Genomic DNA, 72089 nt, shown 5'->3' with positions numbered 1-72089 from the left:
TATATGATTTATTCATTTGCTATAATTGTAATGCATAGTTTAATGCATTTATTGTTTCTCGGTGTATTTTTATAATATATATTTGTTTGTTTATTATATTTAAATGTATGTCTTAGGGGCTCTCCGCTGACGATCAGGGCTGTAGACATCATCTCTTGGTGCTGATCCACCATCTGATCGGATACGGACTGAGAAATAGAATAGGAAAGAAACAGACAAATATTAGCGTAGATGCCATTCTACTTACGATGTAACGAGTACATCGTGTGTTATGGGGAATGTTCCAGGTTCCAGTTGATCTAATTAATGCAGCCTAACAATCCTTTAACGGATTTGAATAATAGAAGCGTATTAATGTGTTATGTGTAAGCCAGGCTAAAGAGATGGGTCTTTAATCTAGATTTAAACTGACAGAGTGTGTCTGCCTCCCGAACAGTGTTAGGTAGATTGTTCCAGAGTTTGGGTGCTAAATAGTAATAGGATCTGCCGCCCGCAGTCGATTTTGATATTCTAGGTATTATCAAACGGCCGGAGTTTTGAGAACGCAGCGGACGTGGAGGACTATAATGTGATAAGAGCTCGCTCAAGTACTGAGGAGCTAAACCATTCAGGGCTTTATAAGTAATTAACAAGATTTTAAAATCTATCCGATGTTTGATAGGGAGCCAGTGCAGTGTTGACAGAACCGGGCTAATATGGTCATATTTCCTGGTTCTAGTAAGGACTCTAGCTGCTGCATTTTGGAGTCCTTTTATAATATATATTTTATATATATATTTTATATTCCTATTATGACTTTAGGAAGTTATAATGTGAGGCGATACTGTTAGAGTGATGTTAGCTCTAAACTGCTGGATGATTCAAGTTTGTTAAAATGGTAGGATTGGTAGCCAAATCCCTGGGGTAAGTTGAGCCAGTGTCTCACCCCTTCTTATGATTATAAAGCATTACTGTATGTTTCTTTAATCTTAGACCAGACATTACTTTTATTTTGTTCTTTGTTTTGAACTTGATTTTGTTCTGAAAATTTAAAATAGGACTTGTTTATTAAAAAAAATTGGCCATTGAAGTTTATATGTAATTGTATTTCCCTGCAACATTTATAAGTGGGATGTTGAGTATTAGCCCAGTTCTGTAAAGTTTTGTTTTGTTTCGATTTTTAATTCTTCAATTTGAGCTTTATTTTTTAAATAATTAAAATGCCTTCAAAGTTGTGATCTGTATCTTTTAATAAAACTTTTAAGAAGTCATCGATCCAGTCTATTATCCTAACCTCGTTGTCCTTCTTAGGGTCGTGTGGAGCTGGATCCTAACTCAGCATGTTGAGCCTTAGGTGGAGAAAAACCCTGGATGGATGGATGGCCAGTCCATCATAAGGCTCACACTCACAATGGGGCTCAATTTGCCCTCTCCCTTGGCTCAATTTACCCCTCACTGAGGGCAAGTTGAGCCAAGAGACCTTTTTTTTTTTTTAATATATATTTTGAAAGCAGTTTATTTTATATCCAAAGTAATTATTCCCGAGGATGCAGCACATTCTGAAATTTATGTACATATTTAAGTTAGACCCTTTACTGTCATGTGCTCACTTTAAACACACCGTAAGTAAACACTGGCTCAACTCACTCTGCTCTCCCCTGCTGGTGTATCACAAAAATGAAATTACAAATACATGTATACAAATCTAATAACATTAAGAAATGTTTCTTGAGCAGCAAATCAACATATTAGAATGATTTCTGAAGGATCATGTGACACTGAAGACTGGAGTAATGATGCTGGAATAAATTTACAATATATTACAATAGAACATTAAAACTATAATTTACAATGTGGCTGCTTTTACTTTATTGTTGATCAGATGATCTTGGATAAGCATAAGTCTATGTTCTCAAACATGAAATATTTTATTGACTACAAACATTTAACATGTGATGGTAATTGTTAACGTACATCATGACACATTTTCCTAGAACACATAGCCATGTTCTAAAATAGATTTATGCTTCAAAGATTTGACCAGCCACCTAACTATTGCTAATAAGGCCATGTTTTCCATGAGTGGATGGCATACTGTATAAGGGGACAGGAGACTATAGAGTCTAAAAATAGGTCTGCTGTGTTACTGTATGAAGAACCTGAAACAGAAGGAGAGAGGCCAGAGTACAAACCGCCAAAGAAAGCTTGTACGCTTTAAGAACATGTTAGGGCTAATGCAAGAGGAGAAAGGGAAAACAACAACAAATCCCAAACTAAAAATTTAGACTGACCAGTTGTGTTTGGTTTTTTTGAGTGGGTGCTGAGTACGGTCTGAAACTGAAACTTCAAAATTGTTGCAGTTTGGTTAATTAATAAAAAAATTTATTTACATATTTACCAGGAAAGTCCCATTTTAGATACAGTATCTCTTCTACCAGGGAGTCCTGGACAAGGCAGCAAAGGACAAAGTTACAAAGAAATATATACCACCACACAATGAACAAACACAAAATGCAATTTTCTAAAAACAACATAAATCCTAGTCAGTTATTAAAACATGTACACTGTTCTATATAAACAGACTTTAAAATATTTTTAAACATAGCGAGGGATCGTACAAATGTAATGTACTTTGAAGCTTGTTCCATACATACGGAGCATAATTAGAAAAGGCAGATTGACCTACCTCTGTATGAAAAATCGTTTATCTGTTGATCTGGTATTATAAATATTTGTGCAGTATGTCAACAAACTAGATATATACTGTGGTAATTTACCCACCAAAACTTTTAAAATTCAAATTAACATATGTTTTTTTCTCCTTAAGCAGAATGAATTTGTCATTTCATATAAATTACAGTGATGTGTGCGGACACTTGTACCAGTAACAAACCGTAAAGCAGCATGATAAAGGTGCATGCATATGAATTATATCACCATAGTCCAATACTGATAGAAGAGTACTTTAAACGATTTTGAGCAACAAAGGAGAAACTTTTTTTTTTAACGAAAATAAAAACTTAACATTGGTCTCAAATTTTTTAAAAGACTATTGATATAAGAGCTGTAAGTCTGCTTATCATCGAGCCAGATACCAAGATATTTATAAAGATGCAACCCTTTCAATCTGTGTACCATTTAAAGTTTGAATCTTAAAATCATTTAATGATAATCTGGACCATGTATTTAGTTTTTTTAGCATTCAAAACTAATTTTAAGTTATCAAGAGAAGAAACTATTCAAAACTATTTAATTAGTTAAAATAGAAGTGCTTAAGTGTTTATAGCTGTAACAAAATACATTTCCAAAAAAAGAAAAAGAATTTACATTAAAAGCATTTCTTTTCCATTTAGTGCATTCATAAACGGCTACAGAGGTGAACATATGTTTATTCTTTGGTAAAACAATTTGTAGAAGTATTTTTTAAAACAGTAACAACAACAACAAAAACATTTAACTGTTTATATAATAATACAAGTTAAAAATGAACATTAAAAAGCTTATTGTGGTACACATTTAAAGAGAGATGAAGGATAAACAATTAAGTTATCGATATAATACTCACAATGTACAAAGGCAATACAAAAGTATAACAAAACATGTCAAACTGTTGAGAGATGTGCAAGTAATGTTGTGGTGTTCCGCAAGGTTCGATCCTTGGGCCTGTATTGTTTTCAGTGTATTTGCTCCCCCTGGCTTCTATTTTTGATAAATATGGTGCCTCCTTTCATCTATATGCTGATGATACCCAGCTTTATCTTCCCCTACAGCGTAATAATAAGTATTCACTTCAGCCATTGTTAGATTACCTAAATGAACTTAAGCTATGGCTTTCAAGCAATTTCTTACACCTGAATGAAAACAAATCAGAAATTATTTAGTTTGGTCCTAGGGAAAATGTTGCTTCTAATTTTGATCTTGGCTTCCTTACTCCATATAATACACAGTGTGCTAGGAACTTGGGCATTTTATTTGACTCCAGTTTAAAGTTTGATAAACAGATTTCGGCTGTAGTTAAGTCATGTTTTTACCAACTTCGCCTTCTTAGTAAAGTTAAGCCCTTCCTATCTAGAAAAAAATCTTGAAACAGCTATCCATGCCTTTATATAATCTCGGATTGATTATTGTAACTCTTTGTATTTTGGTATTTCTCAGTCTTCAATTTCTCGTCTTCAGTTAGTTCAGAATGCAGCCACTAGACTGCTTGAAGGGAAGCGAAAATACAACCATATTACTCCTATTTTAATGTCCCTACACTGGCTCCCTGTCAAGTATAGGACTGATTTTAAAATCGTATTATTTGTTTACAAAGCCCTCAATAACCAGGCTCCCCATTACTTAACTGATTTGCTGCTTCCGTATACCCCGTCTAGAACCTTGAGATCTTGTGACCTTGGCCTACTCATAGTCCTTAGAGTTAAACTTAAAAATCATGGTGACCGTGCCTTCGCTACTGCTTTTTTGTGTATTTTGATAATCTTATTTGTCTGCTGATTTCCTTGTTACTTTTTATTCTTTTATTTGTGTTTTACTCTTTGTAAAGCACTTTGGTCAACCTTGGTTGTGTTTAAATGTGCTCTACATATAAACATTGTTGTTGTTGTAATGTGAGTCTTAATGGTTGCTGTTTCAGTGTTTAAACAGCATGAAGACTCAATAAAACATTCTTCTGAGAACTGGACTATGATGTTTTTATACTGCTCTGCCACCTGCAGGCTTGATCGAACAGAACATCTCTGGCATTCTACTCATTCACATTACCTGCATGCATTGCATTAGCCATACATACTTACTCACATTAAAAATAAAGAGCCAGTTTAAGCTGGTCTGAACTTTCTATTTTAGATGATTTATTAATACTTATTTTTATTTCTTTATATTCTAAAACAAACAAAAACTTGAGGCATGGCTAAAACCAAACTGGTTTGATTATAGAAAGTGCTCTGAACTCTGAAAAGTTTAAGTTTAAAGTGTCCTCAGTGTATACGCACTCAACACTGTTTAGCATTGACGTAGTATTGATCACAGGAAGTGCCCAATAATATTATGAACTACTGTAGCCTGTTTCTTTATATGTGTATTTATATATCAAGGCCTCAGTATTTTTGTAAATCTCATAGCTAAAATCATGTAGGTGAGAGCACTTGATTAAAATCATGCATGATTTGTGGTGATTTAATGCTCAATCACTGAACAAGAGGTGCGGACACAATTAACCATCCCATGTTTACTCAGCTGATTGTGTTTACTGTCTCTTAGTCATTTCATATTCAGTATTACATTCATACCAATTAAGATTCATTGTCTGAAGATCTTTTTTCCCCTTACTAATGTTGAATTATGATTGAGAATCCAAATGAATCAAACGATTCAGCTTTGTCAGTGTTCATTTTGTTGTTTATTGATGATCATCACACTTACCATCTACAGACTAGCATATGAGACAGTGATCCATATATTTGTATATATTTCAATAATAAAAAAAAAAGAAAAAGATCAAATTCAGAAAATGTATATATTCACAAAAATACAATTTATAACAAGAATCTAAATTTAATCTGGTAACTAATTATCTAACTAATTCTTAATTATCACGATAGCCACATGTTATGTACTTAATCTGACTATTATTTCACTTGTCTTTGAATAAATAGTGACGCCATAATAAACTGTTCACTTCAGCTGCTGATGTCTGCTTGGTTTACTTCTTTCTGTCTCCCTTTCATCTGGATTTTTATTTCCACTGCTTTCCTATATTGTATCACCCATACATTTATTAGTGAAAAAAAAAAAAAAAAAGGTTTTAAAGGTTAGGTAGTTCATTATTATATTACCGGTACTACTTTTTAATATTTTAACTGGACTTTTAATTGAACTTTTAAAAAAAATATATGTCTTTGCAAAGAACTTGCAGTTTTACTCAGTATATGAACCACAGGAGGGCGCCCTTATATCAACAGATGGAATTGGCTCTATTTCAATGAATGGGTTGGAATTTGCTTTGAAATGCCACACATGAAGTTGAATTGGAATGACTGGAACCGATTATTTATTTATTTATTTATTTATTTATTTATTTATTTATATAACAATTGACAGCTGTAACCCAAACACAATCAACTATCAAACTGGTCAAATTAATTGTTTTATTGAATTTAATTATGCTTTATTCATAAATGAGAATATTACGTAAACTAATATGATATTAGTTTACGTTATAGCCTATCTTTTGTTTTAGGAGAGGGCCGAGTCATATCTATCCACGCTGTAGAGCAGAGCCGAAGCACAACTCAATCACTGCAATTACCAAAACATTGTTCCTCCGCGAGGGACTTTACACCTAAATAAATCTTCCGTACTGCAGCTTTAACGGTTAACCTACTGAGTTGACTTGTTAAACTTGCTTTCTGGAACACCTTTGTTAAGCATACGATTTATATTCTTTGGACAGTGATGCTAGTGATGTGCAGAATGCAACATAGGAGATGTTCATAGCCTACATAGAAAATGAGTCTGCATGCAGAGAGGAAGAGAGGATTAAAAAAAAGAGGAGGCATCCAGAGAAGAAAAAAGTGTTTTTGTCAGGACTTGTTGTGATGGGCATGTTGGTAATTACAGAGTGAGCGTGGTGTTTGGAAACTCAGCATACAGCTCTGCCAACACACACTTGCAAAATGCCTTGAGCCTGGAGCATTCAACGCCCTAATTCATACAGACACTCTTATAAACACAAGCACATGTGCGCTCACACACACCAACCCATGAAATCAGCATTATTGGCAAATCACGTTTAGTCAATGTATATGCAAGCACACCACAGGTTTGAATTGGCTGAAAAATCTATGAATACATTCTAAAAACAGCAGCTACGCAAAACGCAACATTGCATTTTGTTGGATCATAATTTGTAACTTTTTATTTGTATCTATCCAAGTTATAATCAGTATAAAATTTCTGAAGTAATCATGGCAAATAAGTATAACATCTTCACATTTTCAATTTCTGCACCAAAACAAATTCTGTCACAAAAGCAGGAATGAATTTGCTGATCATGTGCAGAATTGTGGCCATCAGATAAAGCTCTCAGTTCACAGTCCTTAAAAACAGACTCCAGTTTTTGTTTATGAGACTGGCAAATCAAAACACAGAAAATATGAAATATCTTAAGTATTACATGTGCGCACGTTTTAAAATCTTAAAATCCATTATAAGAATTCTTACATGTCACTTCACAATATGACTGTACTGTATTTTAGATGGTTTCCTGACCTCCTGACCTGCTCTTGTTCAAGCAAATGTGCAGTTATGCAGAAGTTTTCTCACTTTGATCAAAGGGGATCAATTCATTTTATATACAGTATAAACCTACATATAATTCTAACAATGCTGTAATTCTAACAAATGACGTTTTCTCAGAAATAACTTTTTCATGCTTGTTACCAATGGGCGTGTTCCAATAACTTATGTTTTTAAGTGTGGCTTGAGTGTCCATATAGCCAGCATGTGCTTGTAAAAGGTAAAACAACAACAACAACAACAACAGTATTTTTGAACTAAATTTGTTACAGATCAGAAGACCTGAGGCAGTTGTTAATAGACTAATGGATTAGAGGACAGCGTCTCTCTCTATTGGTGATTTTAAACTCATGCTCCTGGCAGAAACAGCAGAAATTGTACAATTGTTTCCATATGTGCATCAAACTGCTTTTCCATTATTCAAACTCCTCCTTCTCGGTTTTTTTTTTTTTTTTCTCTTTTGCTTTCTCTCTCTTTTCTGATAATTTGGAGTTTTAAAAACTTTTATGATGTCTGTTTTAATCAGAACAACCTGGCAGATTTTGGCTTGGCTACATACTTATGGTAATTCAATCATTGTGAGGAGAAAGAGAAAAAGTCAAAGTTACAAAGAGAGAGAGAGAGAACAGAGTAAAAACAGAAAGACTGCGGTAACCATCTTTCTCCTGACTGTGAGGCGATTTAAGCAAAAATAGATGTTCCATTACAGATGGAGGAATGGAAAGTAGTGAAGGCTTCAGTGAGGGAAAATGGCAAGAAAGAAGAACAAAAGTAAAAAAAAAAAAACAAAAGAAAAGAAGAAAAAAAAAAAAGAATGACTGCAAAGCAGACGAGAATCTGACAGTAATGGCAGTTGATGGACCTAAGTTCACAGCAGGTTTATGATGACATCACTGGCTTATTTCAGAAAGTTTTATTTCATACCAAATGAGTAGTTAAACAAGTAACACACACACACACACACACACACACATGTTTGTTTTTGTGAAAAGTGGGGACATCCCATGGGCGTAATGGTTTTTATACTGTACAAACTGTATGTGCAATTGCCCTACACCAACCCTACACTTAACCTACCCCTTACAGACAGACAGACACACACACACACACACACACACACACACAACCCTACACCTAACCCTACCCCTTACAGACACACACACACACACACACACACACACACACACACACACACACAACCCTACACCTAACCCTACCCCTTACAGACACACACACACACACACACACACACACACACACACACACACACACACATACACACACAACCCTACACCTAAACCTACCCCTTACAGACACACACACACACACACACACACACACACACACACAACCCTACACCTAACCCTACCCCTTACACACACACACACACACACACCCCTACACCTAAACCTACCCCTTACAGACAGACAGACAGACAGACAGACACACACACACACACACACACACACACACACACACAACCCTACACCTAAACCTACCCCTTATAGCAGACTTTCAGCTGGTGGGGACATGGAGTAATGTCCTGAAAAGTCACCTTCTCCTTGTAATACCTGTCATACCCTTGTCATTATACAAATGTATGTCCTCATTTGTCACAAAAACGCACGCGCACACACACACACACACACACACACACACGCACACACACACCTTCCCTAAATACCCATGCTGAATACTAGACTGAGATTTTCAGAAGAAAATGTGAGTGTTATTTGCCAACGCAAACTTAGCCACTATGACGCCAAGTTGTTGTGGGTGGTTGCTAGGGTGTTGTTTTTTGTTACTAAAGTGTTCAGAGTGTTTAATTTGCATGCTGCTAAAGGCTGGAATACACAACTTTTAAAACCCGAAGAGATTTTAAAAATGCTAACAATGCACACCTACCGACTTTGTAAGTAGTCACAGGGAAAAACTGGGCATCATACACTAAGCGACTGAGGATCACACACTTCTGGACTTTAAAGTCGTTCCAATCACAACAAACTCATGCAGAAACATGTACCTTGTTGCCAGGAGATGCGTGACAAATGAAAACAACATGTGGTCTAAAACCGGTTAAAAATATCAAACATGTTTGATATCCTGCGACTGGATGGAATCATAGTCTGTGACCTTCATGCACTACATGATTTTCTGTCAGCTCAAATGTGCAGACTGGCACTGACTGATGACAAATAGAGTCAACTTCTCCAGACTGGCAAAAATCTGGACAAAATTCATGTAACGCATTTCAGCGTTAAGCAGTGTTGGTGAAAGTTACTTTTAAAAGTAATGCATTACAGTATTGTGTTACTCCCTAAAAAAGTACGTAATTACGTTACCTAGTTACTTTTTATGGAAAGTAATGCATTACTTTACTTTTGAGTTACTTTTTAAATCTGGGAAAGGCTTGCTTGTTTGTTTTTAATATAAAAAGTTCTTCTTTTACAAATGTAAAAGCCCTTTCACAACAAAAGTGAAATGAATACGCCTCAGGCTGAAGGAAATGTAAATTCACATTTGTACAGTAGAGGGCGCGGCTCAAACTAATTGCATGAATAATATGACACAGGAGAAGAAAGTTCAACACTATTCAGCAATAACAAAAATTAATCACAAATGTGTCATTTTTGCTTAGTATGGTTGAAGATCAGTAGCAAAGACATTGGTTAATAAAATGGGATTAAATACATGAATTATATTAGTCTTATTTAAAATATTTAATTATTGCAGGTTTGTATAATATTCTGAGTTTGCATTTGACTGTTTTTATACATTTTGAGGAATACTGAATCTGTTTTTGTGCAGTGAGATGAGTAAATACATCATGTTCACACAGCGCACACAACACCTCTGCACTCACTCTTGATTTCTCTCAACATGGCAACACGAGAGCTGTCAGTCAATGGGAAAACAGAGTAACTGGTGTTACTTATTGAAAAAGTAACTGATATTTCCTTCTAAATTAAAATGTAATGCATTACTTTACTAGTTACTTCAAAAAGTAATCTGATTATGTAACTTACGTTACTTCTAATGCATTACCCCCAAAACGGGCTTTAAGGTGTTGCTAGATGGTTGAAAAGACCAGGGATGCGTTTCCCCAAAAGCATCTATGGTCACAGGTTCCGTCATTACCAATAGAGTTCAATGGAACTAACGGCCATACGGCTAATGATGCTTTTGTGAAACGCACCACGGCTTGGAGTAGCATACATTTCCAGTCTAGTTTGGAGCTGGTCTAATGGTGAAGCTGGTTGACTCAGAAAGTGTTTCAGGCAAAGCTAGTTAAGAACACAGGCTGGGACACCAATGGGCCAATTTTTGGGGTTCTCAGAAATGTACATTTTCATAGTTATCATAGTTTTTTCATAGTTTTCATAGTTCAATATATATATTGCGTTCCCATTTACTACAATATCAAATAATGCAACAATGCTTAGGTAGGTGGTACATATCAAAGTAACATCCACATGGAGTGCAGGACCCAAGGTTTCCCAGCAGAACATTGTCCAAAGCATCACACTGCCTCTGTTGGCTTGCCTTCTTCCCATAGTGCATCATGGTGCCATGCGTTCACTGTTGGCACTTTCGGCGGTGGGCACCCTGACTGGTCTGCCGCCCCATACACAACAAACTGTGATACACTGGGTATTCTGACACCTTTCCATCAGAACCAGCATTAACTTCTTGAGCAATCTGAGCTACAGAGGCTCGTCTGTTGCATCAATGAGCCTTGGCCGCCCATGACCCAGTCGCTGGTTCACCACTGTTCCTTCCTTGGACCACTTTTGATAGATACTGATGACTGCAGACCAGGAACACCCCACAAGAGCTGCAGTTTTGGAGATGCTTTGATCCAGTCATCTAGCCATCACAACTTGGCCCATATCAAACTCGCTCAAATTTCTGATTCGCCACGATTGTTTCACGATGTCAATCTTTCGTCTGGGACTTAACACATCAAATTTGACAAAATGTTCACTTGCTGCATAATATATCTCACCCACAAACAGGTGCCATGATGAAGAGATAATCAGTGATATTCACCTCACCTGTTATGTTATACCTAATCGGTATATGAGGAGAAATGAAAACAAACAAAATTTCACTGAGATTGAACTATGTCTGGGGAGTGCTCAACAAAGTTGAAGTTCTGTCTTAATGACCATAACAGCATGTAATTATTAATTATACACAACCATTAGTAAACTGTAGGTTAAAAACGAGAACACAAAACGGTGTTGTTATTAACAATGTTAAATTACATTGCCACTGATACGCTTCAGGTGTCCCGAGTTAGAGTCCCAGCTCACGGACCTTTCCCAATCCCATCGTCCTCTCTCTCCCACTTCATTTCCTGTCCACTCACTGTCCTATTGAAATAAAGGCATAAAATGCCAAAAATAAAATCTTTAAAAAAAGTTATGTTGATGAGAACCAATCTTTGAAAAACTGCGATCTGACCTAGATCGCGATGACAATCCAACGTCTGCTTCAGCTGCAGAAACTGGAAACAGATTCCAGTGCTCTCTGACAATCTGCAGAATGAACTGCATTTGTTCTTCAGTCTTTGAGAGGAAGACTGAAGTACTCTTGGATAGACCTCTTTGCAACACCTCTTTCTTGCATTTGCCAAAGTACTAGGATCTTTATTTAGGAGGATTGCTCTAATTGTTCTGCCATTGTCGTTACATGTTGCCAAGTCTTACTCAGAATTTCTACTATATTTTCAGAATTAATACTCAGGGCTGGGGGTTCAGTGTCTTGTTCAAGGGCACCGTTGTGGTTTTGAGGGTGGAAGAGAGCATTGTACATTCACTCCCCCCACCTATGATCCCTGCTGGTGCTGTGACTCAAACCCATGACCTTCAGGTTACAAGTCTGACTCTCTAACCATTAGGCCACAACTGCCCTTCATCTCTGATTTCAGAAACAGTCAACATTTATCAGTGAACAAAAACTTCACTAATATCACCAATCCAATCTTGAAGTACCTGTTGATAAAAAATAAAAAATAAATAAATAAATACATTCTTTGAGCACACCCTAAATTAAAAATAATCTGGATGGAATTTTGCATACATTACTAACTTCTTGTGGAAAAACTAATGAGGGGGCAAGAGGTTAACATTTCCAAAAAACAACAACAACAAAAAAACAACAACAATAAGGGTCACTCTCTCTCTCTCTCTCTGTATATGTTAATGACAGTGAAAACGCTTCATCACAATCTGTGATGGTCCATGTCCAAATCACAATAGATGCAGGTGAGCAAAATTCAATGAATTTGCAAATCAAAAGACCCCCCCTCAAAATACTCTAGTATAGGCTAAACCTTCATTTTACACTTATATTTGTGTATGGGACTGTGTGTGAGCAGCACATGGCCTTGTGTCAACATGCATGAAGTAATTAAAGGGTTTGTAAGTGTTTCCATGGCAGTGGAAATGTATAAATGACTTCACATTTGGGCGTCTGCACAATGAATACACTCTTTCATTGGTTAGGATGTGAGCTTAACTTCATAACCCAAAACTAAAAACCCTCTCTCTCTTCCTCTCTCTGTCCATTTCAATCTCATTTTCTCCTCTTTTTCTTGCCAGGTCTTTTTAAATGCAGCACAGTGTGTTCAGTGTGTGTTTGCTCCCGAGTGTGCATGTTTTTTTGGACTTTTGAGTATGAAACACATTAGCGTTTAGTTTCTGCTTAACATATTTGACTGTGTCTGCTTCTGTGTTGTTGTCGGTGTTTGTGTGTGTGCATGTTGTGTAAAATGATGCCGATGCATATGCCGAGACACACGCAGACGTGCATACACACAACTTCACATGACATCAATCTATGTGGACTGTGTAGTGATCTCATTACAGACAACTTGCTGTTGATTAAAGCCTACTGTGTCACACAAACACACACACACACACACACACACACACACTTCTCGTTTCTCTTTTCTTCCTTCAGCCCGAGGCTCACTCCATTCTGCGGTTTCTCCTCCGCTCGCTTCCAAACGGGGCCCCATTTTATGTTCTCTAAAAACTCACTCAACCGTACTTTCTTTTTTCTTTTCTTTTCTGTACTTTGTTGCTCTCATGCCCTCATATATTTGTTTTACTGATCTGTATGCATTGGATATATTCTTATATTCCCTATTTATGCCACAGGAATATTTGTTAAAAACGCTGATGTGTACAGGAAAGCTTCTGTCATGACTAATTAATTTACTCCGGCAAACTAGTAGGTATATACAGTGGGGTCCAAAGGTTTGAAACCCTTTGAAAATCTGGAATTTTTTTTTTTTTTTTTTTTTTTTGGAGGAAATGAACAGAATAGTTAAGGTTATGATTAAGGTATGACTGACAAAAAGTGTATAATTAACCAAAAGTGTTTGATGTGTCTATACACATGTATTTTGCTCATTCTAAGGCTTTTCACACTTGAAATAGTTAACCCTGGGTCAGTCTAAAACCCCCAGTAAAAGGGAATCCTGGGTTTTCTTGTGTAACATTTCACACTGCTCATAATTTACCCAGGGTTAACAATTAATTCTGGGTATTCATACGCTGTACATTACTAAAACCGTTTACATCAAGTTTTTCCTGAATGGACATTTTGAACCGTAAAGGTAAGAATTAAACAGTCTCTTACCAACTCCAGTTGATGCATTTTCAAGCACCATTTGACATTTTTTCCCTTCAAACGATGAAACAACTGTTTATACAACACAGTGTTTCTGTAACTGTAAACACGAGGTATGCGATTGGTTGTTGGTTGCCAAACATCTAGTCTTAAAGGGTTCATGACATGAGAAATGATTAGATTTTCCTGGATTTTTTGACATAGAAAAGGTCTTTGTTTCAACTTGCAAGTTTCATAACTTAAAACCTCCTCTTCATTATAAACAAAACATTTATTTAATCAAGCTTCACATAACTGCCTCCAGAGTAAGTCGTCAAAGAATAGTTATACATCATCACAGGCCCCACCCACTAGCGATCAGTCACTTAACGGCTGACAACTTACCTACACCGGATGTGAGCATCACATCACGTCAAAAGCAAACAGAGCCCATTTTAATCACTGACGCTGTCTACAGCATACAGAAGCCCATTCAGTTTTCTGACAACAGGACAAATGGAAGAGTAAAAAGAACATGCTCAAAAAACGTATTATATATAATAATTAAAACAAAACAAACAAATAAATAAAATAATAAAAAAAAATGCATGTCATGACCCCTTCAGTGTTCTAACACTGAATCAAATCATGACAACTCTTTGAATATTTTAGCTTGGTAATGGATTTGACAATATTAATATATTTGGTCTTGGTGGAATAGATCTTCTACGCTGCTGAATTATTGCTGCTGTTGGTTATCGCTGTTGTTGTAGATTATTACTGCTGCAAGCAAGTACAGGAACTTACTGCTTCCAGTACATACGCCAATAAGATGCTGTGATCATTTAAGACATACTGATGTTGCACAAATAGCATATGTATAAAAATATAATTATATAAATAACATAATAACACAGAGCAGATCTATACAGGTGGAGCTGGGGAAGGTGGAGGGTTTCAGAGGAACACATAAAAATACTCTATAATGAATGCTAACCAGCCATTTAAAGGCAAAGCTGAAAGCTCATTGACTGTGAATGCAACATCAGCTTGTGCCATGTAGATTTACACTGTGAATATCATCAGTTTGCGGTAAGGACCCATCAGCCCGCGCCTTCTAGGGTTTCATGACAGAACTTGGCATTTAACACAAGGGAACAGGGTTTCATAACCGTGGGTAAAAAGCTGTGCTAACCTCACTACTGAATTACGAGATACAAGTGTGAAACGTTTCTCTACCTGGGGTTAAAAGCAGGATTTAAGCACAGTGTGAAAAGCCAAAGTTTTATGCATGCATTTTTAAAGATTTAATTTTATTTGAAATACAACATGGAATACAGTACTTTTAAAATGAATGTGAAAGATCTGAAAGAGTCATAGCACTTGTATACATTCCCTTTTATTAACATTTTAATCAAAAATCGGTAACACTTTAGAATACTGTTCCTTCATTAACGAATAACTACACAGGAACAACTGACTAATGGACTATTAACATTGTAGTAACTACCATTACCTATCAAGAAATTCTGATTAATGATTTAGTAAGTAATAGCACTCAGTTGAAACTGGTAGTTCACTATTAGCTAATCAATAACAACTATTTATCTAAATTTTTTCATCTAATTTATTCATCTAAATCATGGAGAACTACTAATAACCACTGTATACAGGTTCATAATTAATGTGAATTATGCATAATGTATAATTAATTCTAAAATGAAGGTCATGGTAACCGACTAATAATGACTCAAGTATTACCAAATCCTTCTGAATGAACTACTAATTACTTGAATCTGTATACTAAAGTGAAAAGCATCATAACTCCCTAATATTGGCTGAAGTCACTGTAAGCTTTTGAGATATATGTAAGGTTTTGGATAGTAATGACTCATGTGTTACTACATCCTTCTTAAGAAATTACTAATTATTTGGATCAGTATTCTAAAGTGAAGATCACGGTAACCCACTAGTAATGATTTAAGTGTTACCATATCTAGCAAAATGAATTACTAACCAGAACCTTACAAAAATCTCAAAAGTTTACAATGACTTCAGTAATTACTAGGGAGTTATCACAAACTTCAATTTAGAATACTTATCCAAAAAATTTGTAATTCCTTAAGAAGGATGTAGTAACACCTGAATAGTTACTATCCAACACTTTACAAAACTCTCAAAAGCTTCCAATGATTTCAATCATTACCAGGGAGTTATCATGATCTTCACTTTAGAATACTGATCCAAATAATTAGTAATTCCTTCTGAAGAATTTTTTTTTGTGACAGAAGCTTCCACGTGCAACAGAATGACAGTGACAGAACAAAACGCAGATAATAAAAGAATAAAAAATAAAATAAAAAATAGAACAAGTAAATAGGGAAAAACAATATACAAATTGACAATTGTATGTACAGGTATATTACAATAGACAGTTTTGTATGTACAGGTGTATTATGTGCAAATTGAAATGTAGACTAAGTATGTGTGTTAGATAAATTCATGTATAAGTGTATAAATAGTGTGTGTTCCACAATTATTGTCAAGTGTTCATGAAGATAATAAAAAGAAGAATTATTAATAGAACAAGAAAATAGGGAATAACAATATACAAATTGACAATTGTATGTACAGGTATAAGTGTAAGTGTATAAGTGTATAAATAGTGTGTGTTCCACAGTTATTGTCAGGTGTTCATGAGATGGATTGCCTGAGGGAAGAAACTGTTTCTGTGCTGGTCGTTCTGGTGCTCAGAGCTCTGTAGCGTCGACCAGACGGCAGCAGTTCAAAGAGGGAGTGTGCTGGATGTGAGGGGTCCAGAGTGATTTTGCCAGCCCTTTTTCTCACTCTGGATAAGTACAGTTCTTGGAGTGTCGGGAGGGATGTACCAATGATTCGCTCAGCAGTCCGGACTACCCTCTGTAGTCTTCTGAGGTCAGATTTGGTAGCTGAGCTGAACCAGACAGTTATTGAAGTGTCACAGAGGGAGTTTTGGTTCCTTGCCGCTGTCGCCTCTGGCTTGCTCAGTTGGGGACACTTAATTTCTAGCGATTATCGCCGATTTGATTGCACAGATACTATTTAAACTAAACTGAGCTAGACAATGACATTTCTGAATTCAATAATGAAATGCCTTTAACTGAAAATTGAGTGTTTAATCTTATCATTATACATTACTGACACTCTATCCTCCAATTTGATACTGTTAAGTGCTTTGACACAATCTGTATTGTAAAAGCGCTATATAAATAAAGGTGACTTGAAGTGCAGAGGACGGATTCAATGATGGCAGAGTTGAACTGTTTCAGCAGCTCCTGTGGCAGGTTGAACTTCCTCAGCTGGCGAAGGAAGTACAACCTCTGCTGGGCATTTTTAACAATGGAGTCAATGTGAATGTCCCACTTCAGGTCCTGGGAGATGGTGGTGCCCAGGAACCTGAATGACTCCACTGCAGTCACAGTGCTGTTCATGATGGTGAGTGGGGGGAGTGCAGGGGGGTTTCTCCTGAAGTCCACGCTCATCTCCACTGTTTTGAATGTGTTGAGCTCCAGGTTGTTAAGACTGCACCAGACAGCCAGCTTATTAACCTCCTGTCTGTAAGCAGACTCGTCACCGTCCTGAATGAGGCCGATATGTGTGGTGTCATCTGCAAACTTCAGAAGCTTGACAGAGGGGTCTTTAGATGTGCAGTCGTTGGTGTAGAGGGAGAATAGCAGTGGGGAGAGAACGTAGCCCTGAGGATCTCCAGTGCTGATCGTACGGGTGCTGGATGAGAATTTTCCCAGCCTCACTAGCTGCTGCCTGTCTGTCAGGAAGCTGGTGATCCACTGACAGACGGAGGTGGGCACGGAGAGCTGAGTTAGTTTGGGTAGGAGGAGGTTTGGGATGATAGTATCAAAGGCTGAGCTGAAGTCCACAAACAGAATCCTCACATAAGTCCCTGGTCTGTCTCAACTCAACAACCAGGGCCATTGGGATGGAAAAGAAAACCAGTACTAAGAGGACAGAGCGGAAGAAGCAAGCCTTATACTGGTCCTCCAGGAGTGTGCCGGGGATGTGGACAACTCGGACATAACAAAATTAACTGTCCCACCAGTCCATGGCAATAGCCACCTCGGGGTGGAAAGGGGGAGAGTTGGCAGCAGTAGATGTTATAGAACATAATACAGTCCCATGTTGACTGCATCATCCACAGACCTGTTTGCTCTGTAGGCAAACTGAAGAGGATCCAGCAAGGGTCCAGTAATGTCCTTCAGGTGGGCCAGCACCAGTTTTAGACGTTAGAGCCACAGGTCTGTGGTCATTTAGTCCTGTAATTTTGGATTTCTTTGCGATGGGGATGATGGTGGATCGTTTGAAGCATGAAGGGACTTTGCACAGTTCCAGTGATCTGTTGAAGATCTGTGTGAAGATGGGGGCCTGTTGGTCAGCACAGGATTTCAGACAAGTCGTCAATCGGCAGACTGGTGTAACACAATCTGGGCCTGGTGCTTTTTTCCTTTTCTGCTTCCGGTAGACCTGGCGCACATCGTCTTCGCTGATCTGAAGTGCAGGTGTGGGGGAGAGGGGGGTTGCTGTTATTGGTTGTGGGGAGAGGTATTCAGTGCGGGTGTGGGGTGTTTTTTCAAACCTGCAGTAGAGCTCATTCAGAGCGTCTGCCATTTGTTGATTCTCCACAGTGCTGGGCGATGGTGTCTTGTAGTTGGTAATCTCTTTCAGACCTTTCCACACTGATGCTGAGTTGCTGGAAGTGAACTGAATCCTTAGTTTTTCAGAATAATTCCTCTTTGCCACTCTGATCTCCTTTTCGCCTCTGGCTTGCTCAGTTGGGGACACTTAATTTCTAGCGATTATCGCCGATTTGATTGCACAGCTACTATTTAAACTAAACTGAGCTAGACAATGACATCTCTGAATTCAATAATGAAATGCCTTTAACTGAAAATTGAGTGTTTAATCTTATCATTATACATTACTGACACTCTATCCTCCAATTTGATACTGTTAAGTGCTTTGACACAATCTGCATTGTAAAAGCGCTATATAAATAAAGGTGACTTGACTTGACTTGACTTTTCCAGTGTGTATTTGGCCTGTTTATACAAGACTTTGTCCCCCTTCCTGTAAGCATCTTACATCTTCATGGGAGAGAATTGCTTTATTAAAGTCCCCGAGAATGATTAAAACAGAGTCCCGGTGCTGTTGTTCTGTGTCTGTGATCTGATCAGCGAGTTTCTATAAAGCTGAGCTCACGTGTGCTTGCGGAGGAATGTAAACACTCACGAGAATGAACGAGTAAAACTCCCGCGGCGAGTAGAATGGCTTACAGTTAATGAAAAGTGCGTCTAGATCGGGACAGCACATTGTCTTTAACACTGTTACATCTGTACATCTTTCATTGATGTAAAAGCATGTCCTGCTGCCACCTTGAATCTGCGTCGCGGTCCGCTCTGAACAGCTGAAAGCCCGGCAGACTTAACGCGCTGTCTGAGCTTCATGAGCGCACCGGCTCGCTTCCGTCGTCTATGCGTCCTGAAGCTTTTGATCAGCACCTCTGCTCCCCCGACTACAATGTCCAGCAAAACATCAGAATAGTTGAAAATCGGTCAAATATCGGGTGGTGTGTACTACCGAATGTCCAGCAATTTGTCTCAGGTGAAACTGATTGCAGGGATATAACTAAAGACAGGACAAACTAACAAAAACGTAAAACCAACTTCCAGGTATGAAAAAAAAAATAGTTACTGATTAGCTAATAGTTAACTACCACATTCGACTAAGCACTATCACTTACTAATTCATTGATCAGAGTTTCTTGTTACTAGTAGTTACTAGACTGCTAATATTGTGTTACTCATGTGTTCCTTTGTAGTTATTCATTAATGATGGAACAGTATTCTAAAGTGTTACCCAAAAATCTTTTTATTAACTGCCTGTGTATAATAATAATAATAATAATAATAATAATAATAATAATAATAATGAAGTAGAAAAATGTAAATAGAAACACATCCACAGGTAGTTTCCAACTTCCGAATGCTATTTTTCCTTTCTTTGGCAAGATAACAGCAAATACCAGTACTTAAAATCATCAAAAACATTTACACAACACTAACAGGGCTGACCCCCAACCGCTCTCAGCCTCCATTTCCCCAGTAAATATGAAATACTGAACACTGAACACACATATGTGTTCTTACACAGTTAAAACTTCTAGTTGCTATGTGTGATTTCTCTCATTTCTATTTCATTTTCATTGGTCACTCACATCTGTTTCCTTTGATCTATTCCCTTTGTTCTGCTCTAATCGACCATATAAGCGATTTGCACATGCAAACGATAGCTACCTTTTTAGATGTTTTGGACTGACAGAATATGCAAATTTGAGGGAAAAGAACAGATGCTTTTTTCTAACATGCAGGCCTGGATGGTTTCTTCATCACTGCTCTTTTACTAATAGATTATTGTATTTTCATCTTTTTTCTTCCTCTTTATTTTTTCATGCTTTCACATCACTCTATTAAAACATGTTTATACTTTTCATATAAAACATTTTTATATTAGTACATGTAGAAATTTAAAGGTAAGATTTTACAATAAAGTTTCATTACTAACAATAAGCATTACATTTGTTCTAGTATTTATTAATCTTGATTAAAATTAGGTCATAAAAATGCAGCTATTCATTGTTAATCTGTGTCAGTTTAAGTCCATGAAATAACACCAGATACAACTATACAACTATTACAGTTACTGTAGTGAATTGCATAGTTCAGTTTTTAATTTAATTTAATTTATTTATTTATTTTATTTTTTGCAAGATCTACACATGCAGGGTAAAACCTGATCTGCTTCATGAATGCAGTTTTCTCAAAGGGCCAGTGTAAATCAAAGAGTTAATTATCTGGAAACAGTCACTTTACACACCATGCATTGATTGTGATATTCCCACAGAGCACCATCCGTGTGTGAATGAGTGATGACATAAAGGTAACGTTTATGTGTGTGGTTGCATGTTTAGTAGCTTTCATTGCTAATTTAGGACACCATCATTTTTATAAAACATAAATGAAATGAAAGAGCAAGAATTAAAGAAATAGTTCTGACCAAAAAAAAAAGAAAAAAAAAAGTGTATTAACTTTCATGTCATTCCAAAAACAACACTTTATATTTTCTGTAGAACACTGAAGGAGTTGAAGAACTGTTCAGGCATTCCTTATCCATAAATATTCTCCATGGTTCAAAAAGAATGCAAAACATTATATATCTATCATAAAAAGCATCCTTACAACTGTGTTATATTTTCTGAAGTCAAAGAAAATTCAAGATTTTTATTTTATTATTATTATTATTTGTGCGCATTCGGTTGGAATCTGATAATATTTAACGTGAACCATTCATACATTCATATGTGGTTTGAAATCCTATTCAAATCACATTTCTCAAAATCCGTTTCACTGAAAAGTTCTTTGGGGAACCTGAAAAAAAAAAAAGAAAGAAAAAAAAAATATTTAGAACCTTTGTTTTTAAGAGTGTAATTCAGTGGAAAGAATGACATGAGATTTTTTGAGAAATACCACATATAGCCAGAATATCTAGTAGAACCATGGAAGCTGTGAAAAGAAAAAAAACTGACTTAAAGGAAGACAATAGACAAAAGAAAGCATGATGGCATGAGAGCAAATGGAGGGGAAATAATTAGGGGGAAGAGAAAAGCAGAGCAAGCATTTTGACGAGCAAACGTGGAAGGAGATGGAAGGATAATAGGATGTAGAAACTGACACCCAGAAGAAGGCGGGTGGTAACTGAGAAGGGCTGGAGAGATGCTATAGGAGGAGACGTATAGCAGGATAGAGCTGAACCAGCGGAGGGGGCAGAGAGGGAAACTTAAGCTTTCTGGCCCTGATTTTCCATCCCTAAAGGCATTCTGTGGTTTCTAAAAAAAGCCCTGTATATTTGAAGTATAGCGTCACGTGACCAGGGCTGTATTTATGAATCAAAGAGTACAGTGATTTCTGAGAGAAAGACAGAGAACCAGAGAAAAAGCAGAGAGAGCAACAAGTAGTCGACAACAACAGGGGAACACTTTACTGTACGCAAAACTACAATGGCTGGAAAGAAGACATGCATGGCAGAGAAAGTTTGATTGAAAGAGGGAGGGCAAGAATGCAAGAGAGCGAATGAGGAGGTAGAGTGAGTGGTGGTGGAGGGGGGAGCGAAAGAGAAAAGGCGGAATGCAACAGGCTTCTTTATTCACACGGAGAAACACATCTGACTTATACAAGTCAACCGAGCTGCTCTCGTTCGCTCAGTTCAAGCTTCCCTCCAGACCTTCAATCACCATATCAGGTAAGTCTGATCTCCACCATGCTTTTAGAAAGTTTCAGAGTTTTATTTTCATTTACAGCTTTTCACCCTAGAATAAAGCCCTACTCATGAAAACGAAAGAGACAGTGAATGTGAAAGACATGTTAGAGCAAGAATAAATGTGTGTTGTACAGGTAATTCCTGCATACAGATCTGTGTGTATGCGTTTGACATTGAACTTAAGTTAGTGATATTGAAAGAAAAGAGTCTTTCAGTGACTGTTTTCATGAATTTGCCTGGAATGTGCGCCTCTAAAGTTTTTTGTGTGCCATGAAGTGCGGCTGAATGAGTTGAACTGGCAGCTGTCAGCAGAAAACGTCTTATCAAGATCCTCATGTTCAGACATTGATGAAATCAACAGAATCGGCCTCAACCTGCTGCTAGGAAATGACAAAATTTCACCGATACACCAACCAATGCAATTTGGGGTTCGCTACTATATAATGCATTATATATAACATTCAGATGTTCTGATGAAACTTTATTTTATGACAGGATTATTATGAAATTTGATTTGGGTGTATTTTTTTCAACTTTTCTGCAGTCATGAGGTGACTTGTTTACATGGTGTTTCACTGAACAAGTGGTAGGGTTTTGAGGAAGAATTTCAAAAATTCTGGTCAGAAAATATCTGAAGACATGAAAATCTGTTGCTAGTGTAAAATAAATTGTGTCATCTGGTCAAAAATCAAACCAAGAGCTGTTCGTCTCTTCTAAATGTGTCAAATGCTTGCTTAACCTTTACACATACTGACTATATCCACTAGAGTACAATAGGCTTCTGATGAATGTCATGTTTCGATTTGACTGTAGCCGTAATGACGCAATATTCCCAATCATACTCACGCATGCACAGATAGATTCATGTCTAAATCTTCTGGGTAGTTGCTATAAGAAAACATGGTTATTTTTCCCTTTCTTTGCTTGATGTCCTTTTAAACAAAAGAGCAGCACAGGAGCAAATTGTAGTCATTAGGGTTGTTATTATTTTTATTATTAGATGCATTAATATCACAAGTGCACAGGTGAGAGCTTGTCAATAGCTTTGCTTAAGGTTATGTAAACACCTTAAACACGTAATTATCCAAATACAATGGAAATATTAAAATCAGCTGTTTTGAATATCGTGAGTGGTAAAATGTTTGTGTTGAGATTGCTCTTGCTTCCTTACTGGAAATGTGTTGTGTGTTTGTACAGAGAGGTCAGGAAAGAGCTACTCCATACCCGTTCATTCAGACGACCTCCCAATGGAAAGATCAGAATTGAGATCACTTTTAATCATTTCTCCTAAACAAAGAGATAAATAAGGAGTTTTAGAAGAGACCTCCAAAATGTCTAAACCTTTTTTAGCTATGTTGTCCTCATATCTCTGTAGTCTTACTGTATGTCGAGAATTGTCTTGTTTGCATCTATTTTTTATTTATTTATGTATTTGTTTCCAAGGAATTTGTTTGAATGAATAATAATACATGATTGTGATCTCCAGTAAATGTCCCAAGTTTTGAAACAGCAACCTCTGATTAGTGAATTTTCCCCCTAGGCTCTTAAAAATTAAGATGGCGATTCAGTGGCGGACAGGTTTTACATCCGAGAACTTTGTACGTTCCACTTTTTATTCTTTAGAAAATCATCTATTTGCTGCTGCTGTAAAGAGGCCAGTAACAACACTGATTTGAAGAACCGAACATCCTAATAAATTGTATTTTTTAAAGTGTGGAGTAAACATCATATCATGTACCACCCACATATTTAATGATCTCCAAAAGCATGAAGTAGTTTTTTCTTGTCATGGCCTGTTGCGCTGTGTGCAGCCATAGCTTTCATGGGTGTTCATCAGCATTTATTTGGCTAACACACACTTTCATTAGTTATGTATATATTTAGACCTGCTCAAAAAAAAAAAAAACCTGAACAAAACCTTTGTTGACCACAGGCCACAAACGATATACAATATTAACAAGTGTTAACATGGCATACAGTACGTACACTAAAAATATTCAAGTTAAAGAGTTGGTGAAGCAAACTCATCAAAATGCCATAAATTGCAATAAAACTGGTGTTAGCTAACACCAACTAGGCTTTTTCATTCTACAGTATAATAACAATAATTGTAGTTACTATGGTGATTATGCAGACACAAGGTCAACATAAACAATGGTCTTTCAAAGATAGAGGTTTGCTTGTGTGCTGTTCTGTGTGTGTGCATGCATCTGGTTTATGAAAACTCTTTAGGCTTGTATACGTCATTAGCTTAAATGTGTGGATATTTTTCCTAAAAATAATTATTTACATTGTGATTTAAGTTAAAAGTCATGCCCTGAAACCATCATCATATGGCTGAGCTGAGATTAAATGCATCCATGTTCATAAATAAAAACCATCAATCCTGATCGACAGAGCAATTGTTCGCAGCATGGAAATGATTTATACTGATAAACACACCTTAAAATAGTTTGTAAACTGAATGGCTCTTTTAAATGGTGTTCATGAGGTGCACAAGCACAATAATTAGGGCATGCATGTGTGATTTATAGCTCATCAGTCAATCTGTCAGTGTGATGTCTTGAGCTTGGCTCGTCTCACCAGTCAGGCTGCCGTTGTTCGTCTGCACTTTAAACGCATTGCTCATGTTTGCACCGGTGCAGTGTTTGTGCGTGATTGACAGAGAGAAAGCGAGAGAGCGCTCTCTATTTAAACACTTTAACTGCACCTCCCTTCATTTCTTATTGTTCTCAGCTTTTTGTGAATGACAGTTCCTTCAGGCAGAGAACGCTGTCTGCCTCTCGACTTCTCACCGTCTCTGCTTGTCTTTCAACTCTGAGCTGCTTCCATCAACCCCTTTCTTTTACTTCTGTCCCTGTCACATAAGACACACATTTACCTATAGTTATCTAAATCAGCAGCATAGGCATCCATTGTTTTTTATATATAATATATATAAACAAGTAATTACCCTAACCTGACTCATATACCCCAGCCCATTTTTATAAAATAATAAAATGAAAACACTATGTATGACGGAAATAATGAAAATTACGTATTACCAGACTGAGCTACCTTCTGCAGCCAATTTGTTTCACACCTGACAGAGGAAACTGAGCAGGTAATACAATAGTGAAGTTCACTGCAGATGGTATAATTCATGGAAAGGAGCTACATAATTCATGCAGAAGTTGCATAGAAGTGTTCTCCATATGTGCTGGCAGTCTGCACCAGGCCCGTGTTAATACTTTACTGCTGCCGCATCCGTAGTGCATTTAGATTGATTATTTGTGAGAAAGATGGTGAGAAATAGAGAAAAGGAAACATACAAAAGTTGGTGGAGATGCCAAAAAAAGAACAAAGGGAGTGACTCAAAGCATTTGGAATTTTAAAAACAGTTTACATGTGGCTTATTAGAGAAACGTGTTGGGTTGAGACATAACAGATGATATGCTTATGAGGTAAAAACTGTCCTGACGTTCTCGTTTTTTCAAAACTATATATTTATATGAAGCAATTAAAACTTTTAAATTACAGAGCAGGAGCTTAGTGCATCTAACTCAACCATGATCCACAGCAGTAGACAAAGATGTAATTTAGCTCACTATGTGTTGAGTGCGTGTTAGTACCTGGCCACAATCTCAATTAGACACGACCTCTGATCCACACTCGTTGCTCCAGGCACTAAAAGGTGACTACAGCCGGGACCTTTCAACTATTGGGGTCAACCAACAGAATCTGGTCAATATAACGGCACCATTGTGTAGTTCGTAGTCAAAGAAGTTGTCATCTGTGTCAGAAATTGCTATAATACAAGCAATTTAACTCATTTTATAATGCTGAATAATCATTCAAAGATCTGGATGTGGATTGTGCATTTAAGAATTGAAATAGGCCTCTGGTCTTGCTCTTAAGTGAGAAATTTTATTATGGAAGAACACAAATGAAGATGTGAATGCTTGGCTGGCGCTTTGCAAGTACAGAGTACCATTCTACATAATGTGCATTAACAAATAGAAACAAAAATGAGTACTCAGATTTGGCTTAGTTACTTTACAGTGTTATTACATGAATAACAGTTGCACTGTGTACTTATAATGTACTTACCTAAGAAAGTATTGGGTAATATAAGGTAAGGGTTAATGTTAAGTTCAGGTTTACTACCTAGTTGTTACACAGTTATTGTAATTACTATAATAAGTACATAGTATGCACATGTGGAACAGGACTGTAAAATAAAGTGCTGCCTACTTACACATAAGCGACTTACACATTTTTAAAGTTGACAGTAGTTGCCCTGAAAGAGCAAACTGAATGTAGAAGACAGGTAATCTTAATACCTATTGAAGCACCCCTTGTAGCAAAGCCAGAAGCATGTGTATTTACATACTTTTGAAGAGTGCGTTTCAGGTCTTAAAGGTCCATTTATTCACTATCATATTTTTCCCAACCTGTATGACTTTATTTTTCTTCTGTTGTTTTCTTCTGTTTATTTTTTATGCTTTTGTGTACAAAAGATGATACTTGAAAGAATTTTTGTGCTCATTGAATGTTCATTAACTTGGACCCTGTTAACTTTCAGTGAAAAGGCGAAAAAACACTTTTTATAGTAACGACATGAGGTAAATAATGACAGAATTTTAAATATTTGGTTGGACTATGATTTTGATGAGTGTGTTCACTGTACCAGGACTTAAAAAAAGAGCTCCTTACTGGTGTCAACTAACTGTATACAATATTGAGGCCATTCAGAATATTTACGAATATTCTGACCACTTTTTACTACACAGCCAACGACATAATGACGTTCATAAATTGAAGTTATTGTGCACCAACAGCGACCGCACTCATAAAAATATTTTGGAGGGAGGGAAGACTTGTGCTCCAGTTTATTAGGGGATGGAAACTTAAGCCATTGCCTGCATCTGTATGTTTTATTTTGCTTTAAGTTTGGAGCGTCAAGTGTAAAATTTAAAGCTTTAAAGTGTACGCATGCTGTGAATAGAGTCTAAAATGTGCGTGCACATGTGTGAACATTCATGAGCTGTCTCACACCTGTGTGCATGGACATTTAAATGCGCTGGTTCCGTGACACATGCACGCTTGCGTACAATAATGGCCATCTGTATTTGCTGAGCCCGTAGGCATGCATGTGAAAATCACTGCCTTGCATATGTGTGTTAATATGTCTGTGTTTTAATGCACCACATCCTTTGGTTTGAAGTTCACAACCTCCCTCAAGGCACCTTGATTTATGGCTCATATTTCAGCAACGTAATTATTCCTTCTTAGTTCATGTTTTTCCAGACGTGTTTTGCCTTTGCGGCTGTTCATCGTTTCTTTGGGGAACTGCAGGGCTCTTGTTGAAGGTGCCAAACCCCATTCATTAGCACGCATCAAAGACAAGCTCTCTCGAACCTGGAGCAAAGTCAGTTTTGTCACACATGGCCATGACCAGGTGCTGAGACAGACCTTTTTAAAATCCACGTTCAAAGTGACAAAGACCTTGTTTAGCATGAACAAATCATTTGGTGTTGAATTGTAGTGCCCAAGCAGCACTGTTCAAATCCAAAGAGAGCACTTCATGAATACAGAACTGTTCATTTACTGAGAAGTTTACTTTGATGAATTTATGCCATTCTGTGCCAGGGTATTACATATAGTGTTATAATGTCATAATATTGCCTCTCTTAGAAAATATTCCACAGAAGGTAAATTAGCACATGCAGTTTATGGGTTTATGAGTCTATGGCAGATTGTGTGTTTTGTTGGCCAGGAAAACTATTAAAATTTTCTCCCCACTCTTTCATTACGCACTAGATTTGTCTGACCGAGTCCACAATGTCATTTTTACTGCTAATTGGATGTTCCTACACAAAGTCATAAATTAAGGTGTTTCTATAAGGACTTTAGAGCAATTAACAGTCAGTAAAACGGGTTCTGCATTGTGTAGTTTTTGGTTTGTATTCAAAGAGCGTGTCACTGTTATGACAACATTTTAATCTCATTCGGCTCAGTAGACTTAAAGCTGAAGTGTGTCATTTCTGTGCCAACAGTGTCACCACATGCAACTGCATGCACACTGTAAAATACAAAAATCCATAAAATTTACGGTAAAAAAACGGCAGCTGTGGTTGCTGGAATTCTACCATAAATAATACTGTAGCAACATTTTAGGTTTTACGGTTTTAACTTAAATTTACAGTCAAATACCGTAATTTCATTAACTGATATAATGTTAATATACCAACCTATTGAAGTACTGAAATCTGTTTTGTACCTTTGAAATACACCGATAACCACCAAATGCATGGTGGTGGTGATGAGAAAGTCACATGATGAACCAAAGCCCATCACAGACAGCTTTTAAATAATAACATATATAGATAGTGCACAGTGTCCTTCACACAAACACTAAACACCATCACGGTGAGATTCAATTGAAATTTGCAATAAACATTACTTTAACAACATTAGATGTAACATACAACCCTAATAAACATAACTGATAAGAAAAAAACTAAGAAGAAACAGTTATTTCAAAGAAAAAACATCAAATTCAAACAAAATTTGAAATGCAATGCAGGGAATTCTGGGAACGTCAATTTACAGTTTTTACCTGTAAATTTTATATTCTTTTTCACTTCCAAAAACGGTATTTCACCGTAAAATTGTCTGAAATGTCTATTACAGTTTTTCACTGTATATATTAGGGGAACTTACCGTTAACCATTTAACAGGTTTTTACTGTAGCATTTTCACAGTTTTTTACAGTTAAAATTACGATCATTTTTTACAGTGCACGCATAAATAAAATAATGATTTTCACACAAGTTTCCTGGACATTCCCCATGTCTGCCATTGGTCAGCCAAACAGAAAGTCCCGTCTCAAATTCACACATTGTGTTGAGCCTGCGTTGCTGTGTTGAACTGGTTAGGATGCGCAAACAAATAGACAGAGTTTGATAGATCCACAGTTTTCAGGATGGCAACCACCCAATAGAGGGGTTTTCAAAAAACAAAATATTCACAAAAATCCGTTTACCACAAAAGAGGAAATTTATAATTTAATCCCAAAACAACTTCAGCCATAAAAACGGGCTCACTGGATATTACACTCACCGTTGGTCATTTAGATACTCCTATCCAAAGTGGCTTACAAATGAACATCACAAGCACTTCTCATGCCAGCAATATTAACATATGGCAATGCCACGTTTCAGAAGTAGTAGTAGTAAAGAAAGCAGAAAGAAGGGTAGTAAACCTGATAAGATAAAGTAGCCTATTTTCTTCAGGACTGCAAACACAAGGAGAATAAATAGGGAGCAAATTAGGAGGATAACAATGGAAACACAGGTGGGGCAAATAAACCAATAATCAAGTAACAAGAGGGGTGGGGTCAAGACAATAGACATGAGAGCACATGGCACATAGAACCAAACAAGACAAGCCATGTGCTCACACAAAACAAAAACACAAGCACATGGTCAGCAAAAGAAAATCACTAGCCATGTGCAAAACAGGACATGAACACGTAGCTAATGAGGAGGATCATAAGCTGCGTGTTCTCACAAAACATGAAAGCACGCAGCCAGTGAAAAACACAAGCTGCGTGCCACACAGAACAAGACAAAACAAGAAAAAGCACGCAGCCGGAAAATGAGCTGCATGCAACAAAACAAGACAACGGAAAAGCACACGGCCGAACAAAACACAACCCACACGGACAGAGGAGCGCACGGCCCAAGCGAACTCGAGACCCCATGCTCCCAAAGCAAGACCAAACCTGGAGCGTGAGTGTCCAAACCCCGACACGAAACCCAAACAGAACCTGAACAAGACGTGAGTGCCGGGATCCAAACACCACGCTCCAACATGAAACAAAGAATGCAGACGAGAGAGCGCGCGGCTCGAGCACACTCAAAGCTGCTCGCTCACAAGAAAACCAGACAAGAGGGGAGTGTCAGGGCTCTGTCACAAAAACCATGAATAAACTAGACCGAAGTGACAGTTTTGGCTAAATACTACCGAGTGGCAGATCAGTTTTTGCACCTCAAAACAATAAAAATGTATTTGTTTATTCTTGTTTATTTGCTGTCTTATGGGTGATATGTATGTGTGGGTGTGTGGGAGCGTGCACCCTATCAGTTTTATTTCCCGTTTTTAAATTTTAATAAATAAATAATAAATAATAAACTTTTGTGTAACAGAAACGTTTTATACATTTTAAAGGTTTTTGGTGGACCCATAGATAGATAATCTTTAGTGTTAGGAGTGTAGATATGAGGAGACCAAGTTGTTGACTAAACTATTGGTGAAAAAGAGTGGCTTGAATCTAGTTCACACAACTTTGTGGTGCTGCAAAGGACCTTTGAAGAACCTTTATTTCTAATACTGAAGTGGACATCTTATATTCCAAATGTTTAGGAACATTAATTGAAAGGCGATGAGATCCGTTAATTACTTAGAAACATGACCTTCAGCATTGACTGTGTTTATGTTGCCTTTGTGTTACCTACATGAGATAAATATTTCCCAATATTGCATCATAGAAAGTTTGTGGGCATTACCTCATTACCTCCTCTCTTTATACCCCCTCCCTCTTTTCACGCTGGTAAATGAGAGCAGACCCAGACCAGGCAAACCCTGCCAGGCGGCCCGTCCTATAAATGCAGTATTGAGGCAAGGCACACAGGCGCTTTTGTTGACAGTGTGAAGGTGTGCACCCTGCGGAGGGCCACAGGAGAGAGCAGACCTTACAGCCCTGCAGCATGTGTCCATCTGGAGGCTAGGGACATGGGTTAGATGAAGGAATCATAGAAACTAGATGCTAAACATGGCGAATGAACCTCAAAGAATGAATTCATTTGGTGAAATGTAGCATTACATCACTTGCTCACCAGTGGATCCTCTGCAGTGAATGGGTGCCGTCAGAATGAGAGTTCAAACAGCTGATAAAAACATCACAATAATCCACACCACTCCAGTCCATCAGTTGACGGGGTTTGGGGAGCTGCATGTTTGTAAGAAACAAATCCATCATTAAGACGTTTTAATTTCAAACCACCATGTCCGACTAAAATACCGCAATAACATTTCCTCCAGTGAAAAGGACATCTCATCTGAAAACAGTTTTTGACAAATATGTGGGTGGATTTTGATGTGACAATAGGGGATGGCCTTTTTTCACTGGAGCAAAAGTTATTATGGATTATGGGATACATGCAGCTTTTCATTGCATTAATTGGATTACTTTTGTGGACTTTTGTGATGGTTTCACCAGCTGTTCGGACTCTCATTCTGATGGCACTGATTCGCTGCATTGATCCATTGGTGAGACAATGATGTAATGCCAAATTCTTTGGAGATGATTAACATTTTTGGGTGAACAATTTCTTTAATAGTTGGTTGGAAAATGGCTTAACGAAGGGGCTAAAAATACTTTGGATAAACGTAATTAAGTTTAGAGGTTGGTTATGGTTATGATATAACACATAAAATTAGTTTAATATAAAATCAACAAAGGTCCCACCATTTTATTCTATAAAAACAAATGTGCATAAAATTGGTAACGTCTTCTTCAAATGCTATTTAAAAGAATGTATATATTATATGTATGACCATATTAATACTGTATATGGTACGCTCTTGGGTGAATGCTGGGTACACTTTGCTTACAAGTCATTAACCCGTATAGGCAGTTCTCCTGTATAACTGTTTGTTATTTCACCATTTTACTGGGTAAAATAAAACCATTGCTTTTTATATGCTGCAAGACCTCATTCACCCCTATCACACACACACACACACACACCAGACTTCTCCTTATGCCCAATGTGTGTCTAATTAATGAGCAACTACTGCACAATAGAGGAATGTTTCATTCCTGGCTTTGCATTTTCCACTTTTGTTTACTCTTTCGTTCTTATTTTGATCACTTTTTACTTCTAAGTACTTAATAATGATTCTGTTTGATTTTCTGTACTCTTCATACATTTCCGTGCAAAGTCCTATAACTTTTCTTTTCTTTTCTTTTCTTTTCTTTTCTTTTCTTTTCTTTTCTTTTCTTTTCAACCTTGCATTTTTCAGTTTTTTTTCCCTAAAACACATCTTCATTGTTTTCTTTCATCCTGTTCTGATTTTTTTTTTTTTTTTTTGATTGTACTTCTCATTGCTTTGTTGAAAACATCTTGAAAACTGTCATCTTGAATGAGATGAAGAAACCGCTGAAGACGAAAACATGTCAAGAAGGGGGATTTTCAAAGGACAGCGAGTCAAAGAGGGAGGGATGAAGAAAATATAAGAAATTCAGTTCTGGGGAATTTGGGGATTTAATAAATAAAATAAAATAAAATAGGTATAAAAAAGGTCATATACATGACAGTCAGTAAGTACACAGGGCAGTGAGTATCTGAATGTAGTTCAGTGTTTGTGTGTGCATGATCAGAGCGGGATTGATTGTTGATGCTTTCTGAAGCATGGCCATTCTGCACAGTCCTCACATGTGGAACAGTTTACTGCAGCCCTGCTCCAAATGAACATAGCCTTACAGAGCAACAGACAGCAATTAAAAGAAAGAACCAGGCAAAGAGACAGACAAAGATAGAGAGAGAATTATCCACTTACAAGTAGATTAAAAGGAGTGAACTTTATAAATCATCTCTTAATTCAAACCTAAAATGCAAAAGGTACCAGGTGATGTACCTGTGAAAATAAAAACAATAGATGTCAATGTAAACTCCTTACTATATACATTTAAAATGTGAAAAACTTTGACAGTAAACATGATTCTTTAAAAAATGCAATCCATTACAGTCATGTGTGTCGGTTAAGAAAACTTGTATTTGTAATCTGTATGAAGATATGGAAAGTCAGCTTCACCATTTATGGTTTTGTGCTCTGGAACTTTCCATCAAGTCCTGATGGAGGCAGAAGGAGGGGGTTAGCCAGCGCTGGGTGCCCTCCACCCTGGGCATGTGGCAGTAGAACAGAGGCAGCTTTATTGAGCTGTGTCTCTGATTTAAATCATATGGCATTGCCTGGAATCACTTCATGGCTTGGAGGCCGTTCAAATGAATGCCCCAACAAGAGACTCACTCTATTTCTCCCCCTCATTTCATCTGTTTGTTGGCTCGCAATTTCTTTCACAGTGGTTCTCACTAAAGCAGATGGCCTCATGCCTGTTTGATTATGATGCTGTGTCTTTTATATCTCAGATGTCTTCGAGGTGAAATTTCTTACCTCAAGAAATTAGGCACCCAAAATGATTAGAACTCAAAGTTCCAGTGGTTTCTTGTCACTACGTGAATTGTGACAACTGATTTGTCGGACCTGGCTAAGCTGTTCACCAATTCAGCGTCGATTATTTGTAAAAAGATCTTTGTTCAGACAGGCAGCATTTTTTTTTTTTTTTTGGCTTATCCGGCTCAAACCCATTTAGTTGTTTACAGACCTAACAGCAGAAAACCACATGAAATCTGGCTTTTACAAACCCAGTCCAAACCACATTCATATGTGGTCTGAAATCAGATTGCAATTTCAGGTTCTTGGAAATGTGTGTGTTTCAGTCTGAATGGTCAGATCTGATTTTGTTTTCTGTTTTTTTTTTTTTTCCCCAGACATAATTTACATTGCAACATTAAATGTAACATTTACTTAGTGCGTAAAGACTGAGCAAAAAAATAAGTAAATTAAGGCACAACTGTAGATGGTATATTTTATGGAAAAAATTATATTTGATCTCATATAGCTGTTAGATGTAGACAGTTCAATTTCTGCATTCTTCTTCTTCTATTAAGTGTTGTTAATAGTGCATGGGGTCAAAATATGTTTTAAATGCAATGTTTTCCTCTTGTGTTTTTCTGCAGGCATCTGTTGGATTATTGTGCATCAATTCTGGATCACTTGCTGAGATCATCTTCCATTCAGATCAGTGCTGCACAAATGTTTATAATGGATTTACGATTACTGCACACAGCTTAGTAAGAGAATTCCTTTTATAAAAAGTGTCGGAGTGAAGAGATAGAGAAGTGCAAATTTACCATCTCAACGAAGGGACCACAGGACAGTCTTTGGACACTGGAGGACCGCCATCATCAAAATGGCAACCAATAGGGAGAGGTCTATGAGTCATATGACAGGGTTCTACCCCTTTGCCTTCAGTTCAATGCGAAACCACTCCCCCTTCGATCTTCTGGCCAATGGCAGCCTATTTGGACGATTTGGAGCTGACCTTCCCAAAGAGATGGCAGCTCTGTGTAAGTAGCAGAATAATTTCATTTTCTGAATAAAACTGGAGCTAATAGTGTGTTCTTTTCTTATGTTGCCCTTACGTTTTTTTTTTTTTTACAGTAATATTGTGAAATATTATTACAATTGAAAATAACTGTTTTCTATTTGTTATAAATATTATATATGTACTTTATTCCTGATGGCAAAGAAAAAAAAAACTGCTTTAAATCATAGGAATAAATAACATTTTACATTATACATTATATTCACATATAAAACAGTTATTTTAAATTGTGATAATAATTCACAATTTAACTGTTTTTATTGTATTTTTGTTCAAATAAAAGTGCATAAAGAGACTTCTTTCAAAAACATAAAAAAAATTGTGTAAATATGTACAGTGTATCTACACAATTAAATTATGAAAATATTATTTTGTTAAAAGGAAGAGCAAAATAAATGAAGCTAATATAGAAGATTCCATCAGTAAAGCATGCTTTGAGTTTGTTCAGTTTTGTGTGCTAGTGTGATTCAGGGTTTGTTCTTGATGTCGGCGTGTTCAGACACGCACATCCACTGTATCAAACAGACCACATGTCAGTCACCACCTCCTGGAATAATCCTGCTGAAGCACACACACACACACACACACACACACACACACAAACAAAGAAAGGCAAATTCAAATCCTTTGCACCCTGAAGAATGCATATAAACACAAATGTCCATTTATAGCCAGAAAAGAGTGAAAGAGGAGAACACAACTTTCAGCAAACTGAAGAAAGATTACATTTCAATGCAAAAAAAAAAAAAAAAAAAGTCACATAGCGGTCACAAGATGTTTGATGTATGATACCTGGGATGCTGCTTTGTATTTTGTCTTCCTGAGAGATAAAAAGTAGTAAAAGTAAAATAGTTGTGTCAACAGGGCTATAACTATCCAGTGATTATCTCATTATGTGGTGCCTTCATACACAGACGCTCCATTAGCTCCATTTAATAAGAGATAACATCTACCCATCCTTCAGTCTATCCTTTCTTCGTTCAGAGTGGGAACATACAGAAGGAGAGACAGAGAGGCAGATGGGCTAGACGGTCGAGACAGTCTGTTTCTTTAAATAGCTGATCATTCAATTGTTTTCATCGTAAACAACAGCCTTCACCCTGTCCTACTCTTAAAATAATGCATAAAAAAAAGTGACATATAATGCACGTGACACATAATGCAACAATGCACAAAATCCAGGTTGAGTAGGTAAAAGCATTTTGGGCTAAAGGTTGTCCAGTGGGTCTTTGCAGCATCTTAGCTTCAGTAAAACAAGTCAGTAATTTTCTTGTTAAGAACCGTATTATATATATATACCACATCCATAATATAACCATATTATATCATGGGTTCTGGAGTCGAGCTATGTGGTTTTTTGGAGATTCAGAAAGTTCTTGATGTTTCATTATGGATATATATATAAAAATCCAATTTTCTGTAAAGATGTTAAGAAAGAGTTCAAAAGTATAGGTCATATCAGATTCATTCATGACTTTGGAAATTGAGTGCACTGTGGGAAATACTATTCCAGGCAGTGTGCTCTCATAGTATCATAGACAGCAAAAATAATAAGTAGGAAGAATGAATGATATAAATACTGAATACTGCAGAAATATTAAGAGTAATATGGTAAAACAAACATAATTTTAAGTAAAAAGCTTTGTAAATGTGATTAGTATGCAGTAAGCTTTATTATGCATATATTTACCTGCATATAAATGCAGCTTATGGTGGAAGTGTTAAGGTCAGTGGTTGAGAATACATCATGTTTGATCTGTTGAATATGTTTGCTGTTCTTTCTGCACTGGTGGCATAAAAACTGCTGAAGTGAACTGTTTTTGCTTAAGGACACCTTAAATACTCAACTATGTGTCTGCCAGCTCATGACTTCAGCGCTGAAACATTATTCAGCCTCAGTACTGACAGCAACTCTATTAACTGTACATAAAAGACCACTTTACTTTTTTATTAGATTCAGATTTAACATCCTGAGATGTTAGACAAATTCTGAGTAAAATCTAGTACACTTTGCATGCTTTTTCTCTGCACCTAAAACCTGTGACTTCTGTACGGCTAAAACTTAAAATTTGACATTCACCAAATATAAAATAGAGTAGCTGAAATACACAATATAACAAATATGGAAATATAACATTTAATATTTGTATATTTTAAATGTTGAATTTGGAGTGCAAAATATTGCGTAACATTTTAAATATCATATTTTTTTTAAATATAAATCTATTCAAAATTATTTAAAGTAATAGTTCACCCAAAAATGTAAAAGTACTCACCCTCAGGCCATCCAAGATGTTCCGTAGATGAGTTTATTTCTTCATGGGAACAGATTTAGAGAAATGTGTCATTCCATCACTTGCTCAGGAATGGATCCTCTGCAGTGAATGGTCCATCAGTTAACATCTTTTGAAGTAAAAAGCTGCGTGTTTGATCCATCATTCAGACTTTTTAAACTTCAAACTGTTTCTGATCTCCAGTGAAAAAGCTGTCTCATCTGAATCAGAAGAGAAATATGCACAAATTAAGCACATTTTACAAGCAAAAACAGTCCAAAACAGCGCTAAACAAATATATTCATAAGCAATAGTTTGAAGTTAAAACATCTTAATGATAGATTTGTTTTTGTTTTGTTTTACAAACATGCAGCCTTTATCTTCACAAGACTTTGATTGAATTGATGGACTGGAGTGGTGTGGATTACTTGTGGATTGTTGTGATGTTTTATCTCATTCTGATGGCACTCATTCACTGCAGAGGATCCAATGGTGAAGTGATTAAATTCTGAATTTCTCCATTTTTTTTTTTTTTTTTTGTCAATGAACAAATTCCTTTTCATTTTAGGTGGCCTGAGAGTGAGTAAATACACAGCAAATTTTCATTTTTGGGTGAAATATTCCCTTAAAATACCAGTCACTCCTCTGTAGCTCTACTGCCCCCAAAGGACAAATGTGGTATATTAGTTTAATGACATCACTACTGTAGTTCACTTAGTTCATTAAGTCTCTCTCTCTCTCTCTCTCTCTCTCTCTCTGTGCAATCTCACATTCTCATTCAAACGGTAGTGTGTGCACAACATACATAAAATGGATTGCTTCTGTCATACAAAAAAAAAAAACAATCCTTTAACATACACCAACCCACACAGTCACTCATCTGCACATGAGGTTGGAAATCTGGAGGATCTTCTGGTTTCAGAAATGCAGAATGTGTGATGGAAAAAGAGGTAGCATTTGAAACAAATGGCACATTTTTCTTCTTTTAAGAGCGAGGCAGAGGATAGCCAAATGCAGAGGTTACTGCAGGACTGAGGCTGTGAAAGCACAAACTCCACATTGTGCCTCTTTATTTATTTATATAGAATTGGATTGGAATTTCTGGGGTTTGGCCCAATTCTTTAAACCACCAGTGGTGCGTGTGTGTTTGTGTGTGTGTGTGTGTGTGTGTGTGTGTGTGTGAGAGAGAGAGAGAGATTGGATTTTTTTATTTGTATTATTATTGTTTGCATGATGGAGGATTCTAGTAAAGTAATCTGAAATAAAAATTGTAAAGTTATAGAGGATATTTTTTAAAACTGTAAAACAAAAAAAGAAAAAAAAAAGAAAAAAGAAGAAAGATAGGCAGACAGACAGTGGGTGTTGATAGAGATCAGCCGGCCTCATGCTGCAGGGAAACTGTCCCATCACAAGTTAGCTGGCATGACTTACTGACATTAAAACAGGAGCGAGTCGTGCGCTTTTATGCCAGTACAATTTGTCAATCTGCTTGAACCTTTCTATTTGTTCATTTACAGGAATAGTTCAAAACTGAAAATTCCAACATCACTTAAAAATCTGAACATCATTTATAGACATTCTTTATGACTGACTTTCTTCTGTGGAACACAAAAGGAGATGTTTAGTGGAACATTTATGCTGCTCTTTTCCTGATCATATGAAATAATATGACCTGGATAGGTCTGTGTGATTAATCCAGTTTTGATTTAATTAATCATATTAATTCAATGATTATGAAACCACGATAATCCTGAAAACTTTAACATTTTTAATTTATGTATTGATTTATGATTATTATGATAATAATAATAATAATAATAATAATAATAATTATTATTATTATTATTATTGTTGTTATTATTATTATTTTTTTCTGACTGTTTACTTGTCCTCTATATTAGTTTCTGCTGTGGAAGCAAAACCTTATTTGAGCAACAAAGAATATACTTAATTTATTTACAACCCGAATTCCGGAAATGTTGGGACGTTTTTTAAATTTGAATAAAATGAAAACTAAAAGATTTTCAAATAACATGAGCCAATATTTTATTCACAATAGAACATAGAGAACATAACAAGTGTTTAAACTGAGAAATTTTACACTTTTATCCACTAAATGAGCTGGCAAAAGTTGGCACGGGGGCAACAAAGGGCTGAAAAAGCAAGCCATTTTGAAAAGATTCAGATTTTAGAACATCTAGCAACTAATTAAGTTAATTGACATCAGGTCTGTAACATGATTAGCTATAAAAGGGATGTCTTAGCGAGGCAGAGTCTCTCAGAAGTAAAGATGGGCAGAGGGTGAAAGAGTGCGTAAAAAGACTGTGGAATACTTTAAAAACAACGTTCCTCAACAACAAGTTGCAAAGGCTTTTCAAATCTCATCATCTACAGTACATAACATCATCAAAAGATTCAGAGAAACTGGAGAAATCTCTGTGCGTAAGGGACAAGGCCGCCTTTGTTAGATGCCCGTGGTCTTCAGGCCCTCAGACGGCACTGCATCACTCACTGGCATGATTCTGTCATTGGCATTACTAAATGGGCCCAGGAATACTTCCAGAAACCAGAAAGGGGTACATTTCTTGAAGTTATATCATATATTTCTATCATGACAGCTCTCGGAAGACTTTAGCATGGCAATGGATATGACAATGTTAATATATGTGGTCTTGGCGGATTAGATCTGCTATGCTGCTGCTGCTGCAAGCAAGTACAGGAGCTTGCTACTGCCAATACATATGCAGATATGGTGCTGTGAGTATTTAAGACATACTGCTGCTGCACAAATAGCATATCAAATAACCCCTAACAAAGCTGGAATGAGAAACAAAACAGCCAAAATGTGTATGCTGCTTTGAGCATGAAAACATACTGCTGCTATACAATAATATGCTTGAAATCATCCCCATAAGGCAGGAGAGAGATGAAATGATGAAGCCCCCTGTAAGGTTGAAAATAATCAAAGACTTCTGCTTTCCTGTCCCAAACCTATCTTGATTTTAGTCACATGGTCAAGGAAGGGAAAAAAGAAGATTGCAACTGTTGCTCTGTATCTTTTCTCTGCTGGAGCTCTCTTTTTGGGGCTCTGCCCTCTCTCCCTCTTTTGTTCCTCTCTCTATACCCCCATGTATTTTACATGCATGCTGGGTACAATTAACTGGTTATGTTTACCATCCTTCATCTATTTTCTAACCAATTCAAGTGTAACCATAACAAAATACTGTTATTAAACCATTTCAATTATAAATTATGTGCTAACTAGTCTTGATTCAAGGTTAATATTGAAGTGCTACCTATTGCAATACAATATAGTCACTTAATAGCAACGCTCTCCCACATATTTAACTATTCTAACTGTGCTTATTTCCATCGTTGGTATAAGTGGCAGTGGGTGATAAAAGACAAGAAATGTACAGTGTTATACCATCATGCTGATAATGTTTCTTTAGTCATTCGGCAATCCTACAGCCTGAACCACTGTAGGGAAACCACCCTTACACCCCCAAAAGAAGCAGATCTATTGCCAAGACATATGTACTGTTGCTGCTCTCAGAGTGTTTGCTAGTCTATGTGAGCCTGGGCCGGCTTTGCCAAATGGCTTAAAGGGTTCACCCAAAAATAAAAATCAGTCCATGTTTTACTCACTCTCGAGGCATCCTAGGTGTATATGACTTTCTTCTTTCAGATGAATTCAATCGGAATTATATTCAAAATTGTCCTGGCTCTTTCAAGCTCTATAATGACACAGGCGGGTGTTCAACAGATCAAAAGTAGTCAAATAAAGCGTGTGCACCCATATTAAAATGTGTATCACATTGCTCCGGGGGGTGAATAACTCCACTCCTCCGGCTGCGCTTCGTCCCTCCGGCTCTGTCAGGCTCCTCCTTCCCTTCTGCTCCTCCTCGGTCCTCTGTCGCTCCGGCTCCACCGTGGCCTTTCAGATCCCCGCCTCCGCATTGGTCGCCTGAGCCATCTGTTCCACCTCGGCCCTCCGGATCCTCCTTGTCATCCTGGCTCATTGGCTCATTGACTCTCTGTCTCCACCACCTGTTCTGCCGCCGTTGGTCGGTCCCCTGGAGTAGTCAGCCTTTCCTCCTCCACGGCTCCTCCCTCCATCAGCTCCACTCTGTCTGCCGGCCCCCTCCCGGGTGTCCGTCCTCCTCCCAAGCCTCCTACCTAGGTCCCACCCATCCTTCCCTCTGTTGTTTCTACGGCACGAAGATGCGCATTCTGGGAGGGGGGCGATATGTCAGGAATATGGACCTGTTTTGTTGTGTTTTCTCCCATGTGCTCCCCGTGACCCAGTTTTTCCCTCTCGTTGATTTGTCATTTGATTCACCTGTGTCTTGTAATTACCCCTTGTTAAGCCCTTTATTTATAGTGTTGTCTTCCTTGTTGTCTTATTTGTCTACTGATGGTGCTACGTGTTTCTCCTGCTTGCCCTGTGTTCCACCTTGGTTTGTTTATTAAAGACTGTTATTCCTGCAATGAAAACTCCTATATCTCTGAGTTCCTTGCCTCCTCGGAGTAGCACCGTGACAGCAACTATGCTGTAAAATTATTCACTACATTATCTGATTTTACTGTGCATACTGCTGCTGTTTATATTAATTGTGACCAAATTAATATTCACAACATTAGTGTATAGAAATGCTATGTATGCTGCTGCTGAAAAAAATAATATTGTCGAAAAACTGAACACATATGCAAGCTGCTGCTACTGCATGAAGAATTTTAATTGCTGTAAAGGGCTGGTTGATTGCAATTTCACTTTTTTAACGTTAGTTAGTGTGTAATGTTGCTGTTTGAGCATAAACAATATCTGCAAAGTTGCAGCGCTGAAAGTTCAATGCAAACAGAGATATCGTCTTTTAAAATTCTGGAAGTTTAATGCCTACCAAAACAGCTGGTAAGGGACTACAACGAACTACTTCCGGAGTCTGTTATGTCACGAACCCATATAAACCCCGCCCTCGGGAACATGTAAGGAAGGGGGCGAGGCCATGCTGTGCTGCTTTAGAGAAGAGGAAGAGAAAACTAGGGGTGCACGTAAAAATCTATTCATATATGAATCGCGATTCTGTCTTCTAACGATTCTAATGGATTCACAAGTTTCAAAATGAATGTTCTAATACTGTTCCTTGCGTCGCCCTGCTCTGCATCTCTGTCTCTCTCTCTCTCTCTCTCTCTCTCATTCAGATCGTCAGATCAGCTCCAACAAACTGTTCCAATTATACATTTTCACATAGCAATGAGAAGAGTTATACATGGACGTGTGTGCGGTTGCCATACTGTATTAAAGCTTTAATCAGAATAAAACCGTACATTAAAAGCTAACATAAGCAGTAGCATAATAACAGCGTATCTAAAAGTATGAGACAACAAAGTCAAGTCAAGTCAAGTCACCATTATTTATATAGCGCTTTTACAATACAGATTGTGTCAAAGCACTTAACAGTATCAAATTGGAGGATAGAGTGTCAGTAATGTATAATGATAAGATTAAACACTCAATTTTCAGTTAAAGGCATTTCATTATTGAATTCAGAGATGTCATTGTCTAGCTCAGTTTAGTTTAAATAGTATCTGTGCAATCAAATCAGCGATAATCGCTAGAAATTAAGTGTCCCCAACTGAGCAAGCCAGAGGCGACAGCGGCAAGGAACCAAAACTCCCTCTGTGACAGAATGGAGAAAAAAAAAAAAACCTTGGGAGAAACCAGGCTCAGTCGGGGGGCCAGTTCTCCTCTGACCAGACGGAGACAAACAAACAAACATACCATTAAGAGCCATGCTTGCACAGGTTCTGCGCGATCCTCTTCTCTAATATCCTCTGCGTCTCAATCGGGCTCAAATTGATAAGAAATATAGACGACGACATTGTTTACAATACAAACGGAGCACATGCCGCTGAGCTGAGGGGCGGGACATTTAGACGCACGCTCGGCAGTTTAGCGAATCACAACACACTGAGCCAGCTAACCAATCAGAGCCAATCACGTATTTCTGAGGGAGGGGCTTCATAAAAACAGGAAATAATCGAGGCGTTTGTCAGAGAAGGGACAGAGTGGTGTGGAATAAAGGTAAATTATATGAAAAATAATGCGTTTTTAAAAAAATGAAGCATGAACACATGTTAGACTGCACCCCATAAACACAATCAAGCCTAGAAAAAAACAGTCAACCACCCCTTTAAGCTCTATTAAATAGGCAAATAGGTAGCTAGGCAAATGCCTATTTCACTTTAACACAGTGTCTACGCCAGAAGCAGATGGCACAATGCAACAAATCAATTGAACCCATTATAATAGGCGAATCTGTCTGCACTGTATGTGGTGCGATACGACCAACATGACAATTCAGAGGAACTCTGAAAGCGCGCTGCAAACTACTCTAGTGAATGCTAACCAGCCATTTAAATGTGAAGCAGGAAGCTCTTTGGCTGCGCATGCAACTTGAACCAATCAGCTAGTGCCAAGTAGTTTAATGCTGAGAATATCATCAATTTGCGTTAACGAGCCATCAGCCCGCACCATCCAGAGTTTCATGACAGAACTTGGCATATATATGATAGCTTTCTGAATTTTCATCTTTGGATGAACTTCTTCTTTAAGTGAACTTTTGCAGATTTATTACCAATGCAAATGAAGTTAATTGGACTTTTGCAAATGTTTGTATGTGTGTGTACATAAGTGCCCTGTAACGAAGTAAAGCCTGTATTCCCCCTAGAGGGTCAGATTACAATTCATGACCAGCACACAACACACACACACACACACACACACACACACACACACGAACACACACCAGACCCCCAAGGAACCACACATTCCAATACAAGCAAATCCAGCACACATGCAGTCAGAAATCCAAACCCAAATGCTGTGTAGCTCCAACCACAAAGTATGAGGGCCAGGTTTATGTTCTTCGCTGGAAGAAGACTGAGCCGTTTGAACAGAGTAGGTTTTGTTCAGTCTGTCTGGGCATCCCATGACGCCAGTGCTCGGCAGTAAAAAAAACTTGTGTTTGATTCTGCAAAAGCCTGCGGATGAGCCACCAACACCAATGGAAAAAGACAGAGACAATTAAAAAAAATAAAAAGATACAAAAAGAGCAGAGGCACAGATGGACAAGAATGATTGGCAGATAGATGAAAAGCAGAAGGGCCTGAGAAAGAGACAGAGAGAAAGAGACAGAATGGGGCGCCTTTTCCTGTCTGCATTCCCCCTTCCTTTCTGCAGTCCTCAGGCCTTGGCTTGCGTGTGTGTGTGTGTGTGTGTGTGTTTGAAGGGGGGTGTAATTGCCTCAAGGTGTGGAGAGAACAGAACTGGCTGAGATTGTGCAGTGCTGCTCCCTGCTGTGTGTCACTGCGGAGTGTGTGCGTGTGTGTGCATATGTGTGTGTGTGTGTGCAAGAGAGAGAGGGAGAACAAGAGAATGAGAAAGAGCAAGAGAGGGAGGGGGACGTGTTGAAAGACAGGTGAAAATGTTGAGGCAGAGAGAGCAAAGGTATGGGGTGAAATAGGGGGTAACGTATGTGCAGATTAACAGATGTCTACAAAAAGGGAAGGCGGGCGAAAGAAAAGCAACTCTGTAAATTGCGTTTGCCAAAATTTGGATTCCAATTTAGTGAAAATGTATTTTGTGAAAGCTTGATCAAATGTCTTTTACTTCTCTTAGTAAGAATGGCATGCTTTTATGCTGCATTTAAAATAACACTGATTAGCAATCTATGAAACAGATTTTTGTTTTTGTTCAAAAGTGCTGGAAGAAAAAGCAAAAGTATTTCCATTTGTTAAAATTAGTTATCTACATTATTTACATGAACTAACAATGAAAGATATATATATATATATATATATATATATATATATATATATATATATATATATATATATATAAAACAATCATTAATCTTAGTTACTGTTAATTTCATCATTTACTAATATGTAATAAGAATCAAAAGTTATTTCAGTTATTCAATGAACCTGAGCTGACTAACCGTGAACTAACAATGAACAGTTGTATTTTTTTGTAACTAACATTAACAAAGACTGGTAACACTTTATTTTACAGTGTCCTTGTTACACATTACATGTATAGCAATGACAGTAAATTATACATAATTACAGTAACAAACCTTAAACCAATCCCTAATCCTAACCATAACACTATAGTATAACATGTTGTTAATTAATATTGCTCATTATTAAATGTGTAATTACACTGTAACAATGACACCTTAAAAAAGTGTAACCAAAGATTAGTTCACACTGTACCAAAAGTATTGCTCATTGGTAGTTAATGATAATAGTTAATGATGCAGTAACTAAATGGGACCTTATTGTAAAGTGACCTTTTGGTCACACTCTATATTAGGTGGCCTTAACTACTATGTACTTACATCAAAAAATAAGTACAATGTGCTTATTCTGTTCATACTGTATTGCAAAACACTATTGCTGCTATTGAGGTGTGATACGGGACAGGTTAGGGACAGGTTTGGTGGTATGGGTAGGTTTAAGGGTGGGTTAAGGTGTAAGGGATGGGTCAACAGTGTAATTATAAATGTAATTACAGAAATTAATTACAGATGTAATTACATACAGGTATTTTTAAAAATATAAGTACAATGTAAAAACATGTATGCACACAATAAGTGCATTGTACCAAATTATTAATTCAAATGTAAGTAAATAGTAGTTAATGCCACCTAATATAAAGTGGGACCGACCTTTTTTTTTTTCTTTTTTTTTTTGATAAACTACATTCACTAGTTTCGGTATAATGTTTCATTCCTCCTCTGGAGTGTATTATTACTGCATACTGGTGATTAGTAACCCAGCGAAACATGTCACAAAGACAGTTTCTTATATACAGAAGTGCTGTATAAAACAATAAAACAAATATAAAAATACAATAGAATATTGTGTGGAACAAAATATGTAACACAATGAAAAGCAGACTGAGCAGAATGAGACAGGGATAGAGAACCAGGCGCCAGATAAAGAGAGTGAACGAGAGAGAGGGTGGGCAGAAGTTTGGGGAAAGTTAGCACCCCACTGGGGCTGGCTTTCAGGGTTCAGTCCTCTCGAATGAGGGGAGGAAAAGGGAAAAGCAGAGAGAGAGGGAGGGAAGGAAGGTGGATCATATAGGCTGTGGGTTTGTGTAAATTTAATGCCACACTGTTTCTCTCACACTCTTCTGGAGGAAATGTGATTATAATGAGACACATGAGTCAGCCACGCAGATGCACTGGTGTGATTTGCTGAAGAAAAAACTGCTGAAATGCAACAAACAAAGACAAGCGTCAGACACATGCATGTTGCAGAATAAATGCTTTTCATAAAATTGCTTAATTTCAAAGTCATATATTACATGCTGTTTTGCTCAGGAAAATGTCATCTGCAACATCTGGAGCAAAAACATAAAACATGTCTGTCATCATTTAATCAAAGTTTCCTCACTGATGCAGTTTTAAAGCAGCCTCTGTAAATATGCGGACACAAATATGTCTGTAGTCTTCAGCGCTGCATTCTAAATAATGCACACAACCATGAAAAACATGTCAAAGTAAGAACATTGGATGCAGACTTTGGCTGGGTCAAGACAAGTTTGGAAGACATTGCAAAATAATAAAGAAATGCAATACAGAGTCAACAGGGACAGTTGACGTAGATTTCGGCATATTTCAGTAGCGACTGTTTGGAAGAGTTACCACAGATCTGGACAGCATTATGTTGTGGTGCACTTGATGAAATGACAAACTGAGAGAAAAATAAAGATGATGTAAGTTGGGAACAGAAAAATAAGAAGTGAAAAGTAAAACTGTCAAGGAGAGGTGAGAGCCGGGGCCGATGATAGGACTGCCAGTGAAAACATTGCAGAAAGAGAAATGTTGAAGGGGTTTTGCCAGGTTGTGAGTTGCCTAAAGGTGGCAGTAGACTTCAAATAGTTACACTGTGCATCCGTAAACCTTTGCAGTCAAACCAAAACACGCTTCTTCTCTATATCTACCTTTTTTGGTTCATTTTTGACCTTTTAAGCACAGGAAGTGAGAAGAAAAAGCCTGTTCAAAAATTGTTTAAAAAAAATCTTGATGTTACTGTAGGCTTTGAATCTTGACTTGACAAAGCTTTGTTTCAAAGTTTTGAAAACAGGTCTTAAATTTTGCATTTTCTTTGTTTAACACAAAATGTTTCATTACAAATTGAAAAGCTGAATCAAAGGATTATCATGAATTTCAGAATGTATTTAATGTCACAAATATATAACAAATATATTACAAATCTGCATATATGATTTACATTTGGTAAAATTCAGAACCAGAGAATTTGGTATTTAAGTAATTTAAAGTTGCTCATCTGTCCTTCTCAACGTCTAAAAGAAAGTTTTATCAAGTTAACATTCAAAGTATATAAAAATGGTTGAATTTCAATTAATTGTAATTATACTTATTAAATGATACCGATTTATTTTACTTATTGTATATTCTGCATTTTGCATTAAGCTTATTTAAATTCAAATTCAGCAAACAGAATTTTTCAGTTCTGAAGGGTGCACAACCATGTTTATCAACACTTGATTACGAAAAGGGGTTCCATGATGAAAAGGAAGGCGATATGTTTCATAGAAAGAGCAGAAGAAGATTGATAGATAGAGGGAGTGAGAGGAGGTCATGTTGTTTGTTTTTATTTGCAAAGGTATAAACTATGATGCAGGCTGACAGGATTGCTCTAGCAGAAAATGGAAGGGAAAGTTTTGTCTTTCAGCCAACCACAAAAGCACCCGCCTCATTCCCTCCCTCTCTCTTCCCCTCCCTCGCTCTGTAATTCCTGCCCCACTCCCTCTGTTGTGGGCTGAGCAAGCTGCGGCGAGTGAAATAGTGCAGGTTGTCGAGTCACAGTATGTTAGCTGACACTTAAGAGTCTTGACAGTCAGATTGAGTTTGACAAAGCTCAAGAACTCAACAGACGCTGGAGAAAAACAGGCACGGGGTGATGGTCAGCATAGAGCTGCACAGGAGCCGCTTGACTCTACGAGGAACTGCTAGGCTACAGAAAAGTTCAGGTCACTAAGAGAGAAGCTGCTGGCTACAGTGACAGCTACACCTGAAACAGAAGTCTCAAGTCCTTGAGACTTTCTCTTGCCGTCGATATCTTTGGCAGGAGTTCCAGATTGACTGGGGAACTCCAGACTCTACATTGTTGTTGTTGGTCATCGTCTACTGTGTTGCTTAACCGTCTCTGCAGTTGACAGACAGCTTGAGACACAGTACAGAACATCTGGGACAGAGTTTGAGTTCTTGGCGAAGGCTGGACATCATGTTTGACTGTGTGGAGGCTCTCGGGGTAGGGGCAAGACCCCTCTTTGACGTATCCACTCAGAGTTCATGCATGCTCAGGAAAGCAAGCTCCTTCTTCCCTGGCCTAGAACCTTTCTCATGGAGCAACAATACTAGCCTGCAGTGTAAGTGTGATGTCTCTATACCTCCACTACTCACACCAACTCTGTTCTTGATACTGTGTGTCGTTTGAACTCTTAGCATTTATTAAAGTAGGAGTCTAAATGAATGCAGTATGTGCTCAGCATCTTGTCATGTGCTAACTGACTTAAATGGTACTCTTGTTAACTTCCTAATGGCTGGCTGCCAGAAGTTTTGCCTAGATCACAGAACAAACTGACTTGTGCTGATAAAGAATGCACTTTTGCATATTTTATAAGCCTACCACTACACAATTTTACAGCTGTGCAGTTTACATGTTGTAAACTGTTCTTCTGTCAAATTTTTTTTTTAACTGGCATATTTATGAATGGTGTCATTGTTACAGATGCTTATAATTAGTAATGATAATGACAACAGTTACATATTTAAAACATTTTTTTTTTCCTGCAAAAGTGACAATTAAAAGTGGAGTAAACACTGAAAGCGTATAGATGTACTGTAACTACATGTTTCATGCATACATTTGGTGGAAACAATTAAAAATTTATATATAAATACAGTGGCAATGTGTTCAAGCAAAGTATAGCCTTTACTGGACACTGAAATATTTGGTTATACTATTAAACATAAGCTATTTGATTATTGTCAGGAATATTTAAGAAAATCCAAAACATTTATGTAAATGTAGGGGTCCCACTTTATATTAGGTGGCCTTAACTACTATTTACTTACATTTGAATTAATCATTTGGTACAATGCACTTATTGTGTACATACATGTTTTTAAATTATACTTATATTTTTAAAAATACCTATTTGTAATTAATTTCTGTAATTACATTTATAATTACACTGTTGACCCATCCCTTACATCTTAACCCACTATTAAACCTACCCATACCACTAAACCTGTCCCTAACCTTATCCATATCCCACCTCAATAGCAGCAAAAGTGTTTTGCAATACAGTGTGAAGACAATAAGTACATTGTACTTATTTTCTGATGTAAGTACACAGTAGTTAAGGCCACCTAATATAAAGTGTGTCCGATTTAGGTAATAAACAAATACAAAATAATGCACACACTCTAGTTTTCAATAATGTACAAAAAACTATTTAATCTCTCTCATGTGTGTGTGTGTGAGTGTGTGTGCTTGGAGTCTCTTGTGTCACTCCATTTTGACCTTAATGGATGTCTTTAATTATACAATTAGGAATACAATGAACTCAATTAAAGGATTAGGGAGCCCATGGGGACAGACAGAGAGCAGAAGAGAATTGATGATTAGTGGGTTTCTTCTCATCTTTTGCTTCTTTATGGCCACAGAAAGATTTTGTTCCATATGGAAATGCTTTGTGTATTTATTATGAAATTTTAATGCCACATAATGAGATCCAAGTTATTTAGCACATCCGCTAAACGTATGATATTAAATAAATGAACTGAAGTAGCACAGTGACTCCATTATTTAAGAGAATTCAAGTGCCACCAATTCACCCAAAAAATAAAAAATAAAATAAAAAAATAAAAATCCTAGAAGATCTTCCCACTTGTTAACAGAGTTCTTCAGTCTGCTGGTTTATCCCGAATTACTCTTTGGTACATGAAAAATAGTTTTTTCTTTGTCCAGTTGTTTAGAGTCTGTTACATGCAGTAATTGAGCTGACTCATTGCAATGTTTATAGACTCATTGCAAACTCAGAGAACTAGTAAGGGAAATACCGAAAACAAGATCCATATTTAGGGAAATGAATCATAGGACAAAGCCCATGCAAATGTGTCTGTGCCTTATTCTATGTGCGACTGAGTAGATTTCACATGCCCCTGCTGGAATTTGCCCCTATGCTGTAATGTCATTTTATAGCCAGACTGGGCTGGTTGAAAGAACATTGCACCCCACAACAAGGCCAACCCCACAATGAATCCTTTGACAATGGCCTGATTTCTTTTCTCACCCCTTTTTAACCACCCTCAAGATGCAACAGCTGAGGTCTCAGAGTCGTACCTCACCAGCTAAACTTGAACTTGTTAGCTTTAGCTAGTTCATTAGCCTTAGGATCTGTTGTGGGCAGGTCTGTCTCCAATTTGAAGTGGTTAGTAACAGATCTGGGGTCTGTGTGCTTCAATTGATGCAAGTTTAGTTTCCTCGTTTGATTGTTGGTTATGGCTAGACATTTTGTAGACTTCAAGGTCAAGTTGTTCTCAGTCTCGTTACTAAATGCAAAGTGATTTATTTAAACAAATTATAGTTTGGTAACACTGTTGGAATAAAATGGAAACATATATTCTTCATCTCTTTGACCACAATGCAGTATATTTTTAACAAATTGTAATGTTTTGGCAGGATGAAGTCCATCTTTGCAGCTCTCCACACTGGGTTCTTACTAGGATGGAATAATTCATTGGCTAAATTCTTGTCAGGATGTGATGGGTTCTTTGGTTAAGTTCCCGTCAGGAACGGGACGAATGACACTGAGTTGTTGATCAGGAATACGTTTTTTAGCCTGTCGGTTGAGTGGGGTGTTACGATGTTCACTGAGGCTGGGGAGGAGGTGGCCAAATGTTGACTCAGCTTCACCCTGAAAAGGCAAAATAAAAGGGTCAGTTTATGAGGTACTATAAAGAAGAAAGCTTTGTATGCATGCTGTTGAATGAAAGGGGCAATCCAAGTTTAACAACTTGCTTCTAAGAAAGACAGCTCCTGTTTTTGCAGTCTTCCTTCAGCCCATCAGGACATGTGTTGGTCCATGTGTGCAGAGGATCTGGGGGTGACGCTAGCTAAGGTTTATGCTTAGTTGTTCTTTGATGTTTCATAAACGGAGACTTTTCAGTAAACTAAAACCATGATTGACTTTCACTGATTTAGTCAATCCTTATTGAAAATAATCACGGCGCTGTTCCAGCAAGTCCAGGGGCCTCATTTATAAAATGTTGCGCAGAAACCATCCTAAAATTGATCTTACGATCATCTCTCAAATATACGTATGTGTGATTCATAAAATGAACGTACGAACAGAAAACGCATGTACGCCTCTCTTTCCGAAGTGAATCTATGAATCGCAAATGATCGTGTACTTGCACGCAAATGAATGGTTTCATTCAGAACAGCTTATATTTTCAAAAACCTGCAGTACTCCGACAAGAAAAACTGTGTACGTCTGCTCACACCCTGACGTGACGCTAAGCACTTTTCCACGTCAAAAAACGTTTTTACAAATATGAGCACTGGCATGGATTTAAGCGTACGCACACTCTCAGATCAAATCTGAGCAAACGCACGCTTTATAAATGAGGCCCCAGGTGCGTCAACCAAACAAAAAATAAATGAAAATCTGAAAATGTCTATGGAAATGCCTTGCAAAAATACTTCTTTTTAATACATAGACACAGAGTGATAAATGCAGAAGATTCAACCACAGGCCTTCTTCAGTCTGGACCTAACATCTTATGAATCAAACACTGTAACACATTTATCAGCCAGTGAATAATGCTCAATAATGACTATATTGGTTAAATAATAGATTTAAATGTATGTGTCAGTTTATATCCTCATTTGTCATTTCATCCCCTTTCACATTTTTTGTTTTTTTGGCATTTTTGACTTTATGATGACAGGACAGTTTAGAGTTTACAGAAAGCAAAAGTGGGAGAGAGAGAGTGTGGCAGGATCAGGAAAGGTCCTCGAGCTGGGATTTGAACTCAGGACGCCCGTAGCGCAATAGGCACTGTATGTCGGTGCATTGCCCACAAGGCTATTGGCACCGACTGTCTTTCTTGTTTTTACCTTAGTTTCTATCTACAGTATTAATATCCAGCTTTATTCATGTTCACAGTCTGGTCATAGGCAGAAAGCAGAATGGGTCAGGCATAGTGTATGTTTAGTATGTAGTTTCACACAGGTGCTGGTTTGGATCAAGCACAGCTTGTTAAAGGATTAAATGAGCTTTTAGTCAAGCCAAAGACTGTGGCTTTTGTTATGTGTGTCTCTTGTGAATGTGAAAAACAAGAATCGGTTTAGTTCACAGGCACGAGCATTATGTGTTTTCAAAGCTGAAATATTTCAGGGCATTATTTTCAAAATGGTGACATGCCAGGGCAGGAAAAAGTCTGTATGCTTATGTGTATGTTTGTGAGTACTAGGCGCTCTGGTTTCCCTCACAATACAAAGACGTGCTGGATAGGTAAATTGGAGACATTAAATTGTCTGTAGGTGTGCTCATAGATGTAAATGTGTGTCTGTGTGTGTGTGTGTGTGTGTGTGTGTGTGTGTGTGTGTGTGTTAGCCCTGTGATAGCCGTTTCCCTGTCTGCACTCAGACATGCTTGGAAAGACTCCAGCATCCTACAGAGGACATGTGATTTGAAAAATACAATATGTATGCATGCATAACTCCTACAGACTAACCCTGACTTAACTCTAACCCTATCCCAAAAACCATGTTATCCCTATTTTTTTCCCAAAAGTCTATCTAAGTACACACACAGTGAGTATGACTATTAATTAATTACACTACTACTACTGCTACTAATAATAAAATACTACTATTACTGCTACTAATAATACATACAAAATATTATTAAAACTAGTAATGAATATTTTAAACATTCAGAGTGGAGCTTCCTTGAACTGTGCTGTACAGCAGTCATTTAGCAGATGCTTTTATCCAGAGCCACTTATAAATGAGGAATACAACAATTCATCATAAGGAGGCAATAAACATGAGCAGTGCTAGTAATACAGTTTCAAACGTTGTCTAGCTTGAGCATGGAGGGACATAAGAAATAGTAAAGTGCTCATGGAAGAGATGACTTTTCAGTTGTTCAAACATAACTTTACATCACAAAATGATGATAGATTAAGTTATCTCTTCGATTCTCACTGTTTTATTTGTTAAACTGAAAATTAATATTAATTATCATCTCCAACCATGGTCTCAAGAACTACATCTCTCGACCTGTGGTGAGAAGTTTGTTGTTATTATGACTTCTGGACTATATGGATATAGATATGTGTAAGTATATATGCATTTCAATCAATTTCTTTCATTTGAAGAGTGCGCGTATGCATTAATGTCTAAAGGAACCCTGGAGAATGTGGACAAAATTTTCTTCAGTACACTTTGGTGAATTATGAAATAAATAATACTTTCTTTGCCCTTATAGAGGTCCAGTGGAGGTCTGTACACGCCATGAGAGATCAGAGCACACCACTGGTTAGTTTACCAGAGCATTGATTAATATGAGCAGTTATGTAAAAGTACAACAAGCAAATCAAATGAGGTTTTAATGCTTTGATCCATCAAGCCAAATGTTCAGAAACGTTGGCATTTACAGCATATAGCAAACATCTAAACCCTAACATAAGGTTTTGGAGGCAAACCTGAATTGACCCAACTTGTTAAATTTCTCAGTAACACTTCAAGTCGAATGTTGGTGAGATGTTACAAATTCTAACAACATGCAGAAAGCCTGTAAAACTGATTGCGTCAGCATTTTACTAAAAGGAGTTAAGACAAATACTGTTGTCTTTTAGAGGCTTATTTTTTATTTTTTTCCAAGAAAACGAAAGAAACTATTCAAACAGCTCCACGCAACTGACGAGCTCTTGAATGATCTTTAAATGTTTCTTTTTGCTTTTGTATAAAAAGTTTTGTGTTCACTTAAAATCTGTTTGGTGACTACACTCTAAAAAATGCTGGGTTAAATACAACCCAGCACTGGGTGAAATATGGACAAACTCAGCGATTGGGTTGTTTTTGACCCAGCGGTTAGGTTAAACATTTAACCCAACAGTTGGTTGAAAACAACCCAATCGGTGTGTTTGTCCATATTTAACCCAGCAATTTTAAGAGTGTACTAATGACCAGTGTTGGGCAGTAACTAGTTACTTGTAATTTAGTTACTGTAATAATATTACTTTTTGCAGTAACTAGTGTAACTAATTACTAATAAGATTTCAGTAATAATATTTACTGAATATATTTCCATAAAACAGCTCAGTTTTACTTTTGATGCCTCAACCCTGCTGATTTAAAATCTAACAATCAAATAATTCCTAGATTTATTTTCATAATTTTCATGACTCGCACACGCATGTGATATCTCCAGTGCAGCAGGCAAGCTTGGAATATGGAAAAGCTTACATTCAGCAGATAGAAATATTGCATTACATTGATTTTGTCAGGAAAAAAAGATCTGTTGTGTAAGTTGTGGCTTTACTTCACTCTGGCATTACATCTCTCTGATCAGCATGTGGTACATTATATTAATATAATTAAAAATATTGTTGGACAATTAAACAGTTTCTTACAAACTTCTGTGATTTGATAAAATACATAACAAAATTTAATTGCATATGGGTAACGGAAAAATGACTTCAAGCTACACATGACAATTAATGAGATGAATACAACACTTGAATGTCACTATCAATCACAATTGAGTGTTTGTAATAACTTCTGACTGCGATCCAATGTGGATTTTGGTCAAATGATGAGGCAGAAATATGTTGTTAGTAACATTCTAGAAGAATTTTATCTGGAGGATACACAGTTACAACTTCTGTGGGGCGTGAAGAAAAAGTAACGTAACTAGTAGTGTAACTAATTACTGTTGCCAGAAAGTAATAAGTAAAGAAACAATATTGCTTTTGAAAGGAGTAACTAATAATGAGTAATATATTACATTCTTTGAGTAACTAGCCCAACACTGCTAATGACTCATTTGCCTTTGCTCAATTTGTAGTTAAAAGAGCATTAAAAGCTTCATGAATGCCTTGAAAACAATAGTGTAACTTTTGAGTTGACTCAATCATGCAGTTCAGTCCATCCACACACACAACCACGCAGAAGAAATAAAAGAAGCATTCATCTCTACTCTCAGTCTGCAAACTATTGTGTGTGTATCCTTAACAACATCATTCTTTTGCTTTTCTTTTTAATCTAGTACATTCATTATGACATTCTGATTGTGCATACTATTGGGTCCCACTTTATATTAGGTGGCCTTAACTACTATACACTTACATTTAAATTAATAATTTGGTACAATGCACTTATTGTGTACATACATGTGTTTACATTGTACTTATATTTTAAAAAATACCTATATGTAATTACATCTGTAATTAATTTATGTAATTACAGTTATAATTACACTGTTGCTACTAACCCTGAATCAAATCTTAACCCATGTACAGTTTTTACATTATATGTATTGAAAATGTAAACCTTTTTGCTTATGTGAAATGATAAAGATCAGTGGTTCAAAACTTCTACAAATATACCAAAACGTAGTCATGACTGAATCTATGTCTAATTCATTAAATAACAATATAACATCAGGCGCATGCTAGTCTTGAGCAGGCAACATATTGCATTGCATGATGTTTCTCTATAAAGTGAGAACTTGCTTCTTTCTGGTGATGTCAGAGAGACTGTGGTCACCTGTTAGTTTTGCTGAGGTTGCTGAAAGACGAGGATTAAATCAGTGTTTCCGTCAGCGAGTCCATGTCTCTCCCAGCACAATCTGAGCCAGCAGAGAGAACCTGGCTTGTCATGCTGAAGTCCTCAGCTCCTTTACTGATAAAACCTGCATCACCTTTCACTGCGTTCGTTGTCTAAACAGTGCAAACATATGAAATCTGCAGAAATATGGGCTGAGAACATGCAATTAAATCATTTTCTTTCTGTGTAAACCAGTGCTTTAATGGAAGTAAGTCTAAATCAAATATAAGTCAAATATAATTCAGTCCCATTCATAAAACAATGACTGAGCAGAAGAAGTTAGAGTTAGAGTGTCAAGTGCCAATATAGAAAATCATTTCTTTCATTTAACTGTTTCTTCTGAACACTCCACCTGTTTATTTCAAAATCGACCAAATCCTCCACAAGTCAAAACTAGCATGTCAAATATAACAAAGAAAGAAACTGAAATGGGAACAGAATAGCATTCCATCTTTCTTCCCCTTTTGTCTGTCAGTCATTTCTCTGGTGGCGCCAGGTTTCCACTCCTCCAGCACTGAAGGAGCTGGATGTTTTCAGAACCGCTCTGTGTCACTCAAGCATTGCTGCCACATAAACACATAAAGCCAATTCAGCCTAAGTTACTACATAAACACAGTGATCAGGTTGCGTTCTCACCCACTCACTCGCCCATCACCCTCGGCCTTGTGTTTCACAGAACATTACGTGTAAGAACTATGTCTATCAGCATTCCAGAGCCCTAGACGTGTTGATATGCATGACAGAACTGCACAAAATCCAAAGAAAAAGACACAATACTAGTGCTTGACCCTAACCTACATAATGTTACAGGGACTGTAACTTTTTTTTTTTTTTTTTTTGTGAATCTACATACATATGCATCAGACAGATGTATTTTTCAGCCCTGTGTGCAATGATTATTGCTTTTTTAAGATGCTGTGTCAATTTAAAATGAGTTCAACTTGTAAAAAAAGGAATTTTGTGACCCTGCATTCTGTTCCATTCTGTCTGTTTGTGAACACAAGAATGTTCTGTGTGAACACCCACTTTAATATAAAAAAAAATATGTTCTATAATGCAAGAAATCTACAACAATGAAATAATAAAGCAAGGAGGCCATATGTGTGTGTGTGTGTGTGTGTTTGTGTGTTTATATATATATATATATATATATATATATATATATATTTGGCCAAGGATGAATTTATTCATTAATCAAAAATACAGTAAAAAAAACAGTAATATTGTTAAATATTATTGCAATTTGAAATGACTGTTTTCTATTTTAATATATTTTAAAATGTAATTTATTCCTGTGATGAAAAGCTGTATTTTCAGCATCATTACTCCAGTCTTCATTGTCACATGATCCTTCAAAATCATTCCAATATGCTGATTTGCTGCTTAAGATTTATTATTTTATTTATTTATTTATTTTTTATTTAGTTAGTTTTTAATCAGTGTTTGTATATTTATTAAGATATATTAACTGAATGCATAATTTTGCAAATAAAGCTATATAAACAACTGACAGAAATGTGCTCTGCTTTTAGTTTCATGAATTGGGTTGAATATACTGTATTGTAACTGTTCCTCTCACAGCTTTGTTTTCAATCCAGTCAAATTATATACGACATCTAACCGGACTAAGTTCCGTATATTTAAAAAAAAATAAAATAAAATTGGGTTGTGACTTTGGAACGTCTCTACAATAGATTTCTGTGGTGTTTGGTTTCATAGTTTGCCAAATGTCACATCATCAATATTGCATATTTTATATCAGCTGAGGTTGCGATTAGATCATTGGCAGTATTTATGTGACTCTCGGTTCACGTTCATGTCTCGAGTAGCCAAAGCTGCTGTCAAAGCCAAGGTCAAAGTGAAATTCACCCTCTCTCACACATTCTTCATTTGTCTCTCCCAGCCTCCCCCAGCCCCAGCTCCCCCTGTTTTTTTTTTTATGAGATTTCTCATCTATACCTTCTCTCATTTTGCTCTTGTTAAACGGTGCCCATGGAGGGAGAGTGGAGGACAGAGGGAGGAGAAGAAAGAGAGAATGAGAGGCACATTTGGGGGATCCGCTCCATTCAGTAGGAGGAGGGGGCGAAGGCCTCTGTGGGCCGTAAAATGTGGAGTTCTGAAGACCCAGTTTTAGCTGTTTTTCTCTCATTTTTTTTTTTACAAGTGGAGAGTGAGGGGACAGCTGCTGCTAGTGTGAATGGCTGGCCAAGGTAACTCACTGCCAATAAAGTGCCGGTCATGCAGGCCTCAGGCCTCGGTCAGACCACAGACGGGCTTTACGGGCAATCTTGAGACTGGACCTCTAGTAAAAAGCCAGTCATCCAGGCCTGAGGAATTTAGGGTCCAGGAAACAAGAGCATGAGGGGGGAGAGGGTGTCTAGAGGTGAAAGTTGAACCGAGTGACAGTGTGGACTTACGCAAAATATATTACACAGGATTCACACGGTGCTGTTTAAATTGGGCAAACTGTGTTAGATTATATGTCTGCGTCTGTATGGGTGGTGTCCGGGATGTTTATGAATCTGACTGTGGTACCATTTGGGTGCGTGACAGCAAGTCGAACACATGCTGAGGTGTCAGTCAAAGCATATTATCAATTCATCCATCTGTCCCGGAGTTCATTTTTTCTCATCTCTCTTCTCTTTCAACACCTCTGCCCCTCAGTGCGCTCACTTAATATTTATCTTCGAGCTCAGACCCCTGGGCAGATGCCTCTTAATGCATTTGACAACTTCAGTTATCAACCATCCAGTTTTTGGCTCTTTCATTCTAAATATGCTAATATTCTTTCAAATGGAAATACATTCCGATTCAATCATGATTTTTGATGGTGCAGTGCTGTTAAATAATGACAAATGTATCGTAAACTCACAACTTTGCCCAGGCTTACTCTAAACAATTGCTCAGGGAAAAGAGAGTGAAAGTGGCTTTGTTGTTTTAAGTGTAAATAGATTTTTAACATATTAATGGTATAAATAGATTTTTACATTTTTGAAGAGTGGTGATGTTTTCCAGTGCAGAACTTGCCTGTGTGGGTAGAGAGTTCGAAAACAACAACCACATTCTTACCTTTGAAATCACCACTAATTAGCTGCTCTTTTTCTTCCTGATTTCTGCAGCGGTGGAGACCCAGAGCACAAGCTCAGAGGAGATGGTTCCCAGTTCTCCTTCTCCACCCCCTCCTCCTCGTGTCTATAAACCCTGCTTTGTGTGCCAGGACAAATCTTCTGGCTACCATTATGGAGTCAGCTCTTGTGAGGGCTGCAAGGTACGCAAACCAATGCAGTATATATACTTTTGACCAACTAGTTCATCCACACTAATTCGTATTTCTCAAATTATATTTATGGTTTGGTCCAAACCTTAAAAACCTTCCACTTAGATTTAAAATTGATCAAACAAAATATGTTCCCCAAAGACAGACAGACAGACATAAGCAAACAAACAAACAAACAAACAAATAAATATGTATTATTTTTTTTTATAATAAGACTGTACCATACTTAATCCACAAATTTTATTTGGACAAAGTCTAAATGTTAATTAATGTAGGCCAATATAATATGCATCTGGCTTTTTAAACTTAATTTTGCCATAAACCAAAGCTAAATTAGCTATAATATGAAAGTAGCATATATATATATATATATATATATATATATATACACTTTTTTTTTTTTTTTTCTAAAAGAGTGTTATTTGTTTTTAGACAAACTTTGAATGCACTTTAAATGCATGACATACATACAACAACACCTGAGAATGCATTTTACAATGTTAATCATGTTTGAACCCTGCAGTGGGAAAACGATTTGTGGAAAATACAGCCTAATGTGAAGACTTAGACAAATAATACACCTCTATTACGTGTAATTACATTATAACACATTGCATGCATAAAATAAGCATATGTGATTATTTGAGTGCTGCCACCTAGTGATAAGACCAAGATCAAAGCTTTTGTTTTCATTCAAACATACTCTTTAGTGCCCTCTGCTGCTTTCTCTGTTGAAGTTAATAAAAACTGTTCTCTATTACACAAAATTTTGAGTAATTTTCATGATCTAAACTTCATGAAATCACAAAGCCTTTAAATTCAAACATGAATCATGAATTTAAACTTGCCTTTTTTCTGCCCATATTTCTGTGTTTCTTTCTCTCTCTTATCTTCATAACAGGGTTTTTTCCGTCGCAGTATCCAGAAGAACATGGTGTACACCTGCCACAGAGACAAAAACTGCCAGATCAATAAGGTGACACGGAACCGCTGTCAGTACTGCAGGCTGCAGAAGTGCTTTGAGGTCGGCATGTCTAAGGAAGGTAAAAATCAGAGCAGTACGTCACCATCTATACTGTTCTCAGTTCACACAACCAATAAAGACATGCAAGCTGTAGTTTAGAGTGAATTCACAAATTTGTGAAAAGCACATCTATGATTGCCTCCAAAAAAAAAAAAAAAAAAAAAAAGTCTTGTTCTGAACTACCTGCTATGAATAAAACCCTAAAGAAATTCTATTGAGTAGCATGTTTTATTATAATAATTATTATTATTATTATTATTATTATTTGTGTATGCTACAAGGTTGGCTTCATTTTGTGTTGTTCTTTATCTGTAAGCGGTCCGGAATGACAGGAATAAGAAAAAGAAGGACATAAAAGAGGAAGTTGTTCTTCCAGAAAGCTACGAGCTGAGTGGAGAACTGGAAGAACTGGTTAATAAAGTCAGCAAAGCACACAGGGAAACCTTCCCTTCGCTCTGTCAGCTCGGAAAATACACGACTGTGAGTCCTGAGCTCTCACACTTTAATTCATATTCACATACATCCTTCTGTCTGTCAGCTAAATAAGCATGAGCAGGACTATGTGGGCCAAGATCATGCAAATGACCCGCACCAATGTAATAACATTACACATGTACTGAACCATCAAATATAATGTGTAGTTTCTCATTTAATATAAGGCCACTGTGATCGTTCAATTGATTGCCTTCACACTACACAGTTTCTCTGTACTTGTAATACTTCATATGGCATAAAGAGAATTTAAGTCTACCTATCCATCTATCTATCTATGTCTGACTGTATGTATGAAATATGAAATTTCGGCAGTCACTGCTATAATCTCTTTGTGAGTGCTTTGAGCTACACACAGTGCCAGTGAAAGTATAATCTTAGCACCTTAGAGGGGAAATTAAAACGTTCAAAAAAATATGATTTATTTTATTGATGTTATAATATCTGTATGCTATTATGACTAGACATAATTGCAGCTGGACGGATCTTTAAAAAATATTACTAGTTCAAAGTGAAATCTAAATTTAAAAATTAAAAAAAAAATGAAACTCTACATGTTTCACACTTCAGGGCATGTGAATGATGGATTATCTGTCACGGTGCACACACACGAGGGAAGCAAGGATACGAGGATAAACTCAAATACAGTCTTTAATAAACTCAAACAGGGCAAGACAAGGCAGGGCTTACACACAGTAACACCGGGAGTAATGAGTAAGGAACTGAACTGAACAGACAGGAACTAAATACACAGGATAATCAAACACACAGCTGAACGAAATCATATTAACTAATCAAACTAAATAAGGACAGGAAAATACCCATATATAGACGCAAGAGGGCGGGAAACACAACACAAGGGCTGACATTATGAGCCTGGGGTTTTCATTAGTCATAATTGTATTGTAGACATGTTTTATGTGAACTATTATAAGTCAGAATTGCATTACAGATATGTGCACTGTGAATTATTAATAGTCAAAATTTTCAGCTGGCTAGTCAAAACTGAAATGTAACCAGTTACACTGAAACCTCTGTCCACCTACTGCATATCTCCTATTGTACTTGCCAGCCTATAGTGCTGTTGTACACACGTACACACGCACACACGCACATACACACACATATAATGTGAACACACTCAATTTCTGTTCAGTGATTTAACAATGATTTTTTTCTTTTTTTTTCTTTTTTTTTTATGACATTTTGGTTTAATTGTATAAAGGTTTATGGATACGTTTTTTCCTGTTTTACTTTTACTTCAGAATTCCAGTGCGGATCATAGGGTTCAGCTGGATCTTGGACTGTGGGATAAGTTCAGTGAGCTCTCCACAAAGTGCATTATAAAGATTGTGGAGTTTGCCAAACGTCTGCCAGGTTTTACTTCACTCACCATTGCAGACCAGATCACCTTACTGAAATCTGCCTGCCTTGATATACTGGTAAATACAATAAAAACGCAGTTTTATGTTTTAGGGGCAGTGCAAACAAAACACATTCTTGCATTGAAATGCATGGTAGAAAATTTTACAATAGATGCCACATCTTACAGGGATAGTTCACAAAAAAAGAAGGAAAAATAAAAAAACATCATCATTTACTCACCCTCAAGAAGATATTTTACAGAATGAGGTTAACCAGACAGCTGACGGTAGCTACTGACTTCCATAACATTCTTCAGAATATATTTTTGGTGTGTGTTCAGTAGAAGAAAGAAACTTACAAAGGTTTTAACAAGTGGAGGGTGAGAAAATGATGACGGAATTTTTATTTTCAGGTGAACTATCACTTAAAGGCCGATTCATTCTGCATTGAGAGACGCAGACAAACTGCAACAGACACATTCGGTGGGTTTTGTCAGATCAGTGTGTAGATCACTGTTGGCATTGGTCAGCGCTGGTTTGTCAGGTCTCGGAACATCTGAGGGGTGACATACTGTAATATGGTGACTGTGCAGTGTGAATTGGCCTTTAAAAATTCAGTGCACGTGGTGTGGGATTCTGAGAAAAAAAAAAGAAAAAAAAAAAGAGACACTGTACCCTTTTTTTTCTTTTTTCTAAATTGTGAAATTCAACTTTGCAGATGTTGCGGATTTGTACTCGCTACACTCCAGAACAGGACACTATGACCTTTTCAGATGGACTGACCCTCAACAGAACACAAATGCACAACGCTGGTTTCGGCCCACTCACAGACCTGGTGTTTGCTTTCGCCGGGCAGCTCCTGCCCCTGGAGATGGACGACACAGAGACAGGGCTCCTTAGCGCCATCTGCCTCATCTGTGGAGGTACTGCTGTCGCTCAGTGTGTTATTTACTTCTTCTCCAACTACTTACAGGTAGAAACTCAATTGCATGTGGAAAATATCTGAGTAATTTCTGTGATGTGCTAATCTTATCTCTGAGTGCTGTTTTAATCTTTGCACCTTCAGCAGTAGTTGCTCTGGTTGTCCTGCTTCTTTGCTAAACATTTTGACTCCGTGATTGGTTTATTCCTTCTGCTGTCATTGAACTCTGATTGACATGTCATGCCTTTCTGCATCTGGCTGAATGAGTAGACCGCATGGACCTGGAGGAACCTCATCGGGTTGACCAGCTACAGGAACCTCTGCTAGAGGCGTTAAAGATCTACGCTCGCCGGCGACGCCCAAACAAACCTCACATGTTCCCACGAATGTTGATGAAGGTCACTGACCTCCGAGGCATCAGCACTAAAGGTACGCACTGTTTATGCCTGTATGGTACTCAGTATGAAGAATGTGATAAAGTCTTGGAATTTTACAGTGTGATATGTTTAAAGCGCACTCACCTAGTTGATAGCTGCTGACTTCTACACGACTTCTACTCGATGCAAACTCTACTACACACTAAAAGTCTCCACGAATCCATTTAAATCTGAAGATCCGAGGTCTGACCAGAGACTCAAGCAGGTTTGGGTGCAAAACTTTGATGAACGCCTCACACACGGGTTAGGACTGACATTAGTAGCCTTGGATCACGGGTTATTTGAAATAAATGTGCTTTTGCCGAATGGACCCAAAAAGACCCAAGTTCTTTTAACATCTGTCAACTTTCAACTTATGCATGTCGGGTCCAAGAAGTCCAAGAAGTTTGGGTCGGGTACAGATCTTAAGACCTGAGAGCACCTGTGCTACGCACTCATGATAAATATGTAAAATATGGACCTAAATGAAGATATTAAAACACAAAACATGAAGACGATCATCTTTGTGTGTGTGTTTTTAGGAGCAGAGCGAGCCATCACTCTAAAGATGGAGATCCCAGGCCCCATGCCTCCTCTGATCAGAGAGATGCTGGAGAATCCTGAGGTCTTTGAGGAGAGCTCCGACTCTAAAGACACCGGTGCTTCTGCCCCCCTGCCACCTCCCGCCATCCAGGCCATCAAACGTGAGAGGGATGAGGAATCTGCTCTGGAGGATGAAGAGGACGAGGATGATGAGTGTGCGGAGGAGGGACGGGACCGAGCAGGGGACAGCGAGGATGAGGAATGGGGACTCCTGCAAGTGGACATGGGTGGAGCTAGAAAGAGTGCGACAGGAAGAGCACAGTGACCGCTGGAGGACAGTATGTATGTGGGTCTGATACATACAGATAACAGCGGACAACATTGTATTCCAGACACCTGATCAGTTGATACAAACAAAATCATTCAGTCAAGCAATTTCCCATAATGACTCAAAAAATAAGCTTCATATGACAAAAACATGCACAACTTTGCACATCTAGTTTCCCTCAACTTTTCAAAAGCAGTAACAACGAATTGAGAGAAATGTAAAAGAATGCAAGACCAGAGAAAAATAAGCCATAGAGCCATATCTGGAAGTTACTTGTTGTATGCATATTTTGTACTTCATTTGGCGATGCCAAATATTTTAGAATGCATCCCAAAGCCTTGTTCTGTAAGGGAAACATTTTTTAATGACTGCATATGGATACATAATCAGAACTGATCAATGAGAAAAAAGAAAAGAAAAAACCCCAAAGAACAGCAAACAACCACATACAGTAAATGACCAATTCAACACAACATACATTTACTGCATAATGTAACTTTATACTCTTGATGTTGCATTGTCTGTTATATGTTATTTTAATATGTTCAGCAACTATGTGCTTCTTTCATGTGTTATTGATGACATGCATCTTTACGAAACATTCCAAATTCACAGCCCTCCAGCCACACAACTCTACATCTAAATTTGACACTTACACCAACTTTAGGTTTTGGGCATTAGAAGATTATAAAATTAAATTTAAAGATTGAAAAAAAGAATACATCACATTATTACAAATCAAACCTTTCACTCAGGGCAAATCAAGGACCAAAGGTGATCTACATGTCTCAGAACATGCGTGCACTATACATATATTTTATTTTCAGCTATTCTAAATCATTAAGCAAAAAGTAACATTAAAAGCTAAAATATAACATTTTTCTCTGGGATTTAGAAGAGTTGTGTGATTAGGTATTACAAGCAATGACACACTGATATGTTAGATAAAAAGAAGAAGAGGAACTCTAGAGTGTCAAACATGAGCCGAGCATCTCAGCAAATATGAGCAGTGGTGTGCACAAACTGTTCCTTTCAGTCTCGTAATAACTGACTATAAACACATTAGTTTCTTTGCAGATAGTGGAATAAAAATGTTAAAATTACTGAGCTGTATAATAAAAGAGTTTTAATGCTCCAGCAGATCAGAGAGGTTTTGAAAATTGACTGTGTATTGCTTTAATGGATGTTTAAATCAGTCTGTCAGAATTACCGACTTTATAAAAGTGATAAAATAAGAGTGGTCCCTTTGCACAATTCATATAATAAATAACAGAAGAGTTGTCTAATTCAACCAAAGATTTTTTTTAAGCGTAAGCAATAAGCCATTTTTTTAAAACTCTATAACAGCATCCTTTGAAGTGTGTTGGACCACCATGTATTCATATTTCATATTTCTTATGGTAATCACTCAGTACAACAACCTGTATGGTACCATGCAATGGTAATAAATGATTACCACATTCATATACCATGGAATTTACAATTTAATATAAAATGTGCTTCAAAACTTCAAAGAGTACCATGGTATTAATAACATGATATTACTATGTTAACAGTTATTTGTAGGTGAGAAATATCATAGAGTAGGATGTTTTTGATTAAAAAGCACCCTACAAAATTATAGTTCTATAGTGGGTTCTGTAGTCTATAGCCTTTTTGTCCTTCCGCCCTGTTAAGGTCTGTGCACGCCACTGATGACAACGTTATACCTCCTTACATGACAGAACAGTGTTACCAAAACAACTCATAAGCTTCTGATTGCTGCATATATAGAAGCAGCACAGCAAGATATTTGGGATAGAGCCATATGGTTTAAGGTTGTAAGCTGCGTGCATGCATACTTGTATACTATTTGCTTAAAACTGTAAAGATATCTCTTTTCTACTTTCATCTTTCTACTTTTGTGTCACTGCAAACCATTTTTTATTTGAATGCATCAAGAGGACATCTCAGACTTTTTGACATTTTTTTAAAATGTTTTCAAATATTAACAAACACATCATATGCTATACGTGTTCTTTTATTTATTGCTTATTTATCCTTGTCTTGTTACATTTTTGTTCTGTTTGTAGTCAGTGATGCATGTTATGAACTGGGTTTTTGACCGCTCCCATAATTCCTTGTCTATCTCTTATTGATATCCTCTCACAGTGTGGAGGAGTTTGTCTTTGTGGGGTTTTTTTGCCATTGTAATCATCAGCCAAAATGTAGATGTGCTTAGACAACAAAATGAGATCATTTCCACAGATCTCAGAATGAATGCATGATTACCACAGAGTATGGTGGATAAATCTGCAGTGATCATAAAGTCTAGCAGCTTCATGTAAATGCACTGATCCGGATACGTGACAGGGTAAATATAGCCTGCAGTGGCAGCAGTAAACGGTGGTACTCAACAGAATTAGTTGATCTCTTCTAGGAGTCTATACTTCCATTATCGGTCCAAAGACAAATTTGCAGTTTTTGTTTTGGCATGTACATGCATCCATATATGGTGTGTATGTTATTACATAGCCATGTCTCTGGAAATATGATAAAAGTCCCTAGAAATGCATTAACCCTTCCAAGTCAGTTAAGCGTTGATAAATGTGTAAATGTAGCAGTCCATGGCAAAGTGTAATTTAAGAAGGCCATTGGATATTAATGTTTTTGCGAACTATCAGAGCAAATGTTTTTTGACATACTTTCTTTCCCCTCCAGACTCAATGTCTGTTTTGTAAATTAAACATGAGATATTGGATTTAATTAGAGACTTTTTTTTTCTTTCTTTCTTAAATAGTGTTTATCTTTTGTGCTTGTATTTTGCCATTTAGTGCAGTAGAGGTCAAATTTTTCCTTAATGAAGAATGCTTTTCTGGTGGTTTGGAATATGTGTGTATTACCTGTTTGTTTATTTGCATTATCTGTTGCTAAATTTGTCATTTTATTTGTGACTTGGTGTCTTCTGGGTTTTAAAACATAGGAAACATGGTGGGTCATTTAAGGGTTAGAACTGCTAAGAAGAATACACAGACAAGTTTGTGTTTTAATGCATATTTTTTATTTTACAAAATGATTTGTATTGATCTTTGTTTGTTTGTATTTTCTTCTTTGCGTTCTAATTTCTAAAAGTCGTTAACTATGGTTTCACAAACTATGTTCTTTCTTGTAAAAAGGATACCTATTTTTTATTATTATTGTTTTTTTTTTTTTTTAGCAACATGTTTTAAATATAATAGCATTTAATGTTTGATGTATTTTTTCCCCCCACCATGCCTCATCTCCCCATTCTAATTTAGCATTTTCTTGTTTTTAGCATTTGTCTCGGTTATGTGCCTTGCAAAAAATTTTTCAAATGCCTTGCACAACTTTTGGAAATTGTTACAAGAATCTTACTGTACATGCAAGTGAAAGTCCTTAAGTATTAATGACTTTAAATGATGTCCACATAATGTCTGGCCACATTCTTTTTTAAAACACTTTGTTTTCCAAATGTTTTGATTTTATAAAGAAATTTCTCATCAAATTCTGTACAGTCGTACTTTCCTGCTGAACTAGGAGAGGTAACTTTTTGTGTTTTCTTATACAGCTTATAAATGCTGTTTCTTATACAGCATTTATCTTCACTGGGAGTGTTTCATAGATCCAGATTTTGTTTCATCCTGCTGTATTATCTTATGCTGAGCCATTGCAGACTTTTTTTAACAAATTTGCCACACCATCAAATAACCATTAAAAAGTACAAATCAAAATCATTCAGAAAATCTAAAAATGAATATATTATGCATATTTGATCGTGAGAACAATTTTGGAATGGTTTCTGCGCAACATTTTATAAATGAGGCCCCTGGCCTTTAGCAAGGTACCAAATTGCAAACTGGCTCCGATAAAATGCTTAGCTTTTCAACAATAAGAACAATTCTGCTCAATAACGAGTTGCTAAAGGTTTGTTGGATAAAACCAGATGGATTCTACACTGTAAAAAAAAAAAAAAGTTGAGCCAACTTAAAATTTTGAGGCAACCAGCTTCAGCAAATTTTTGAATTTGCTCAACTTATTTTTGTTGGAGATTCTCAAATTTTTGTTGTATAAACTTAAAACGACAAGTTGAGAAAACTCAAAAATCTGCTGAAGCCGGTTGCCTTAAAATTTTAAGTTGGCTCAACTTTTTTTTTTCTTACAGTGTATGCTTGATTGCTTTCCACATTTAGTCTTAGAGACCAGTGGAATTTCCAATGCAGTGTGGTGTATGAAAACTGTGAGAAGCAACTCAATATTGATACGATCCACCTTCATGCTAAAGGTATTTAAAGCTTCTGGATCTCATTACTGAAATGTTATTTTTACTACAGGAAATGATATATACATGATTTACTATTTTATAATATAACATTGACTTGTGAGTTGCAGGTTCCTCAATTTATTATGGCACAGTATGATACTGGAAGCTCCTGTAGCAGTGAGATTTTAGAGCAAATGCATACAGTAAGCTAGTATGCATCTCTCATTGAATGCTTTGAATGCTCTCATTGACTTAACACAGAATATATGCATCAATTGTTTTAGACTCCTTGGCACCACACCAGAAATGCTTTTGGTTAGGAGGGTCATTCTTTATAATAAAAAGAGAACAAAAATACAGGCAAAAAGAATAAGACTAAATAAATGACTGCTATAATTAAAGTTCTTTGAACAAGATCGATAATGTGCTTCACATTCTTATTATTTGATTTAACGTTCATTTTTTTTTTTTTTTTTAACAAGCTGTAGCCTTTAATGGCCTCATTTATCTGACCACCACAAGGGCTGATTCCATAACTTGCCAGCAGCGGGCATGTTCGTTTAGGGTTCTGGAATATTTTATTCCCTTGTTTTATGTGCTTCTGTCTTCATGTTTATTTGATATGTTAAAATTAGGCTACTGTAATACAGTAATGTAAAAAAGTGAGAATATGTTAATATGCTGAAAACTAAGGTGGTTTTCTTGAACCATTTTCCCAGAATTTTCTGCTTGAGCTTCACAAGCTGTACATCTTTCACTTTTTTAAAGTTATAATTCACTCAAAAATGATAATTTGCTGAAAATGTCCTCACCCTCAGGCCATCCAAGATAGATGATTATGTTTCTTCATCTGAACAGATTTACAGAAATGTAGCATTACATCACTGTCTCACCAATGGATTTCACTGGAGGAAGCTTTATTATGGATTGTGGACTCTCCATAATATGTCTGGACTAGGGATGTGCCCGAAGCCGAATACCTTATTCGGAAAGGCACGGATAATGGCTTCTAAACGAATAACGGATTTATCCGAATAACAGAAAAAACCATTCGGCAGACACAATCACATGTTTGCTGGAACAGCACTGCATTAGTGAGGTCTGCGGTTAAGATTTGTGCAATAATAATTGCTTTGATAGCGTTCGACACAGTTTCTTACAGATAATATGGTGATCATAGCGTTAATTTGTCTAACGAATGTGGTCTCCTCTGCAATAAACTATTAAACTATCCGCGCGCTCCTTTTTTGATTGCTGCCTGTGAGTGCCGGCGAAGCAGTATGGCGTCAAAACTATGCCATTAATAACCGAGCGCACCACTTATGCTGGCGCGCGCGGTAAATCACTTCCGCGAGAGGAAAACAGATCTACACGCGAGGAAACAGGAGCCCTCGAGCTAATTTCAAACACTCGCGCGCGAGATCACTTGTCCTCTGTGCGCAATACAAGCCCTTGCATGGGCGTGATCATCCCATACATCCTGGAGCTCGATCTTCTCTCACCTGCTTGTGCAAACACTTCTATTTTTGTCAGTCGTGGGGCGGGGCTTGCTGTTTTAATTGTTATCTCTAACGCAATTGGTTACTTCCCCTTTTCCGGAAGTCAGCAGTGATTGGACGCCTGTGAAAAGGCAATCCATAATTCACGTGACCTGAGACATGGCTTCATCAACAGACTAGATGCATGAATTTATTTTTTAATTTTTTTCATAAATATAAGTAGGGTAAAGTGCAGAACCCTCTTACAATGAAAGAATATATTACCATCAACCCCTAAAATTTGACATAGTAATACAAAATATATTAAAAAGTTTATACATGTGAATTATGAATCGCATTTTCACAGGCGTCCAATCACAGCTGACTTCCGGAAAAGGGGAAGTAACCAATGGCGTTAGAGATAACAATTAAAACAGCAAGCCCCGCCCCACGACTGACAAAAATGTGTTTGCTCGAGCAGGTGAGAGAAGATCGAGCGCTAGGATGTATGGGATGATCACGCACGCGAGGGCTTGTATTGCGCGCAGAGGACAAGTGATCTCGCGTGCGAGTGTTTGAAATTAGCTCGTGGGCTCCCGTTTCCTCGCCTGTAGATCTGTTTTCCTCTCGCGGAAGTGATTTACCGCGCGCCAGCATAAGTGGTGCGCTTGGTTATTAATGGCATAGATTTGACGCCATAAAGCAGTGTTGCCAGATATTGCTACAAAAAACAAACACAACCAAACTCCTGAAAAATTCACCAAAATAAGTTTAAATCTTGTATTTTGCAAATAAGATACAGCATATCTAACCTCAACCTTCATCTTCCCACTTTATTAATGCCCTAATTACTTTATTAATGCTGTTACATTAAGTATTAAAACAAGTACAGCGACGCTTATAATAACTAGATCTGGCAACATGGCGGAGCGGAGGCTGCACTTACGCCAAGCTCCTTCACTCCTGCGTTTGCTACGAGTCAGCCACATGAATTTATTCAGCGACATGATTAAAAAAAAAAAAAAAAAAATATATATATATATATATATATATATATATATATATATGTTTTCAAATTTTATTTTTGAACATGAAACATTTACGGAGGTCTGGACCTGATCAGCTGGCTATAGGCCTGGATGTGTAAAGTGAATGAGTGTAAACTATAGCCTATATGAATGAAATGAGCGCAAATCGCGTTGGGGTCTATGCGCATCTCTCAGAAATCAGAGCTTTGTCTGGAGTTATATCTACTCGACAAAAATATCCTAAAAACGGTCCTAACTTCAAACCTTTTCGAAATCCAACTGTAAAAAACACATTACATTAGCCATTTTCGTGAATGGCATTACATTTAATTATACAAGACGAAGAAAAGCGATGTTTGATCAAGGCTTTTGGGAGGGTCCAAATTATTTGTTGCGCTATGTTGATAAAAAATAAACTCGTTAATGATCACATACTCACGCAACACATGATCTAAGTAACTTAAAGTTAAGTGAGCTTTATTGTCATTCTGCTATGAGTAGGCTACTGAACACTTTCTTTCCATTTCTATTTTTATTTTTTTATTTATTTCTTCTTTCAGCTTCTTTTTTTCTACTAGTACTCTTATTTAAGATTGTGGATGCTTGTCTCTTGTCAAATTTGTACACAAAATTTCACTGGAAAATAAGAAGAATAAAGCTATTTTTATTTTTTGATAAAGTTTTAAATAGAAGATATTTACAAAGTTATAATTTTAATAAAAAAGAATACTTTCTTTAGTTATACAAGGCACATTTGTTAAATGAAAACTACGAATCGAAACGAGATTTGCATTTAAAATGGTATTTTCATGTAATTTGACGAACTTCCGGTTTAAGCCACGCCCACTTCCGGATCTATCCGAATACAGATACAAATAATTTTGAGATGGTCACAGATACAGATACAGATACAAATAATGGCTCCGCTGCACACCGCTAGTCTGGACTATCATTCTGACGGCACCCATTCACCGCAGAGGATCCATTTGGTGAGCAAGAGATGTAATGCTACATTTCTCCAGATCTATTCAGACAAAGAAACAATTTACAAATTGGATGGCCGGAGGGTAAGTATATTTTAAGCAAATGTTGATTTTGGGGTTTTAAATTTTGTTCCTTCTTATTTTAATGCTGGAATCTTTAACCAGCAGATCCCTGAAAACTTAATAATGGTAAAAGAATAAGACTGGCA

General features: G+C 37.1%; 1 protein-coding gene across 3 annotated transcripts; it reads left to right on the top strand.

The window, feature by feature from the left end:
* Positions 1-22167: 22167 nt before the first annotated feature.
* Positions 22168-67837, top strand: rargb (retinoic acid receptor, gamma b). Of its 3 annotated transcripts, none has more exons than XM_058792323.1 (9): positions 22168-22245; positions 34113-34502; positions 58884-59032; positions 59943-60084; positions 60382-60545; positions 61823-61999; positions 62640-62844; positions 63114-63272; positions 63802-67837. In XM_058792323.1, exons 2-9 carry the CDS (start codon positions 34346-34348, stop codon positions 64125-64127), a joined length of 1479 nt encoding a protein of 492 aa, XP_058648306.1. In that variant the 5' UTR covers positions 22168-22245; positions 34113-34345; the 3' UTR covers positions 64128-67837. The 3 variants fall into 3 exon arrangements, with proteins under 3 accessions (XP_058648306.1, XP_058648307.1, XP_058648308.1); XM_058792325.1 differs by lacking the exons at positions 22168-22245; positions 34113-34502 and adding exons at positions 53162-53271; positions 53423-53472; XM_058792324.1 differs by lacking the exons at positions 22168-22245; positions 34113-34502 and adding an exon at positions 47698-48283.
* Positions 67838-72089: the final 4252 nt, after the last annotated feature.

This window comes from Onychostoma macrolepis, chromosome 11 (genome assembly GCF_012432095.1).
Source record: "Onychostoma macrolepis isolate SWU-2019 chromosome 11, ASM1243209v1, whole genome shotgun sequence".
In the NCBI taxonomy this organism is placed as follows: domain Eukaryota; kingdom Metazoa; phylum Chordata; class Actinopteri; order Cypriniformes; family Cyprinidae; genus Onychostoma; species Onychostoma macrolepis.
The sequence above is the reverse complement of the archived record's forward strand: the minus strand, read 5'-3'. Positions and strand labels throughout refer to the sequence as shown.

What these genes read in the sequence shown, in the direction of transcription:
- rargb (XM_058792323.1), top strand. Translation starts at nt 34,346, where the DNA reads ATGGCAACCAATAGGGAGAGGTCTATGAGTCATATGACAGGGTTCTAC. An exon ending in CATCTGCCTCATCTGTGGAG is followed by an intron (nt 62,845 to 63,113) that starts GTACTGCTGTCG and finishes CTGAATGAGTAG; the next exon opens with ACCGCATGGACCTGGAGGAA. An exon ending in CCGAGGCATCAGCACTAAAG is followed by an intron (nt 63,273 to 63,801) that starts GTACGCACTGTT and finishes GTGTGTTTTTAG; the next exon opens with GAGCAGAGCGAGCCATCACT.